We start from the raw sequence: 72,089 nt of genomic DNA, 5'->3' as shown, positions 1-72,089 counted from the left end.
AGGAACCTGGGTTCCTAGGGCTAATATCTTGTATCCCATAATACCTATGTTATCTTCTATGTAGTTTATTGCTGGTAACGATGTTACTTTTTGTTAGTAAAGATTGTTATCCTCTTACCAGTGTTGTGTAACAATCATCAATGGAAATTGTAACTATCATACCGTGGATAACTAGTAAAGAATTCAGCAGGCATGTGTAATTGGTATAGATAACAAGCAGTATATAACGTAGACAGTTGCGGAATGGATTATTAGTGGACTACGGGAGGAATAACATTAGGAACACATTACTTCGCAATGCCATGACCGTGGGCCTTGTTCTGGTCGTCTTGCTGACCAACCACGTTTATTTTTCTTCGACATAATCTTTTATGTAGTTTATTGATGATAGCGATGTTACTTTTTGTTAATATCATGGTCCAATGAAGTGCATATTCGAATTGTGAAGAAATCTGTTTTACGCTTCACAAGTTAAAGTTGAGAAAAATATCGATCCATTTCACAACTTTGAAGAAGTGCTATTCTTCCGCATGACCATCTTGTCGCTCAACCATGCTCTTTACATAGGAGGCCCTAGGAACCTAGGTTCATATCCGTAGTAACCCAAAAACATCACGTGCCTGCCCCTCCGCAATTGGCAATTATCATTACACAAAAATCTACTTATTGGTAATTATCGGTAATTAGTTCTCTATTTTACAATTGGCAATTATTGGATCGACTGCCGTATTGTAAGAAAAACAGTATATGTATATGAGTGTTATCGACAAAAGGGGGAAAACGTGACATCGATACCTGTGGGTCCCATGTGGGCATTGCCTGGAGGGTACCCGTACACATACCTGTCCTGAGTGGAGACTGTGCTCTTCGACTGAATAATAACCCTAGAAACTACATTTCTATGCAGACAGCAGCGATGAACAGACTTATATTCTCTGTTTTAATGTCCACCAATTATCTACTCCGCAGTCGACCGCTAATATTCTACGCAGCATCTACTCATATTGTCCACGTTTTCTCCCATGTTGTCCACTAGTAATCGATTTCACTTCTTTGAAGGTCCTACGGACTAGTCAAAGTCACGGGACTCTTCGCACAATATGAGCGGACGACAGGAGGAATAACGTAGACGCTAACATAGTACACACTCGAATATTTATTAGTATTACGTAACATATGTACAAAAAAATTATCCCAGGTTGTCTAGTAGCGTGGTACACACTCTAGTAAAATACTAATTTGCCACATATGCGTTTTACCTAGTGTAATTACGAACCTACATAAATGATTTTATGTAAAATTCTGCTGCGTCATAGTCGTTGTATTCAGATTCAGAATCTGTACAACTTTCTGTTTCAGTTTCTGAGGAACTATCCGAACTACTATCACTACTGAGTGTGTCACCCTTCCATCGGTTAGATTCTCTCATTGTCACGGGTATGCTCGTGAACGCTGGAATATCCCTCAAGGTATGAGGGTCTGAACACCGACTATCATCTGCGTCTATGTCCGATTCATTTTTGATGAGAAGCAGGTCATTTGGCGTGGCTGAGACATTTACCTCATTTTTCGGAGATGTATTGTTCTGAACACTATCGAAGATTTTTGAGGCAATATTTTCTGGCAAGGGTTTTCCGGGACGGGCTGTCTCAGAAATTTCGGTCACGTGATCTATCTTTTCTGATTCGTTTTTGATGAGAAACAGGTCATTTGGTGTGGCTGAGATATTCACCCCGTTTTTCGAATATACGTTGTTCTGAACACCATCGAAGTTTTCTGAGGTCATATTTTCAGACAAGGATTTTCCGGGACGGGCCGTCTCAGAAATTTCGGTCGCATGATCATTTGTTACCAGAGGTAACTTTTCTAAAGTTATTCCATAATCTATAACCTCTTGAATTTGTTCATTAGTAAGCTCGGAAATAGAATTTGCACTATATGATTTAATATACTTGATTTTATCCATACCCACTTTTCCGAACAATCTATAGATTTTTTCAGCTCTCTGAGTCTTCTTACGCAAGCTATCCCGTGATATGTATCGGAGTTGCAATCCTAATTCTTGGGATCTTTGTTTGCGAAGCAAGTTAAGTTGTTTTGTAATGGAATCATATAGTAAGCTCCTTGCCTTCTTTTCACCAAACTTATCTTTACTGATAATCTCGTCAAGCTGAACTCTGAAATCCTTCCAGTAAAGGCACCAACATAAAATTTCTTCCTGATTAGCTCGATTCGCTCTTTCTTCAGCATCGATAGCTTTATCACATAATTGGGCTAAATGCTGTGAGGCTTCATCAATGCTGTCATAGGTAACTTTTCCGGGACAGGCCGTCTCGGAAACTTCAGTCACATTATTATGGTTTATCGAAGATGACTCTGGTTCTGAAAAGGGTTTGAATAATTCGTGTTTGAGTTCATCCATCCCTTTTTTCTTGTGCGATCTATTGCATGGTTGAATGACCATGTTGAGCTCTTGAGGCATTTTCTCTTCGGAATGTGTTGGAATGAACTCTTGGGTTTGAGTGGACCTAGGAACTTGGGTTCCTATAACCTCCTTATGTAATGAGCGTGGTTGAGCAGCATTAGGAACACATTTACTAAGACCTTTAGAGGAAGTTCTACCCAGAGGGTACGAAGTAGAAACATAGGTTTCTAGAACAAGACGCTCAGGCTGCTATTCTAATTTCGCAACTCTGATTTTGAGAGCAGCATTCTCTGCGATAAGGTTATCGGTATCAACTTTATTTCTTCTCTCCAGTTCTTCGAATCTGGATCTGAGCTCAGCTTTTTCTTCTATGACATGTTTTAACTTCGTATTCTCAGCTTTGATCTTAGCATACTCATTCCTAAGGTCGGTAATCTCGATTAAGAGTCTGGAATTTAACTCTTTCAACGATTCCATCAAATGTGAGTTTTGAGAGTAGTGTGTCAATTAACAGCAGAAAAGTTCAATAGTCAACGATTTGTAAAGTGGCCCATAGGGTCCATTGTCCACTAATGATCAATGCTGTCGATACCTAAGGGATACTAGTAATTATTCCTGGCCATTTTCACACATTCGCCATTCCAAATAAATTATCACCGTATGTTAGCATAATAAGTGGACAGCGAGAGGAACAACGTGCGTGACTATGAGAAAATAACGTGAGCGACTGCGGGAGAATATTGTAGACAGCTGCGCTGCAGGGAGACTGAACTGTAAAAATTTTGCCAAGAAATTTGGGCGATCAATGTTCGTCGAAAATCACGTGACTTTGGCGACTTCGGGTCGTTGAAATTTTTACAGATCATACCGTTCTGTAATTTCCCTAGATTCCATCCTTCATAATTTCCCTCGTTCCTCGAAAAATATGAAGATTTTTTGTACACATTTCTTTTATTAGTCTTTTACGTAATTGATAAGGTAAGTAAATAGTAAAAAATGAACACAGAGCGTGGTTGAGCGGCAAGACGTCATAGAACTGGTAAGAACAAGAACTACGTTCTTAGAGAATTGCTTCCATCCTTTACCAGACAATAACGTAGAATATTGTAACACAATTTATGTTAACCAAATAAATCTGTATGGTTTTGCTCTTCGAGCCTATGAACCTAGGTTCCTAGAACGTCCTCTGGAACACATTACTTCGTACGCAAATTTCTTACTGTAGAGGATTAATAGACCAATTGTATACCAATTAATCTCCAGTCCATGTAATGGACCTTCCAAAGGAAGTGATTTTTCGAGGAACGAGGAAAATAATGGAGGAGCAAAGCGAAAAATTATACAGGGAAATCATGTGCTCTGTGAGCAGTCTTCGACTGGCTTTAATAACTCCCTGTCGCTGAAAACTTTGCCAGTATTGAGATTCAGCCTGTAGGAAATGCCTGGAGGAGTTCCACTGTTCCTAATGTTATTCCTCCCGTTGTCCACTCATATTCTAAGACGCAGTCGTTTATGTTATTCCTTCTGCATGAGCGTCTTATCGCTCAACTAGTAGAACCACCCGCAGGGTGCGCTCATGGCATTGCAAAGCAATGTGTTCCTAATGTTATTCCCTGTCATTTTTTTGTAATGATATTCATACTTAATTTGTTCATTACAGTATGTGTCAAGTTACGATGCAGAATATATGTTTTGTAACGATTAATGAATTTAGCAGAAGTGTTATCCCAATTTTCGCTACAGTGTAACAGGAGAAAGTATAAATCCAATGCATAACCCAAACATAAATCATCTCCCGTAGTTCTATTATCTGGGTTAATGGTTACCCACTGCAGTCTCTCGCAGGTGACCACATTCACTTACAGAAGCATGAGTTGATATTGTTACAAAAAATGCGAAAGTTGTGTCCAACAGACACATACAGTGGTGAACATAATTTTTTGGGCAGAGCCATTAGGAACACATTACGAAGTAATGCCCTCCAGGCATTTCCTAAGACCTTTGAGCCTATGAACCTAGGTTCCTAGAACCTCCTCCTCTATAATTTTCCTCGTTCCTCGAAAAATCATAGAGATTTTTCTGCATACATTTGTCTATTATTCACCTACGTAATTGATACTGTTTGTGTATAGTAAAAAATCTATAACCAATGAACGTGTACATTCTTTCTAGGACGAAGCCCTAGTCATTCCAGTTCTAGATGGAATCTAGGGCAAGACAGTCAGAAAATGGAAGAGGCGAAATACGTAAAAAATGCATAAAAAATTGTCTAATATGGTCATTCGTCATTCCAAATAATTTTGCTCTTTGAGCAGTCTCTGACTGATCACCACCGTACTGTAGAAAATTACGTGACATCATTACACTGTAGTGATGCACAATATAGTCATGTGAAAACTAGCAACGTGAGTAGAATTTATTCATGAGACACTCGGAGCCTCGTTACTGCGCATTGCCCTGTTCCAACATCTATAGCAGATATTTTGTATATTATTACATTGATTGCCTCTTCCGAAGAGGAGAATAATGTAGAAGGCTGCGGCATATCCCAGTGGGATTCCGTAGTCCACTAATAATCAATCCCGTAGTCGACCCATTGCCCATGTTATCTCCCACATGTCACCACTAATTTAGAGTATGAGTGGAATAACATGGGTGAATGTGGGCGCAGGCGGGATACTATCAGAAGCACATAATATAGGACCCTCAGGTATCGATGTCACATGAATGATGTTGTCCACTAATAATCTGTCCCGCAATCACGCCCACGTTATTCTGCCGCAGTCACTTACCGTTATTCACATGAGTAAATGCTACGTCATGGTCAGTCGAGACCACCAAAGGGGGCACATGATACTCTGTACATTTGTTCAGTGTGTCACATGAATAGTGTCACATGAATAGTGTTACATGAATAGTGTCACATAAATAGTATCACATGAAGCAAAGTATCACATTGTTTATTTTCACGTGACTTTGAGCGACTACTGGTCGTTGAAATTTTTACAAATCATACCGTTCTCTAATTTCTGAGACGGGCCATCTCGGAAATCACGTGACTTTGAGCGACTGCAGAAGAATAACATAGACGTGGAAAGCATCTCCCTTCGGGAGAGATAACGTAGGCAACACAGGTCAGTCAAAGACTGCTCGAAGAGCAAAATGAAACTCCCCTCAGAGGAGACTTCATATATTATGTTAGCATAATAAGTGGACAACGGGGGAATAACGGCATTCACGTGACACTACACATTGCGAAGTAATAGTTACATATACTTCTACAATAGAGTGTATTAGTTGGTAACGATTATTATATTACTGGTAACAGTAGATATTACATTAGGAACAGTGGAACTCCTCCAGGCAATTCAGTCGATGTGCACTCATCGTTACCAGAATTACTTACTGAAACATGGGTTGACATCATTACAAAATACGTAATAGTTATATTCAACTGAGATACACTATGGAAAATACTGGACATTGTAATGCGAACATGGTTACCAGTGGAATGGGCGAAGCCCACACTCATAGCATTGCGAAGCAATGTGTTCCTAATGCAGTAGACTAGGTTATTCCTGTTGCCCACTAACACTCAATCCTGCAGTAACGATGTCAGCCCATGTTTCATTAATTGAATGTGGTAACGATGTCCAGGAATGACGTGGGCGAAGGTGACATTAGGAAGTAATTATTAGCCAATCCGGCTGTAGATAACAGTTGCCTATTGTTGTTAACGATGTCCACATAACGTATATAATTGTTGTTGTATGCGAAGTAATCTTCACGAGACACGAGACTGGGCTTTGCCCACAAAGTGAAATTTCTTGTAACGATGAAGTACATAATCGATGTCTGTGGGCGGAGTAGGAAATTAGTAGACCTAGGAACTGAGCGGCAAGAGTAGGTCCACCCAAAGGGTGTGCTCATGGTAATGATAAGTACATAAATTCCGTTACCATCAATACAAATTAGTTAGTAACGATTAGAGTATATTCCATCCACATGAGCGTAGACTTCGCCCAGTGGAACGGTCGCAGGCATATGGTCATATACATATCCACAATATATAAATATTTGTTATCCCGTTGAACTAAACATACATGAACATCGTTACATTAGAAACACATTGCTTCGCAGTGGCATTGCCTATACAAAAATGGTAACTATAATCATGGTTACCAACCAATATACGCTTCATTGAACTAAATATATGCGGAAAACGTTACCAAAGTTATTTATATACTGTATTGTAACAAAAACAGTATATGTATATGAGTGTTATCGACAACAGGGGAAAAACATGGACGACAGGAGGAATAACATAGACAGTGGCGGAGAAGAATATGAGGAAACTGACTACGGAAGTAGTTATAAAATAGGCGTTTTACGATCAAAAATAACAAATCGCCTTCATATGCTTACATATTATATGAAACACAAAATTACAGAACGGACTGGGCTATGCCCACGAAGTGAACTGTAAAAATTTCAACGACCCGAAGTCGCCAAAGTCACGTGACTAGCTATTCATATTTTTGTAACGATGACTATATTTTCTACAAGAGTGTATATATTGGTTGACCTGAAAAGTAATTACAGGCATAGCTTAGGCTCCGCCCAAAAAATGTAGCTGCAGTTACATTAGGAACGCATTGCAAAGCAGAATGCCTGGAGGGCACCCGTCCACATTTACTTGTCTGCATATACCTGTCATCAAGCTAACGTAGTACATATACACTCGAATATTTATTAGTATTACGTAACATATGTACAAAAAATTATCCATGTTGTCCACTAATGCTCAAATCTGCATAGACAAGTAATTCACTAATTTTTTGTAACGATAAAGTCCCTTCAGCGCCCTCAGGAATTTTTTGTGTAATGAGAATTATCAATAGTTACCAATAATACCAGTGGAACTGGGCTCTGCCCAATAATTACCAAGTGCGAAGTAGAGAACTAATTACCGATAATTACCAATAAGTAGTTCTTTATGTAACGATAATTGCCAATTGCGGAGTACAAATAAGAACAATGAAGTAATTTTTATGTAACTATAATGGTCAATAGCGGAGAGTATTCAATCGTTACATATACTTCCACAATAGAGTGAATTAGTTGGTAACGATCAATATATTACCGGTAACGATGAGTGCACTGGTTATTTATTCTTTGAAAAGCTAAGTACGTACCTCTTAGTTCATGATACATCGTTACAAAAAATACAATTTGTGTGAAAAACATTATCGGATAACTGTCACTGACATTATGCTGTATGTGACTACAGAGAAGATACGTGGTCATCGTTACCGCCTCTTCAAGGGATGTGAAAATCCGAATCATGTAACGGCATTATCAATTAATATGTACTATAACAATCGTTACCGTTGTCCACAGCGGAGGGAATAACGTGAGCGAAGGTAACACACAGTAGAATGATCTCCCGTAGGGAGTGATAGCGTAGGCACTCCTATAATTAGCTCCTGCGGAGGAATAACGTAGACGGCTGCAGAATAGATTATTAGTGGACAACGGTAATAAAAATTTCGCTGACCTCAGATCAGGAAAATCACGTGACTTTAAGCGACTTCTGGTCGTTGAAATTTTACAGTTCACTTCGTAGGCATAGCCCAGTCCGTTCTGTAATTTTGACCGGGCATATGCCAAAATGAAACTCCCCTCAGAGGGGACATTCATATAACGTGAGCTCCTGCAGAAGAATAATATGAGTGACTGCATTGCAGAATATAGGAGGAATGATGTATCTACTGCAGAATTGATTATTAGTGAACAATAATATGAACGACTGCAGAGGAATAACGTAGGCGTAATTGCAGAACAGATGATTAGTGGACAACAGCATTCATGTGACACTCTGAACAAATGTATAGAGTATCATGTGACCATGACGTATACAGGACGTAGATAGACATTCTGCGGAGGAAAACGTAGACAGCTGCGGAATAGATTATTAGTGGATAACGGGAGGAATGACGTGAGCGACTGCGAGAGCTACTGCGGGAGTTACTGCGGAAATGATTAGGAGTGGACAACAGGGAGGGAATAACGTAGACGGTTGCAGTACAGATTAAGTGGCGTCCCACCAAAATGAAACTCCCCATTTTGCCAAGAAATTTGGGCGACCTGTGGTCACTGAAATCACGTGACTTTGGGTGACTTCGGGTCGTTGAAATTTTTTAGTGGACAACAGGAAGAATAACATAGACGACTGCGGGAGAAATAATGTGAGCAAAGGTAACACAGTAGAATAGAAGTGTCCCACCAAAATGAAACTCCCCTCAGAGGGGACTTTCATATAATATGTTAGCATAATAAGTGGACAGCGGGAGGAACAACGTGTGCGACTGCAGAAGAATAACGTGAGCGACTGCGGGAGAATACTGTAGACAGCTGTGCTGCATGTGCCCAGAGGGCACTGTCTACATGGGAAAACGGGTCGTCTGAGCACGTCACTTATTGTTATCTGCTTCTCCAACTTGGGGAAATATGTTTTTTTTCCTCCCCATTTCGTGCGATGTTTAACATGGGGAATAAAAAAATAAATTCTCCCCATTTCGTGCGATGATTAACATGGGGAATAAAAAAATAAATTCTCCCCCATTAAGTTGGGGAATAAAAAAATAATTTCTCCCCAGCTGAATTGGGGAAAAAAAAATTTCTGCGCCCATATTATTCTAAAGAATTGCTTATGTATTATCTGTAAGATAATACTTTATGATTTCCATTTGTTATATCAGGGCGCAGAAATTTTTTTTTCCCCAATTCAGCTGGGGAGAAATTATTTTTTTATTCCCCAACTTAATGGGGGAGAATTTATTTTTTTATTCCCCAACTTAGTTGTTATTCGAATTGGGGAGAATTTATTTTTTTATTCCCCATGTTAATCATCGCACGAAATGGGGAGAATTTATTTTTTTATTCCCCATGTTAAACATCGCACGAAATGGGGAGGAAAAAAAACATATTTCCCCAAGTTGGACATGAAGATCCAAGACTTATAATTCATTGTATTCAAAAAAAAATTAGAAAGCGTAAATGTAAATTGATGATTAGGTGGATGATCATTGGTTATGACATAAATTTTGATTTTAATCATTCAGATCTTAACGTTAAATTGAAAATCTTAAAAAATGATTTTAATTCATCAAATAATCAAGCTATAATTAAGCCATTAGATTTAGAATATGAATCTTCAGCTCTTTATTTTGGAATTCCTATATTAAATAATTTGGATGATTCAAATAATTCTCTTATAATTGGACATTACTTTTTTAATGATAATATAAACAAGAGAATCGGATCATATATATTTTCTTACTGTTCGAAAATAAATCATTATGTCAATTTATGTGATTTTACTTTTCATATATTTGTTATTTCAAATTATTATAATTGTGATAATTATGGAATCCCAACCTTTCAGAATACTAGTAAAATAAGAAAATTATTTAATTTTATTAAGTTTAATTCTTTAAAATTGACACCAAAATTTATTAGTATTTATTCTACGGGAGAAAACAAATGTTATCCAATTTTCCTGAAACAAAAAACTGACAAAATTAAAATTAAATACATTAATATTAATTGTAATCAAAATAATTGCATTTGTAAAAGCATAAGATTTAAAGAATTGGAAGTCAATTTAAAATATGCTTTCTTGGATCCAAAGGATTATTCGAATTAAGGTTTTTATTTATTTAAACAAAATAATTTAATATTTTATGAAAGAAAAAAAATTAATCACATATGAATAAGTTAACTCATTTGTAAGATATTATATATATAAATAAGTTCAAATTATTTATTCACTTTGTTTACTTAACGTATTTATTAAAATTTCAATATTTTGAATATAACATCATTTCATAGCAATTTTTTTATCATCTAAAATTTGATATTCTGTTTTGTGGTTCGTTTTCATTTAATAGAAAAGTATTTACATTAAGGAGTGTTAAAATCAGAAAATTTGTTATTATAAATTTTATTTCATTCATAAACATACTTGTAAATAACTAACAAAGAAATAAAGATTGAACCAAAAAAAAAATTTTTTGGTGCGTTACTTTTTTCTAAGACTGAAAATTTTGTATATACTGTATGTATATTTTTTATATTGCGAATTTATATATTGCATAATTACGTTCACTATAATATAATTTGTAAAAAAATGTAATGTATATATAAACTTTTATTCGGCATCACGTGACATTATGAATAATAATACGATTAACTCCGGCCGGAATTATTAATTTTCAATTTTTTTTATAGGACCGCAGTCCAGACTGCATCAAGATGAAGGTGAAAAGGAAGAAAAGGATTTAGTTTTTACAGCTATCGTCATTTTAATGATTTATGTTCAACACAACACCTTCAATTTAAGAAAATCTGTAGCATTAGATGGTTGAGCAGTAATGTAATAATCTGTACAATAATTGATCTCAAAGTTCCAGTCAACATTTTTTAGTTATTGTCATGATTAAAAATATACCATAATGCACTTTCAAACGAAAGTTTTTATTATCAGGAGATTCTACCATGTACACAATTTAAATGGCCGTCTAACTGCTACTTGCTGCAGATATTAATAATAACAAGCGATACAGGAATGTCTGAAAGGTGCTTTTTGAACAATTAGGAAGTGCAATTTCAATATTTTGATTGATAGCTTGTTATAACTTACAAGTAAGCATTAATTTATAGATCAAGTGAATGTAAGGGTTCAGGAAAATGAATATAAAATATTTTTAATTGAATATATAAGTGATATATAACTTCAGCCAGAATTAAGATTTTTATAATTCTGGCCAAAATTAAGATTTACCGCATCACGTTACTCAAAATTTATTGGTTAATGAACCCGTGTTCTGTTAATCGAATCATTGCTGGTTAGAAAATTGATCCGTTATAGCGAATATCGAGGTTTTACTAATAAACTCCGGTATATCGAAACTACTGTATTTTAATATACGTGATTTGGTTTCAGCAAAAAAGTCCGGTTTAGGCCCAAATCCGGTTTATTGAAGATCCGGTTTTATTTTTATAATATTCAACATTATATTTTCATTGCTGTTCGATAGAGGAGCTAATTGAAAAAAAAGTCTCGACAAGAATTGAATAAATATCGCACAAAGTAGGAAACCCCAGGTAACTAGGAAACTACAATTTAATGTTTACAGTGTTTTCATCTTTTTCTATAACCCTTTCAGATGTACTGCAATTTTATTGTAAAAAAATTATTGGACGTGAGTCAAATGCACAAAGTCCTATTTCAATGTGTCCTTCTTTATACACTTTATTCGGCAATGGTTCAAACGTCAATTTGAACATTTATACCATGATAATTTCAGTTTCATAATTTTGATATAAAATAATCTGGAAATAACTTTATAGGAACTTACGTAAGTTGAAGGAAATTTTTCCCCTATAAAAAAATTTCTTAGAAAATGATCACGTGTCTGAGTTTCTTCGAGTATTTTGCTACTCGAAACGATGAAACGACGAAACGTGTAATATAATATTTGATTCAGTAACTTAAATACCGAAAACGAACGTTGACTTTTATGTCCTAATAGTTTAAGCTGATTGAGATGGTAAAATCTCAAAGGTGGTTGGTGAATTCAAAAACAAACCCTAATAAAAAAAATTCTGGAAAAACTCCGATAAATGATCATTTTTCTAGTTTTTATTCAAAAAAAAAGTTTAAAATATGATAGGGTCATAGGGTCCCTTTTCGATGATTGAGTAAAAAAATCAGGGGTGCAGAACTGGTGCAGACAATTCAAAGGGTAATTATTTACCAATAGGAAATTTTTATAAAATCACAAAGACTGCTAGTAACACAGTTATTTCAACATCCAATTCCTAACCAAATATAGCGCTAACAATGATAAATAATAACAATTAATAAACTATCTGCTTCTTGTTATCTTGTAATTTTTTTTTTTTGGTCTTACTTTTTTTTCTGTAAGAATATAAGTATTAATGGCTTGAATATGAGAACTTGATCGTACCATTATTTTCACTATGTTCTACTCTTGCTTCACCACCGGTGATCGCTGAGCCAATGATTATTATTATCGAGAATTTTGGATTAAGTCATGAAAAAATAGATATTTCGGGACAAAATGCTTACATAATAATACTAAATTCTAGTAAGTAATATTAGATCGTAATTACCAAAGCAGGTTGAAATTTTTTTTTTGTTGGGATTTTTGAGAGATTTCTTTTATTAATAACATTAATAACTAAATAATTGTTGATAATTAAAAAAATTATTATTTCACCTTTAAATAAAATAAAATAAAATAAATTTTTTAAAAAATTGATTATGACGAAATACATATAAATTAATGTACTATACACCCATTAACTGAAGAGGTCAAATTAAAATGTTATAGAAGAAATAATGATCCAAAAATCCTAAATGAAATGACGTAAGCAAGTTGATCATTTTATATCGGATGCAATGAAAGATGCTACGCTGAGAATAACTTATAAATTTAAATGTACATCTTAATGTTGTATATCATATTGATGAGATTGATCAGTCAAGTGATTGTAATAACAACAATTTTTCATTTTGGAACAAAATGAATCTTTTAAATGAAATCAAAATGTTTCGCAACCATTATTCCTAAATATTAAACTAGGTAATAAATTAGGTATTATCAGATCTAAGTTTATTTTAGAATGTATAAATATATCAAACAATGGTGTTACAATCAAAATGAATTTAAGCTAATTATAGATTATAAGCAAAATTTTGGGTGATCGTCCATCATTTTATTACTATCTTCAATTGACGTAAAAATGAGTAAATTTTAATAAAATTATGGGAAATTTTTAATGGTTTATAATTCATTTGCCAAATATTAATACGTAAATATTAAATCATCGTAGTTAAATAACACTTAACGATCACAATATAAAAAAAATAATTATACTAATAAAAAAATTATTTATTTATGGAACAAATTTTTTAAATAATAATTTACACCTTTTCATTTTAAATATTATTCTTTAAAGAAAATGAGAAAGTTGAAATCGAAACATTGTAATATTTGTTATAGCGATTCACCAAAATTCCCTTCTCCAATTACTTCAAAATGTACTCATAGTGTACTTGCTTGCACTAGTTGTTTTGAGAAGCATATCGAATCTCAAATTGAAAAAGGTATTTTACAAAATATTAAATGTTTACAATGTGACGAAATTTTGGATTATCACGATATTAAAAGAATCGTAAATAACGAACTCTTTCAGCGGTAAAACAAAAAAAAATTTTTTTCTTTTGCTTCTTTACTCTAAAGAGAATATATCAAAAGTTTTGTTTTTTTGGATATAAAACAGCTATGATGTCGCGCTTTTACGTCATACCCTCCGTCAGATGAAAGATTTTCGTTGGTGTAAAAGAACAAACTGCGGATGGGGTCAAATCCATAATGGTGGAGGTAATTTATATTACTTTTTTTTTTTATTTAACCTCCATCTGATAATTATTTAATGATAATTTTTTTTCAACAGATGACGCTCCAATTGTCACTTGTAAAGCGTGTGGGGCAAAATCTTGCTTCACTCATGATGTACCTTGGCATGAAGATTCGAGTTGTTCTAAATTCGCTGAACAACTTTTAAGAGATACTGCAGCGAATCAAGCTTATTATGATAGACATACAAAAAATTGTCCAAAATGTAAAATGCCTATTGAAAAAAATGATGGATGTGAACATATGACCTGTTTCTGTGGCTATGAGTTTTGCTGGCTGTGCGTTTATTAATTTTAACGTAATTGTTATTTAATTAAACAAGTTTATAGTTTAACCTTTTTTTTCCTCTCATTAGCTGCTTGGCAGATTATAATTTGATTAGAAATGAAGGAAATCATCGTCATGAAAGAACTTGTCAACATCATCATGATAACTTGAGCTCTATCGATCCATATGATGGAATGGTACCCAACGATTTTCGAGCATATGTTCTACCATCCTTTTCATCTTCAGAAGCGCCTGAAAGATCTTCAGAAAATGATGAAATTGTTAATGTCGCTGAAAGACTTAGAGTACAAATGATTTCTGGACGTTAAATATTACTTTGCAGGCATGTCGAATATAAATTTTCTTCTTTTCCTTTTTTTTATGTTATTTTTTTTATGAATTGTAACCGAGTGTTTATATTTTTGAATTTTACGAATTTGTAATTTATTTTTACTTTGAAATATAAATAAATGAGCCATTGTTAAGAAAAACTTGGTCGAGAAAATTTCTCTCGCTATTTACAAATATTCTCAATATCTTGAATTATGAGTAAATAAAGGCCAACCAATACTTAAAATTATTATGATTTATTTAAATAATTTTTTTTTTCTGAATACAGTCCTACTCGCTTTATAACGAAGAAAATCTGTTATAACTCGGGGAAATTTTTGTATATTGCGGTAAATTGTATAATATTTGTATTATGGATAACGCATGTCACACACGTTATATCAAATAAAAATTCGTTATGAACAAAATAATATACAGTATTTTATATACACTTACTTCGTTAAAAGGTATACAACATTTTACTGGTAATCTTAACAAGATTCTTTTTACATGATAAAATTCCGAAGATTCGCTATTAAGAAATTCATTAAATCAAAATTTGTTGTAAAGATTAGGAATTTTTTATGCCCTAAGAATGAAAAATCGTAAGGAATCATCTAAAATTCTTTGTTGTTTGAAAAATTAACTTGTGAACAATATGTTCCTTAAATTATTATCTTAAAAAATCATACCAGAATATTAATAAATAAGATGTTGGAGGCGCAGTAATAAAAAAACATAATTAAATAATAGGTTTAATTAATGATAAAAACAGTATTATTTATTACATACGTATAATATTTCTTAATTATTAACCACAGCTTCAATATCATGTGACCATACTTTATGAACCATTTATTCCAAATACAGTAATCTCGCATGAAGGTTTAGTATATAAGAGTATAAAAGTATTCAAATATTCTCGACAATAAGACAACGTAAAAATAAAAAATAAGGAAAAAATTGTCTCGATTATTCCTTGTTGCCTTTGCAATGTCCTCAATGCTAAATATTCCCGTAAAATCTTGTGACGAATGTTCAACCAAACAAGTTATAAACTTTAATTTCATTAATATTTCGTAAAAATTCTTCAATGTATGTTAGAAACGAGAATTTGTTATTAGACGTGGGTGTTAATTTCGTACATTGTTAATAAATTACTATTATTTTCTTAGATTGCAGAAACAGAAGTAAATGTCCCTGCCCGGGCTAAAGCTGTAGAGATGATATACCTTAAAACATAAAAAATGATTGTACAACTACGATATTTGCGAGTGAGTAAATAAGAGAGAGTAGCTAATGAAGTATAAGACACTTTCTTTACTTTCGCTATCTCTATTATTATTTAAATTTTTGTGAGGACAGCGAAGCAATATTATTTATGGATCCACATAACACTTTTAATAAGAAAAGCTTGAATATTTTATTAATATGTTTGGAAGATTATAGAACTCCGTCTATAACTTGTCGCGCGGTATCTGGGAACGTATTCAAGAAATCTCTTATTTCTTTTCTTAATCGCTTTTGATGATTAGTATTGGTGGCTTTGTTGGTGCGTTCAATTAACGATGACATTCTGTTATGGTACATGTTGTGAGGTTGCGTTTCTTGAGATTACGGTGTGTGTATATCTTTTTGTACTTGTTCCATGATAATTCGCAAGTTCTGCGACAACACGTTCTTTAGCGTCGCGTTCTCGACGCTGGTTTTCCAAGATCTTCAACTCGAAGTCTCTTTTAACTTTCTCTTGTTTGAAACGTTTTTCGTGAGTTGACATATATGTAAACCATCAGGTCTTACGAACCTCAAAAAGGCTATTTTATTAATTTGCAAAACGTATAGGCGTTCGATGATTTTGAGAATCTTCCGAATTTGCATATTAATTATCATTTGATACATGAATAGGTAATGTACATATTTCACTGTGGGCATTTTGATCTGGATTTCGTATGTCTTTTAAATTTTTTTTTTTTTGGCAATTCCATATTAATCCTTTGTCGACTATTAAACATTTTGTATTTGTTGCAGAAGGTGTAGGTCATTATCAAGGTTATCAAAGAAATTTTTTTAACCCCTTATAGGAGGTCTTATGGATGGAAAGAACAGCCCTTAATGTTTCAAAAAATATATATATAATAATGACGATAAATGGTTTGGTTGTGTTAGCGATAATTCTGATGAATGCCCAGTTTCTTTTCGTGGTACTAATATCAAATCCGTTTCTTCCATCGTTGCTGAAGATTGTCTGATTGGTATTAAAGGAAAATTCTTCAAGAGGAATATATTCAAACTCCTATAATTGAGGTAATTGAGGTAGTCGATAAATATGCTGAAGAATTTAATCACAATGGTAGTTCATGTGTCAAGATATAGTTAATCCTGTAGGATTAGAATATCATAATAATGGTGAGTATTGGTTTAATCTAATGAAAAAGATATGGGTTATGCGTGAAAGAAGTTAATAATCTAAGAGATTCCTTTAAAAGATTTTTTTAGAGAAAAAAAAAATCCCAATAATTATTTCGTTCCTAATAACAAATAATAATAATTGATAATGTGCGATCCGTTCAATTATTTCCAGGACCGACGCATTGTTCTCATTGTTTCACAATTTTCCGATCATCTGAATGAAATTTTAATTTTTTTTTTTGTATAGGCACGCCAAAAATATTCTAATTAGAAGATCAACAAATTACGTGGCTTTGTTAAAAAAGTCGCTAGGCGGGAAAGAAATACCACTAGGAGGCATTTGGTTTAAGCCAATTTATCCGGTTTTATTTTATAGTTCAAATTTCTACCATTCACGGTATACAGCGCTTCAAATTTTGCCGGATTTTCTGAAAGGTTTTTGAAAAATCCGGTAAAATTTTTTAAATCTTGAATGATTTTGGACATTTTACTGCAGATTTCAGTATTTTTCAGAAGATTTCCGGAATTTTTCCTAAAAACTTTTTGTGCGCTGACGGTATACCCTAAAAAATTGCATTTACTTGTTATGGCCATTTTTTAAAAATCACTAATAAATATAATTTTTATCACCTAGACACTTCTTACGTAATTTATTATATGGTTTTTAACAGCTTATAGTAAAAATTCCTTTCGTTATATAACCTTCCCGTTCAAAAATGGATGAAAATAGGAGATAGAGCGAGATTTTCACAATATAAATATGAGATCTTGGTTCATGTATCTTCTATAACCTCCAAAAAATATCAGAGTTTTCTCTATCATTCATGAGATCTTTAAACTATACATCACGGTTCAGAATTAATGCACTCAGTTACTTATCAAGTGAAATTGTAAACCGCTCATGACAACATTATAGATGAGGAATCGAACTTCATACAGCACATAATTCTTTAATGAATAAAATAAGAAATTAAGTATTTGTAGTAAGCTTCTCTTTGAGTTAGGGTCAAAAGGAAGGAGAGACTAGAGTTTCTTTCATCTAGATTCGATATTTCAACAATAATAAATATATCTTGCTCAGAAAGATAATTGCAGGAAGTAGAAAACATACAGTATGATCAGTTTGTGACAGATGAACGATCTGAAAAATTCCCTCACCATATTCTCCCTCGAAATCAGAATCAGGAAGTAATGCCAAATATAGAACATTGTAAACATGGCAATTGCCCAGACTATTGAAGCATGATTATATAACAATACTTTATCTTTAATAATGAAATTAAACATTGTACAAATGTGAACTACCTCAATTACAACGGCAATTGGACACTACGACGAGGCGCAATTGCCGTCCGACGGAGATCCTGATTACTTTAACCGATTTATAATTTATGTCAGAGATATCTCACCAACCTCAGGCGGCTGTGACGGAGAGTTCAATGACTCCATCAGTTCAGTATCCTGCATCACCATAGGCTCTATCGCCAGTATTACAACGATTGGCGATATTATTGAGAGCGGTTCATGTCTTAAATTGATCTGAACCTAGTTAAGAATATAAATTCGTAAGTGCTTGTTCTTGGCCAAGATATAGGTTACCTGTTACAACTAGTTCAAACTTCAAATATATATTTAATAATACTATTCATGATAACAATACAAAACTTGACTTTGAATCTTTGAATAATTTGGCATCTCGTTTGACTTTTTCAATTGAGTTGACAATTTTATCGCGCTTTCCATTTTTTTTTTAATCCTCCGAAACTTTCTGCTTCTTGTGAGATAATCGATTCTTTCAATTTGATTTTCCCAAAAAATCTCAAACGCGTGGAACTCGGAAATAATCAATTGATTCTAAATCGCACTCGCATAACTTAGATTAAACTCAAAAGAGAGCACGTGATCGGTAATACTGGCCAGAACTATCGTGATGTTGAACTGCATTATTGTTATCCAATGTGAAATCTATTCGTTGAAAATTATTGAATTCGTCACGTGATCACGCGTTGTTGAACTTTGTACACGAAACTGATTGATAAATCAATATCCATATATCACCAAGATTTCTTGCTAAATTCTCTAATAGTAATTAATGATACTGGAACTCCTGAAACTGTTTTTTTTTTTGCAAACTGGGCCAAGTATATCTCTTAGATATTTCTTTGTTCATAAATTTATAATAATAAATATACATTTACAAATTCATTACTACTGAAAAATCCGTATTACGATTTTATTTATTTAATCTAATTTTTACAGGAAACATTTTTTAGCTATTTTTCGTGGCGTTTTTTAAAAACATATTACATTAAATGCGGCTGATTTACTGTTTGTTCCACAAAATTTACGAAATTTGATAACTTTACAACTATTTGGTAAATTTATTAACTAGTTTTTTAAAAGCTAAAACATTTCAATTTTTTGATTTTTAAAAAACATTCAATAATAACCGTAACTTTTTAAAGTTTAAGTCGTAAAACTATAAATTTAAATTTTTTTAAGTTGGTCAATTGTTACTTACTATAAGATGTTAGTAGTTGCGACATTACAAACATTATTAAAATAAAGAAAAAATTATTTATACGAAAGATAGAATTAAATTTTTTTTTTAAAAATAAAAAATTTTATAATTTTATTTTGGACTAATGCAAATGTCAATGAGATGATCCTGTTGGCGAAAACGTACCCAAACGTGTATCGGTTGAAACGTAATGATTGTCGTTGAAGTAATCGTCGGTAAGTCATTATAAATGCGTCCCATATTGAGAGCGGGTATATTCATGAAATATTCATATTAAAGTATAATTTAAGTGATTTCAAAATTTATAAATCATACATTGTATAAAAATTTTGAGATATAACGAATATTATTTGATCGATAAAATAAAGGAGATCTAAAGGTCTGAATTTTCCCATCAAGTTTGTGATGTGCCAAAAAAAAAAAAGAAAAGAACATGATTTATGCTATCTGAATGCTATGGATTAGATATAAAGATAATAAATTTGGAAGTGACTTTACAAAAAAGATAGAGTATTAAATATTAATACGATCAATGGATTTTGAAAACAATATCAAAGATACAGAGGGTGTGCATTTATAGAGGGTGCATTTATGGAGAGTTGACTGTAGATGTTGATATTTGAAAGAAGAGTTCGTACAATATCGAATATACTAACCCTATAAAAATTTTATTCATTATTTCTGTAAAAACTCCGTAAAAATGAGCCTTTCACGGATCCATTCACGGAAAATGTAAATAATTCGATAAATTCCGGGATATAAGGTTATTTAAGTCCGGAAATATGAGCCTTTTACGGAAAAAGACGGAATATAAGATTCTTTTTTATATATGCTTTTTTTTCTAATTATGTAGTATATTAAATACTATATATTCCAAGTTCAATTAGCTCTTTTGTTTTACTAATAAGAATTTGAGCTTAAGTGATACGAGAAAATTTATACATAAAACTTTAAAAATATCTACGTGATGTTAATCCCTTAAAAATTTCAGCCCGATCACCAATAATGTCCTAGTGTTGATGTAACAAAAAATAAAAAACGGTATAGTTTTTTACACAAAAAAGCATTTGGTTAAAATATTTTAGATATTATACAAAAAATCACAATAAAAATTTACAATCAAAGGTCGGCATTTCCACAATTAATTATATTAATTATATAAGTAATTTTTCATTTTTTACTTTCACATTTTATAAATTTCCTAAAAAATTTTCATTTATTGTATTATTCTATTTTATTAGTTTTATTAGTTTGTTAAAATTCCTTTAAACATTTCTTTTTTCTTTTACTCCAATATTATATAATCATGTGTAATATCAATCTATTAAAACCTGTATGAAAACCTGCATGATCTTTATCTAGGTTACTGAGCTTTGTGATTAAAATTCTGAGTCTAAATTTCTAATCACTTTTAAAATATTCCTGTGAGGCAAAATATATATATATAATAATGAAATCACGTTGATCATCAGAATATTTTGTACTCTACATATTACTTTATTTTAAAATGATTATACCGAATATTATAATTTATTCAACATATTAGCATACATTAAAAATTTGAAATGAATTGGGAGATGTGAGAAAAATGATATCGTATTCATCATCACTACTTCATACCAAGAAAAATTCTTGTTTCAAAAAAAAAAATTAAAAATAAATTACTTTTAGCACGAGTCAATATTATATATTTAAAAAAAGAAAAAGAATTTTAATTCTATAAAGGGACACGGCACAATTTTTTGCCGAGATCGCATCATGTGTTGAACCGGTAATCGGATAAAAACCGGATAAATGCACCATCGTGAATTGTAATCACATTGGGAGGATTAATCTTTAATATTCATATAGAAGAATCTCTATTTTTTTTACTCGATCAAAATCAAATGATTTAGGAATAAATTTAATTATTTGACGCGTCGAAAAATTGCAGATTTATTTATAAAAAACATTTAATTAACGAAAAAAATTAAAATTTAAACATTGTTATATTATATAATATGAATTTACGCATAAGCACCGAACGTGCATATTCCCTCGCAGAACGTACATGCCCCCAGTTATATAAATATATAATTAAATAAGCGTACATGCCAGTTACACAATATATTAAAATACTATTAAATGTTAAAATAGAAAAAATCGTGAAATGCATCATAATATATCGGATAAATTTCTTGCATTGCTGACAATTTGTCATCAAAATTGAAAACGTTAGGGTAAGATAAAAAATACTCATCCGCTTGATTAATATGAAAATTTTCTTCGTTATAGTTATTATAGTAATTCAAGTCTACCGGTGGATATTCTATCGGTAATTCTTGATTAATATTTTGTTCGTTTTTCTTATTCTTTTTATTATACTTTCGTTTAGGCCCAACTCTATTATTCTTTTTGGGACTTGTTTCGAGTTTTAGTTTGATGTAATAATTCTTTTGACTACCTGTCATTTTGTTCCATTTTTTCGCGGCAATGGATGAAAATTGTTGTGTAGTGATGTTAGGATTTTCTTTTTTGAACCGTTTCCATTCAACTGTTCGGTATTTGATGAAACCATTTGGGCTTTTCCTCTGCTTTTTATTTGGACATTCATGAATAAAATTATCGATAGTTTCCATTTTATCAGGTTGAACGTTGGTTTCTGGTATCATAATCGTAAGGAATTTTTTTTTGTATTTATATATATATATATTTTTTTTTTTTTTTTGACTCGAAATAGATGGAAAAAAATGAAGACCTTTTATAACAAAATGAAAAAAGAAACGTTAACCAAATTTGTAATAGAATAGCGGAAATACCCTCCTTTCAACGCAGAATCATACTTGTAGGAATTATATATTACCTGCTTTATATAAATTTCCTAAATAATAAAATATATTAATATATTAAAATCTCAAAATATATATATATATATATATTATATAATTATTTTATATTATAGATAGTATAATAACGTAATAAACAACTCATTTTAATTTCAAAAAAAAAAAAGGTAATATGGGTTTACAATACATTCGGCTGAACTAAATCTTGTTGTTTAAAAACTTTATTATTCCTTTACCGGACTTGTTTTTGAAACTTTAACAATTGAGATCGCAACGGAGTTCGGAGTTTTAAAAAAAAACAAAAAAAAATTTTTTTCTTGCTAAGAGACAAAAGAATAAGAAAGCTTATCTAATGTTGATTATTATTATGTCATATATATAAAAAAAATTTAAAAAAAAAAAATTTTATCCAGCGTTTAATTTGATGAGGTTTTTCCTTATTCCCAATTTAGTATGTGTAAGTGTAACCATGAAGACATAAAATAATTGATCGGCGAACTTTTTTACGAATTTTCTCTTACGCAAAAAAGAAACTTAAAAATCAGAATTATTAATAACACAAAGCAATATGACCGTGTTACTTTAAAAATCGCGTTAGTATTTTTATTTTCTTTTTGAATAATTTTGGAAGGGTAAATAAAAAAAAAAGAGTAAGAGATAAATCATGCATACAATATAAATGGGAAACTTTTTACATTGTAAATTTTTTTTATTAATCACATTATCACATTATTAAATTTATTCTTTAATTATTTAATTTATCCAAAAAAGTTATTATTATTTTTTTTTTGTTTTGAAAAATTAAAAATTCGTGATTTAAATATTCCAAGCCAATTCCTAAAAAAGTATTTTTTTTTCTTTATCTCTCATTGTGCTATTATGGAACTTACTCTCCGAAAGATATCGCATGAAAAAAAAGTCCCGACATATGAAGATACTGTCTTCACATATGATAATTGTCATTGATAAGGTGAGACACGTTCGAAGACTCATTGCACTTTGTTAAAATAATTTATTTTAAAATCATTAATTTATTTTGAGAATTTTCATTTTTATTATTTTTATTAATTAGGAAATATTAATTTTCGGACATTCGGATTCTTTTGTAGTTTAACGCCAAACAACATTTTAATTTGGTCAGGGTCAGTCTTGGTCAGGGTTCGTCTTTGAATAATTCAATTCTTTTAATAGTTTTGTATTGTTTTTCAAATTTGTGTCAATCAAAATCACATTTTATTATTACACGAAGAACAATTAATAACCATTATTTATTATCTTTGAAAATTATAGATCATCAATTTACAACAAACAAAAAAAAATGAAGAAACAAAAAAAAAGAAAGAATTTATAACAACGATATAAATCAATATTCCAAGATTCTAATTGCAATAAAAATTTCGAATTCGATTAAGAATTCTCTCGCGCCAAGCATGGTTGTATTAATTACATTATTTTCAGCGAGCATCGTAGTTATTAATATACGATGCTCATTAAAGTAGATTACGCGTTGCCCAATTTCCTCTCCTTCTTCACTTGACGGTAACACATTAATTGTAATATGGATATTATGAAATTCGATTAAAAATTCTAAAAATTCTCTATTCTCAATCAATTTTATACTTTTTACATTTTTATCAACAGTGGGCATTGTGGTTGCTAATATAAGATACCCATTAGAGTGTAATTCCTCTTCATTATACGTCTCTTTATCCTTTTCGGAGGAAATAGGTGAATCGCGACATTTTGAATGAGGTGGTAATTTTACCTCATCATCTTCATCCGAAGAAGTTTGATCCAGACTTTTTTCAACAAGACATATTGAAGGAGGTAATAATCTATTGTTGATGTTTATTTCGTTTGTGTTCATTATGATTGTTTTACGAGTGTATATATTTTTTATTCTTTTTTTTATTTTTTTTCTTTGTTTTTTTTTCGATTTTTATAATAAATTTACAATGTATTATCATTTAAGTGTGACAATTGTTATATAAGTAAATTTTGCTTTGTTCCCCGGTTATTCAACATTCCTGGAAGTTATCTCAAGTTTCTTCCATTTATAGAAAGTTTCTTGTTTAAAATCAAGTATTTTACGCCAAAGTGAAACATGTTAATTGATTGTACTTCATTGAAATCATTAGTACAAGGGGAGAAGAAGCCGATATTATAAATTTTTAAAATAGATGTATATTATTTTTTTATTAAAAAAAAAAGAAAATAAATAAAAAATATTTTTTTTGATAATCAAATTTGTTCAATGATAGTCGTGTGTATAAACCTTTGCTTATTTATTTATATACACATAAGCATATACAATGAATTTTGGTCTCAACATATGAATAAAATGACGCATCAACAAGGATTAGATAATTTTGGTTTCACATAATTCAAATGATACCGGTTTGAGAAACCCCATTAGAACGTTCATTTTAGGAAAAATGAATTCCGTAGATGGTGAATTTATAAAAAAAAAAAATTATTTAATCTAGTGAATAATAGATTTGATATATACAGTAGATTGAAATATTAGATAATGTTTAAAAATATATATATATAATAAAAATATAAAGTTTTTTTTAGCCTAATCACATTTTTCACCCTGTGATCGAAATCGATAAAATACCTGTACATCAATAATATGCTAGAAGACGTGGGAACTATAAATAAGGTTCTTTGTTCAATGAATTAACATATGATTCGGAGTTTCAGGTCTAAAGGTGATCATTCCAAAAATAAATAAATTAAATCAAATTTCAAATCGATAATGAATCATCCATAAATGTGACAGGATCGATAGTTTCACAAAATTTCAATATTAGATTTTCATCATGTAATTAAGAAAAACACAAATCATTCGTTCCGGCTTTAAGCCCAAAAAACAACCCTAAAAATATAGCATGATGATCTACATCGATACTAATTTTAATATATTCGTCGGATAATCCGGATAGATCTGATCCGATGCGTCATTTTTTTATATAATAAGTTATTAATAAAAAAAATAAATAAAAAATAAAAAAATTGCTCGATCTGCTGGTTTTCTGCGACTCAGCTTTTCGTGTAACATTTATCTTTGAAAAAAAAACCAGAAAATAATGACATATATTTAAAGAAAGTTGGCTCCCCTCACCTTTAGTTATTATTATAATTGAAATTTATTTTATAATATAAACTCATTTACACTTTATTAAATTTAATAGAATTTAAAGAAAATAATTTTTCAAATATACTATTTATTAATTTTCTCCATTCCATAAACATTCAAGCTAGCTTCAATATTTTAATATCTGCTAGACAAATTACTCTAGACCTATTTTTATGCTTGTTAAATAATTCTATTTAGTCACTCAAGTATTTGATTCATTTAACTGGAACGTTAAAACTAATATTTAAAATCTATAAAAAAAACGCGTTTATCGTAAAGAAAAATTGTGTACAGCTTTACAATAAGATTCCATGCATGCATGCATGCCTAAGCTTTTCAAAATGCTTTTTAAGTTTAATAGATTTAGAGTCGCGCCACATAAAATAACATGGAAATATAAATGGGCTGATTTACCGTTGTAACACCAAAAATTTTATAATTAAAATTCTACACCACGTGACCGGTGACATTTAATGTATGTGAAAAAAATAATTTTGGGAGGCAAAAAAAAAAACTAAGTCCCTCAGATAAATATAAACAGTGAAAACGCGGTGGGATGTGATGCCGGTGATGAATATTTTTAGGTCACATGGGGTAGAAAATTGACATTTTTTTTTTGAAAAAAAAATATACATTTAAAAGTTCTCGAATCAAATCAAAGTTTCAAAAGAATGTTTGAATATAGTTTTTGATTTGTCAAAATTGAAAACGATCAACGTTCATTGTTAAAAATTTTCTACCGTATATATTAAATAAAAAGCATTGAACTTAGTCGCACAATGCATGATCTCGATCTGGTAATTTTGTTTGATAACTATTTTACACGACATAATTATTGTTTATTTATTTAACGGAAACCTATGATTGGTCATGTAAAAGTTTCCTTTCATTGTCACTTAAAAAAGTAAATCTCGGGAATTTCTCTTTTGTGTTCCATTATTTGTTTTTTTTTTGAATGCACACAAATGACCGACAAAACACAATTCGAATCGCAAGTCGTACAAAAAAAAAACTACATCCCCTTTCAAAAAAAAAAAACTTGCATACGATTTATCCTTTCAAAAATAAATAAATAAAATAAATAACTTACGTTATCAAGTCATTTGACTTTTTGACATAATATTGCATCAATTAAACCAAAAAAAGTGCAGTTACAATAAATACCGTTTGGAATCAAATAAAAGGGGCGAAAAATGAATAAATAATACAAAAAAAAAAAACTTTTTTTGGACACTTTATAAAATGATCTCTTGAATAAGTTTTAAACTCATGACTTTTTGGCTAAAATAACGTCATGCTGTTATTCAATAATGCTGCAACCGTCATTAGCAAAATTGGGAAGGAATTAGAAAGAAACATTCTAATGGCGTTCTAGTATTCTATGACGTTTCAATGACGAAATTTTTTTCTATATATATATTCCTTTTTTGCGCAGAACAAACAAATAACAATCTTTCACCTTCTTTTATTATGTTTATAGTGGAAAGTGAAAAGGAGAGAATTTCCAAGAAGAATAAGGAAAGTCTTATTCATATATTTCTTTATTTCTCCTAAATTTTTTTCAAGCCACATAATTGTTTCTTTTTTTGTTTTTATTCATGATTTAATTACTCACGGTTGTACTTTTGTACTTCCAATGTGACTTTTTTGTTTTATAACTTTTTACATTAAAAGAATACCTTTTTATTTAAAATTTAACAGACGATAATGACAAATTACAAAAAAAGTTCCATATATGTTCAAAATTTTCTTTCTTTCGTAATGGTATACCATAAAATGAAAGATAATGAATGACTTATTTCTCTTCAGAAGATAATAACTTTTTTATATTCGATGCAATAAACGTGTCGGATTTATATCATGAAAAGTCTTCCGAGAAAGAATTCCGGATGAATGAATTATATAATTTCATAACGTAAATAAGAAATTTTAAATATAAATTAAATGGAATGAACCTTTTTTTTACGCTCGATTTTTTTAATCGTTACCTACTAAAAAAAAAAATAATAATAATAACAATCCTTCATAATACTATTCCGTCGATTTACGTTAAAATTCGTCATGTATCTACAATTTATTAACCAAACCGATTCTTTTACGCAAGAAAAAAATAAAAAAAAGAGAATAGAAAATTGTTTCATTTCATTTCGTAATGAAATGTTAGAATTCGCTAGAAACGTAGGTAACAATATGACAATGAAGGAATTTAGTAAAGAAGTATCGCAATTATGGAAGAATACACCTGAAAGTAAAAAAGATGAATATAAAAGAAAATATGAGATTAATAGAGAAATCTCAAAAAATTCAAAAAGTATGTTGATACAAGAGATAATAGATCTCTTTAATCGATTATCACAATTATTGATCGCTATTATTAATGACTCATCTGAGATGTCATATTATGAAAATATTTCAACTATTTTAAATTTAAAAATAAGAATCATGATTAAAGTTGAAGAATATATCGATAATGTTTTTCAATTCGAAGAAAAATCTACCGAATTATTATTGAAAGTTTATTATGATATATATGAAAAATCATTCATTAATAATTTGATACTATTCAACGATTTTATGGAATGGTATCTCAAATTGTAATAATTGTAATTTATTAACAAAAAAGGACCACCCAATGGTGTAAGCCACAATGTACTATGAATTTTAATGAATTTTAAAAAATTATGCACTTTATATGCAAAAATACGATTTTTTGACTTATGATTATGTTTATTCACAAATCTTTTATATTTTTGGGAGAGGGAAAAATAATATCATAGCATTTACTTAAGATAAATTATGATAACATTTATTAAGCATTTTCTTTTACTAAATTTTTTAAGTTTTTTTATTATTATAAGATGATGATTATAGCTTTTATAAAAAATTTATTAAGAATTAATTTATTTATTTAATATACATTTTATTTATTATATATTAGAGTAAAGTTTTAAATTATGCAATAAAAATATGATGTGATACTTTATGCAAACAAAATACCTTTTTTGAGTTGTCATTTTTAACATGTCTTATATATAAATAGGATTATTTATTTATTTGTGTAAATTCATGTGAAAAAGATTAATTAATAATTTACTATATAAATTTTCTTTGAATGTCGAGAATAGTCTAGATGTAAACATGTAAATAAATGGATAAGTCGGATAAGTCACACGATGATACTGATGATACACAATAAATAACTTAATTCCGAATTATCCCGTTCTAAAAAAAAAATAGCATTTGTTCAACAAAAATAAAGCCCAAGTTGTTTTAAACTAAAAAATTTACAATTTTTTTTTCTTCTTTTTCTTCTTTTTCTTGTCGCAAGAGGGATTTTCTTGCATTTAACAGAATTAATCAACGAAAAAAGAAAAATTTTTTTACGATTTTTGTCTCGTCGATTCTAAGAAATTTAGATGAGAAAATTTAATCAAAAAAAATGGTATATATCATTTTTTAATTAATATAATCAAGAAAATAAAGTTATCGATATATCCCAACTATATTATGCGTTTTTTTTTCATCTTAATATTCATTTCTGGTCCCTTTTTATTATTGTTATTTTGAATTTTTCTTATTTCACAAGGTTACACCGCGAGCAAAGAAAAAGTCATTCAGTAAAATTTCATTTAATTATTTATACTATAAAAAAAAAATCAGAAAAAATCATTTTCATAAATAAAATAAACAATTATCGCGAAAAATTTTCTAATACAATAAATACCTTCATTAACATCACTTATATCACAAATGTTATTATATTGAACGACTAAAAAGGTTATACAATCTAACTAAATATATATTGGTTGAGTTCTTTTTTTTTATTTGGTTTTTATTTGGCTATAATAGGCGGTTCCCTTTCTTGGAAAACAATATTAAAAAACTGTAGAGGAAGTTACAAAAAAAATATAGTGTCACAGGCTCACAGCCATTTCATAATATTTATTATTACTGATAATTATTATATATTATTATATATATTTTCGTCCAAATTTATAAATAATTTATTAGATTCGAGCTAAATGAAAAATAATTTGCAGGTTGCAAGTTGCAAAGCATTTTCACATAAATGCTAATCATAATCAACGAATCCATTATTTAAACATTAATAAATCTGTTGTCAAATGTTGAAATTAATAAAAATAGAAAGTTTTCTAATTTACAAAATCAATGTTCTAATGTTTTATTGTTTAAAAACTTATAAATTAATTTATTTATCTTTTTCATTGTTTCTTATTTCGAAAGATCTACTGAAGTACTGATCCATAATTAGATCCATTGATTCTTATGAACAAGCCACATTTCCATTAACATAATACATTTCTCATTGAATACATAAAAAAAAGAATTGTATTTCCCTATTTTCCTTCCATTGAAGATGTTACTTTACTACACTTGAATTTAAATTAATAATTATAATCGATTTTAATCTCCTTTAAAAATAGCTGCGTCAATCTTTTTTTAGATTATAATAATCTTAAAATACATGTATTATCATGCGTATTAACAACTTATATTTATTAATGTGATATACACATCAATAAATCAACAAATATCGCATATTTCAAAAATAAACTTCTGATTTGAATACAATTCCGGCCAAAGATCATTATAATGCGGGCCAGAATCACAGGTCAGTTGCAAAAAGGGCTATCCCAACATCGTAATCAAGTGACGTCACATTATGCACTAACACATGAAAATAACCGGTGACGAATAATATGTGACGAATAAGGTTTGCCCTTTATATAAATATAAACAAAAGGGTGTGACATATGTAATAGATGTGTTACTACTTAGATGCAGATCAATTTTGTACCACCAAAAAAATTTTGACATTTTTTTATATATTTTTTTTTTTCTAAGAAAAAAAATAAAAAATAAAAAATAAGGATATTTATTTTTAAAATACTCTGTAATTTTTGATTTATAATAAAAAAAAAACACAAAGAATATTTATTTAAAAATTTTTTTCTTATAATAATTTATTGTTATTAGTTTTTTTTTTAATATAAATACTAATAAATTATTTATTGTATATTTAATATTATTTATATATTTATTAATTATAATAAAAAAAAAATAATTTATCTTTTTTTAAAATTTAATAATTCACTTTTATATTTTTAAAGTTACAAAAATTTTAAAAAAAATTTTTATTTAGTATTAAAAAATACTTTTATAAACAAAATACAATAAAATAAGAAATAAATTACAGCTTAATTTCCATATAATTATACAGGGTCCTGTTTACTTATAAGATAGGTCACTCCCAGGCCTAAAGTAAAAATCATATATAAAATTCTTTACAGATCCTATTATAAAAGGAAATTTTATGTTACATTATTATGATTTTTTCCAGCTATTTATGACTAAATAATATAATTATATTATTTAATCATAAATAACTTAGATTAGATTATTTAGAAATAAAATAATCTAGGTATGACTAAATAATTTAAATATAATTAAATAATTTAAAGTTAATAATCTAATTATGATTAAATAATCTAAAGTTAATAATCTAATTATGATTAAATAATCTAATTAAATAACCTAATTGTGACAATTTTTTATACCTACCTATTTTTCTTATTATATTTCTTGCCTTTGAAATTGAATTTCTTTTTCTATTTCCTATTTATCATTTATAATCATATGATTAAATAATCTAATTATGACTATAACTAAATAACCTGAATGCCCTATTTTTATTAGTATTTGCATTATTATAAATACTTTCTGATATAATTTACATTGATTATGTTTTACAGCTTTTTCATTACCAATTTGATACCTTTTTATTTGTACTTATCTCTACCTGTTTGGGAATCAGCTTTTATATTTAAAATACTGGCCTCCTATTATTGCAATCATATTGGAAAAGAAACAGGATAATATGTTGTAACACGCCGCCCATAGGATATTAAAATAAAATATCGTATGTTGCCACCGACGTGCTGAGTTCGTATAATATCTATGCTTGGTTTAAAATAAAATAAAAAAATTAGTTACAAAACATTAATAAACCATTAATTAAAAATAATTAATGTGGCACTTTTTGCTCATAAGAAAAAGGCTAAAAGAATGTGTTAGTTTATTATTAAGGACGAACTAAAATTTTTATTTTCCAAAAATTGAACTACTGAATTTCTATCAAAATCCACTTGTATTTATACATTTTAAGAAAAAATATTTCTAATACTTCTATTTTTTCTAATAAAATTTGAAGATCTATTATCATATGACTATCTCGTTACACTAAACTAAACTATAAATATAATTTTATTGGCTAATTATTTACCCATCGGTTAATTATTTATCCATCGGCTAATTATTTATCCTTATTTTATTTCATTATATTTTCGGTTATTACATTTATCCTCCTCTTGAAAAATTTATGTCCCATAAATTAAGAATCGAATTCGGGTCTCAAACATATTATATTATTATATATGGTTCAAATATTTCCCTATCAAAATATTCCTTTAATAATTCTCCATTTACTGGTCTTCTTAAAATTCTTCCATTTAATTCTTTAATTTTGTACGATCCATTTATTATTACTTCATGTATATAATATGGTCCCTTCCATTTTTCCTCTAGTTTTCCTGTATGTGTTTTGTATTTTACCGCGTCAAAATATAATACTTTATCTCCTATTTGAAAGTTTGTTTTCGTTTTCCAATTTTGTCATGATATTTCTTTTGTTGTTCTTGTGCTTTTTTAATATTCTTCTTTGCTTCATGTCTTTTTATTGGTAATTCTTCTATTATATGTTCTATTCTTTTAATCATTGTAGTTCCTCTAACTTCTTCATCATTTGGTAATATTACTCTTCTTCCATAAGTCAAATAAAATGGTGTCATTTTACTTGATTTTTGTATTTTACTCCTATATGCAAACAATATTGGTGCTATTCTTTGATCCCAATTTTTATCTTCATATTCTCTATTTCTATATATCATTAATTTTTCTTTTACTAATTTCGCCAATGATTCTATTAATGTTTTATTAAATCGTTCTACTAATCCATTTGTTTTAGGGTGATAAGGAGTTGAGAATTTATGTTGAACATTAAATTTTTCTGTAAGATCTTTAGTTAATTGATTATTAAATTCTGATCCATTATCTGTAAGTATTTTCTTTGGACATCCATGTCGACAAATTATTTCTTCATAAATAAATTTTGATATTTCTTTTGCATTTGCTTCTTTTATTGCTTTTGCTTCTGGCCATTTCGTAAAGAAATCTATTGCTACTACTATATATTTATTTCCTTCTTCTGTTCTTGGTAATGGTCCTATTACATCTATTCCAATCATATGAAAAGGTTCTTTTACTTCTATTGGATGTAATTCATGTAACCCTTGTGGATTATTTCTTCTTTGACAATTATCACAACTTTTTACATATTTTTCTACATCTCGTTTCATATTCTTCCACCAATATTTTTCTTTTACTTTTTCATATGTAGCTTGAATCCCAAAATGTGCTGATAATTCATGATCATGCATCATATACATTACTCCTTCTAATTCAAATCTTCTTATTACTCTAAACTTATTTTCATCTTTAATTTTATATAAAACTCCATTTTCTTGTACGTATTTTTCTTCTTTTTCTATATTCTTTAAAATTTTATCATATTCTTTTTCATCCATTTGTTAATAAATTTTCTATTTTGTTTTCAAATGGTAAAATAAATTTTATTTCTTTATCTTCAAATAATATGCAATGATAATTTATATTTGTATGAATTATAAATACATATATTTCTAATCCTATTCTTTCAACCATTTTTAATTTTATTTATCTCGTTATTTATTACTATTTATTATTTTTAACTTTTTTTCTTTCTCATATTAACCTTGACATCGCATCAGCATTTTTATTTTCTTTTCCTGGTCTATGTATTATTTCAAAATCATATTGTTGTAATTCCATCATCCATCTTCCTCTTCTTCCTTTAGGAACTTTTGATGTACTTATAAATCCTTTTAATGCTGCATGATCTGTTATTACTTTAAATTTTCTTCCAAATAAATATTTATGAAAATATTTTATTCCCCAAAATACTGCTAAACATTCTAATTCTGTTATTGGATACCTCTTTTCTGCATTTACTAAACTTCTACTTGCATAACTAATAACTATTTCTCTATTATTTTCATCTAATTGTTCTAATATAGCTCCTAATCCTTCTCCTGATGCATCTGTTATCAATATAAATTCTTTTTCAAAATTCGGATGTTGTAATATCGGATAATTTATTAATTTCTTTTTTAATTCTTCTAATGCTTTTTGTTGTTTGTCTGTCCATACAAAAGGAACATTCTTTCTCGTTAATTCCATTATTGGTTTTACTATTTTTGAATATCCTTTCACAAATTTTCTATAATATGAACATAATCCATTTATTTCTCTTATTTGTTTGATATTCTTTGGTGGTTTTAAGTTTTTAATCTTTTCTATTTTCTTATCATCTGGTTTTAATCCATCTGTTCCTACTATATGTCCCAAATATTCTACATTCTTTTTTGCCCATTCACATTTCTTTAACTTTAACATCATATTCGCTTTTCTTAATTCTTCTAATACTATTTTTATATGTTGTAAATGTTCATTCCAATTTTTCGAATATATTATAATATCATCTATATATACATTCATAAATTTATCTAAGTATTCTTTAAATATTTTATTCATTGTTCTTTGAAATATTGCCAGTGCATTCTTTAATCCAAATGGCATAACATTAAATTCATATAATCCTTGACTACAAATAAATGCTGTCTTTTCTTTATCTTCTTCTTTCATCTCTATTTGCCAATATCCACTTGCTAAATCAATTGTTGTAAACCATTTCGCTACTCTAAATTTTTCTAATAAATCATCTATTCTTGGCAAAGGATATGCGTCTGTTATTGTCATTTGATTTATTTTTCTAAAATCTATACAAAATCTTTTATCTCCTGTCTTCTTATTTACTATTACTACTGGTGACGACCATGGACTACATGATTCTTGTATTATTTCTTCTTTTAACATTTTATCTATTTCTCTTTTTATTATTTCTCTATTTTCTGTACTTTCTCTATATGCCTTTTGATTTATTGGCGTTTCATCTTTTAACCTTATATTGCATTTTACTATATTTGTTTTACTTATTTTCTTATCTCCATAGATACAAATATCTTCATATTCTTTAACTAAATCTTTTAATTCTTTTTCTTGTAATTTCTCTAAATCTTTATATTTTATTTCGTCTGTCCAGTCTTTGTGCATCTTTAATGTCTCTCCATCATTATGGCCAAGACCTAATAGTTTTCCTCTATGATATGTCCTTTTTCTTCATTATTTATTAAATATATTTCTCGTTCACTTGTTTCTTCATATTCATTTTCACTATCTTCATCTTCACTATCATCACTATCATTATTATCATTAATATTTTCATCATTATTTTCATATTCTATTGGTATTTCAATATCTTTTCCATCTTCTCTTAATATTAATGTCTTTTCATTATAGTCTATTATTCTTTTCTTTTCTCTTAACACATTATTTCCTAATATTAATTCTTTTTCTACTGATTCTATTACGTCCATAATTATTTTCATTTCTGTATTTTCATTTATTTCTATTGTTATTTCTATTTTTCCTTTTGATGCTACTCTTATTCCGTTAGCCATTATAAATCTAATATCACTCTTTTCTATTATTGGAATATTTAATTCTTTTCTTAATTTATCTGATATTAAACTGACTGATGCTCCTGAATCTATTATTATTGATACTAATTTTCCTTTTATTATAACTTTACTTCTCATTGCTCTAGTTTCACTTTTATTATCTGCACTTTTTATTTGTTGGTCCGAGTGTAGTCATGCATTATTATCTTCATCATAATTTCTAGCTATTCTTCTAAATTTTGGATTTTCATTATAAATTTGTCCATATGTTATGTTCGCTTTTTCATTATACATATCCATTACATATTTTTCTGGTGGTACATTAACTCGTACTCTAATATTTTTATTTCCTCTTTTCATTCCCGGATTTGGACATTCTCTTATAAAATGACCTCTTAATCCACATCTTTCACATTGATTTTGTCTTCTTCTTGATTGGTATACTTTATCTCTATCTTCTTTATTAGAAAATCTTCCTTTTCTTTCACCATCAATATCCCATTTTTATATCATATTCTCTTTTTGGTGGTATTGAAACATCTTCAATTTCCATTTTGATATCTTCATTATCTAAATCTCCTCCATATTTTCTACCACTTCTTAAAGTTGGAAATATTTCTTTTTCATACTTATATGTTTCATAATTATTATAATACTCATTATTATTATATCTATTATTATCGTAATATCTTTCGTGATCCATTAAATTTATATTTCTATTATTATCATTATTTCTCCTTTCATTATTATTCCTATTAAAATTATTTTGCATTCTATAATTATTCCTTCGTCTTAATTGTGGACATTCTGGTCTTATATGACCTTCTTCATTGCATTCATAGCATCTCATAATTCTTGCATTTCTTGTATTTGTATTTCTATTTATATTTCTTCTTTGTTGATTTTTTATTTCATTTAACATTTCTCCCATAGCTATTTTTTCTGTTCTAAATTGTTCTAACGCTTTACTTAATTCATCAATATCTTTTTCATTAACTGGCTTTTGCATTTTTTTATATATTTCATTTTCTTCTCTTTTATTCGTTTCTTCTTTTAAATTTTCTCCTATATTCTTTTCTTGTCTTATTTGTTCTATATTTACACCTGTTGTTTTCATTATCAATTCATTTTTAGCTTCTTCTTCTCTTCTTGCTATATTAATTGCATCATTTAAATTCGTTGGACTACTTCTTCTAACTTGGTACCCTAATGTAGGTTCTAATCCTTGAATATAATAATTTACTTGATACGTGTCATGTAATGCTTGACCTCTAGTTGCAATTCTTACTATTGACCTAAATCTTCTAGTATATTCTTCAACACTTTCATTTTTTTCTTGTTTAATCCTTGTCAATTCTATCATTTTTCTTCTTTTGACATCTTCCCTAGTGAATCTATCAATTAATTTATTTTCAAATTTCTATCATCATTATGATCACACCAGTTTACTAAATTAGCTGCTACTCTTTCTTTTTCCTCATTATACCATTGTAATGCAGTTCCTCTTAAACATGTTATTGCTACATTTGCTTTATTTTGATTACATACACCTCCTCCAACATTTCCTTCTATTCTTCCACTTACTGTAAACGCTACTTCAAATTGTCTAATCCAATCGTTAACATCTTCATCTTCTTTTCCACTAAAAGTTGGCATACCTACTATTCCTCCTATTCCTGCAGTTTGAATTCTTTCTATTAAAATTTGTCCTGCTCCTAATACATTATCTAATGTATTAGGTGCGAGTCCTATAACATTTTCCATTATTCTTTTTATTTGATCTTGATTTGCCATATCTAACAATATATTCTCTTGAAATAAATCTTGTAAATTATAATCAGATATTTCACTTTCGTTATCAGAATTTTCAATATTTAATGAATTATTCGAATCTGAATTTTGACTTAAGCCAAAACCTTCTGTATTTATAACATTTTCATTTTCGCTCTCAAATTCATTCTCATTAAAACTTCCAGTATTTTCTTCCCAAATCTCATGTTCTTCTGGATTTAATATTTCTCCAATCTTTTCTGAATCATCTGTATCATCATTTTCTTCTTCAACTTCTTCTTCACTTTCTTCAATTTCAAATTTCTTTAAATATTCATCTAATATTTTCCTTATTTCTTTTTCTGATTCATTTTTATATTCTTGAAATTTTCTTATAAAGTCTGCACTTAATATATCAACATCTCTATATTCCATACTTATTAATCTTAATAATTCTCCATCAGAAACTTCAATTTTTAAAACTTTGATTAAATTTTTTAACCGTTCTAATCTTTTCTCTATTTCTGTTTCATCATCTAATTTATTCTCATCTTCTAAATTTTCTGGTCCTTTTTCATAACAACTTTTACATATCTTTTCTATAAATTCTTTATTGTATTCTACTGCTTCTATTGCTTTTTTCTTCAATATTATTTTATTATACGTTGGACATTCTATTGTATACATATAATGCCATATTCTTAATTCTTCTTCTATTCCTTTATCATCTAATTCTTCAATAGTTTTGTAAAAACTCATAAATTCTTTAGTTTTTATTATTTCATATTCTACTCCAAAATTTATTATTCGTCTTATTTCTTCAATATCAATTTCATAACCATTCTCTAACCAATAATTTCTGTATATTCTTTCTATATGTTCATTTCCTTCATTTGAACTTGATTCTCCCACTTCATCTGAACTTTCTAGTTCTCCTATGTCACTTTGTTCTTCAACAAAACCTTTTGTTTCTACAATTTTCTCTATTATCCTATCTGTTAAATCATCGTTCATCCATGGTTTTGGATATTCATTTCTGTTCCACCATTGATATGTTATACTTTTCTGAAACTTCTTGACTTTCTCTCTATTTTCTTCTTCTGCTATATTTTCTTCTAAATGTAATATTTCTTTAAATTTCTCATAATACCATATCCTTTATTCTTAATAGTTACTGATTCTATTTCTTCCAACCATTTCTCAAATCTTGCAAATCTTATATCTAATTCATCATCTTCTATAATATATCTATACGTCAACAATTCTTTATTCCCTAACAAATTCTCCTCTGTTTGATCATCTAATATGAACTCATTATCTTCACTAAGTATATAATGTTCACTTATCACTTTTATTACTGATATAATTCCTACTTTTCTATAATCTGATTTATTTCTATACCTAATTGACCTTACGACTATATCTAACAGTTTTTCTCCTTCTTTTCTTATTTTCTCGAATTCTTTATTTCTTTTCTTTTTACTAGATGGATAATTTTCTTCTCCATCTTTTCTTGTCAATACTATGTATTCCATTAATTTTGTATACGTGTTTCTATTATAACTCATTGCTTCCAGTATTACTTTTTGAAAAATTTTCCAAAATCTTTTAAACCAATCTCCTATTTCTATTTCATTAATATTATAACATTTTAGACATGAAGGGTCTACTTGATATTCTTCTTTCAATTCATTATGTTTCTCTATTTCATGTCTTCTTTTAATCTCTTCTAATTCATCGTATATATCAGACATTTTTTATTTATTTAAACATTTCATAATTTTACTTTTATTTATATTTTATAAAATTTTATCATTAATTTAACATCATTTAAATTACTATTTATCTTTTACTTCTTTAAAATACAATTAAAATTCTAATATTTTCAAAGTTCCAGCTTTGATTCTATAATTTCTCTATACATTCTATAATATAATCTATAATCGCGATTTTATTTATAAAATTTCCATATCTTGCGCAAATAAACTGTGATCAAAGCTAGGGATTATTTATAACTGGGGCCACCCAGTGTCAGACTAATATGATCACCAACAAAGGCTTATTTATACTGGGTCCTCCCAGTGTGCTCTTATTTATACTGGGGTTCTCCCAGTTCTATACACAAAATTAAACTTTTTAATAACTTTTAATCTTTTTCTTATATTAACTTCCAAAATATTTATTTCAAATCTATTTCATATTATTTTATTTCTCGCATTTCATTTTATAATTCATTAATATTTTCTTATTATAATTGGATAGCCACAGATTTTTAAGCGATCAACGTACTAAAATTTCTGTTGACATAACGCCCCTGGTGACACAACTATTTCTTCTATTATTTTCTTATTCATTTATATTTTTATTAATCAGTCACCCCTACCCAGGGGGGCAGCTATATATTTCTTTTACTGCGCCTTATCTCGTGACTTATACTTTCTTTTATTTCTTTTATTTACTGCGCTTCATCACGTGATTTACATTACTCACATGATTTGTACAACATTTTATTTATTTTACGCAACATGCTTACGCAATTTCTCTTACTACATCATTATTACATCATTTTATTTCATATAATTCATTATTATCTTTTACAATCTTTCATATCATTCTTTTATTGTAATAAAATTATTTCTCATATATCAAATAATAACATTTCAATATTTCTCATATTTACAATATCCTTTAATTTTCTCTTTCATTTAGTAACCTATACCGGGCTTGCCTTTACCTTCTTCATAGAAGTATAGTAGTTTACGGGTTTGTCACTAATAACTTTTCTTCTCTTATAATATTTTTCAAATTTTTCAATCATTTATCAAATTCTTATTATTCATAAAATTCATTCTCATTATAAATTTTTATTTTTATTCAATTTTTAAATCTTTTCATTATTATCTTGAATATTTCATTCATCCTTTCGATATATACTTTTTCAATATATCGTATATTTTCATTTCTCATATATTCCGTAATATTCCTTTTTCATAATATTACTTTCTCTTATTTCTCATATATCATTCAATAATATTTTAATTTTTCTTATATATTTTCTTTTACTATATCCTTTTTCATATATAGTAACACTTTTCTCATATTTCAGATAAGTCTTCCTTATCTATTATTTCTTTAATGATTTCTCATATCATCTATTACTTCTTTGATGATTTCTCATATCATCTATTAGGGAGCTTACATATATTACGTAATTATTGGAGGGGGGGAGTTTTCTAATATCTCACATCTAGATTAGCCAATCGGAATATAGAACCAAAGCACATGACGATTTACATTCGTAACTGGTAATACATGCATTTGAACATAAAATACAAACGGTTTTGATACAAATAAATATATTGTTTTTAAGAGATATAAAATAATAGAAACTTTATTTATTAATAAACATGACATATCAAAGTACATGTAGTTTTAATATTTCAGAATAATAGTTTTTTCTAACAGAGACACTTTGTAACACTTTCTTAATACTCACCTTCTGATTGTATTTCTCGGTCATGTATTACGACAAATACTTGTTCAGCTGGCACGGGCATAACTGAAAAATCATCAATAGAATTGGTAAATGACTTTTTTTGCTTAGCTGGTCGTCCTCTTCGTTTTGGATGTTGAATTTTTTTATGAAGGCCAACGATAGAAAGTGTTGGGAAATATGCATTGCAGATAGGACAGCAGAGACGATTATAAGTATCCGAACTAATAGAAGGACAATGGGTATCGTATCCGGGTATTTTGAGTTTATTGAAATACTCTAATATATGAAGAGGATTCAAGTAGTGCCCATCTTTTCCTTTTGTTACAGGTGGCAGAAAACCATTATTTTCTGCGAGAAGAATAGCTGCTTCTTCACAACGTTTAGGTAGACAGCAAAGAGAATCTTCACATTTTTTAATGTCAAGTGAGTATTGGCATATTTTAGTGTGATTTTCTATCCATTGCCAAGGTACAGATTCATCGGTATTTTCTTTATCACATCCAGGAAACATAATATCGTCAAATGGAAGGCTTCTTTGATCAATATATTGTGTTGTTACCGGTCTTCCGAAGATAGGATCACGTTCCCAAAGAGTGCACAAAGTTTCGCCAGCATAACGCATATTCTTCATTGCAAGCTCTGAATCAACTACTTTACCTTGAGAATTGAGGTGAGAGCCATATTTATCAATCGGTAATGTTATGCCAGCTAGTTTTTGAGAAAGTGTTGCCATACTACGCTCAACAGGGTTGTATGCTGATTGACCAGGTGCATGTGTTCGAACAGAAAGATAATCAATGTCAAAAGCACGGAACATTCTGCAATATTGAATGATATTTTTCATGTGGCGAGGATTTTCATCTGGACCTCCATCAACTAAAAGAATCCAAATGGGTTTGATCTGCTCATTAACTTTTAGTATTTCGTCAAAACGGCTATCTTGTACCAGAGAATTCAGGTCGCTCATGTGAGAAGTTGAGCTTGTACCAATTTGGTATTGCGGACGTACAAAAATTGAAAGTTGACCATTACGAAAAGTATCATTTGTATCACTTGGGTTAATGAGTAAATAGACGGACGGAATAAGTTTTTGCTGCATTCCAATTGGAAAATCATGATCAGGTAGTCTAATTAGTTCTCGAAAACTTTGCATTGTTTTGAAAGTTCTTCCAACTGCAGGGATACCGAGAGGAACCTTGGCTTTGTCATCTTGTGAAATGATAACGGAATGAGTTGGAAATAAAGCTGCAAATTGTTTTGCTCCTTTAACGGAAGCAAGACAATAATGCTCATCAGAATGTTCTTTTTTTTCATCTCTAGAAACGGAGGCAATTGCAATGTTAGCAGGGTGGTGATGAGCTCTTGCTGCTATAGAATTTGATCGAGATGGTAGCAGGTAATTGCTGAGGGTGGTACGAGAAAGGTATTCATTATATTTTGAATTGAGTTCTTCTTGGAGGTGGCGGATGGTTCTGACTTTAATGACTTCCTTCCTTCTTTTTTTATCTGCAGCTCCAAACTCGATACATTCATGTATATGTTCATGTAAATCGGGATATTGGACCAAAAGAGTTGGGCGACCAGGAGACTCATACATCATTACTTCTTGATGTTCATGTAGGTGTTTCATTTTTTTTTCTCTGCATTTACGTTGGTAGCTTGCTTGGCGCTTCAGTTTTTTAACCTTATTATTTTCGTTGCATAAAATTTCCTTAAGGTTTGTTATGCGCTCCATTAAATTACACCAAATTTCTGGATCACTAGTTGAATTGTATATTCGTTGAAGTTCTGCAAGTTTCATGTTAGTTGCATTAATAGTTTCTACGGCTTTTTTCTGTGCAGAAGCATTTGGAGGTAGATTAACATCAGCAATGATAGTCTCCTCTATTGGTTTTTGAGAGGTCTGGGACTCGATGGATTTTGATCTTTGTGATGGGCCAACAGGTCTCGAACTGTTAGTTTGCAGAAAACCTTGGATTGGAACAGGAGTTGTCAGATATTCCCAGATTTTACTTTCAATTTCATCTTGAGGTTTACACCTAATTTCTTTCCATGCATTAGTACATTCTGTACACAGACTTATTTTTGGATACGCTGGGTTTCTTGCATTCACCATTTGATAATATCCAAAAGCGTTACAGAATCTTTGGTGTTGATTTGTAGGAGTTTTATAAATGTAAAACTTATTATATTTTGGTGTAGTTAGGAAGGTCTGCATGTTAAAGAAGTTTCGGATAAAGAAATCAAAGTGGCGACGCGATCAGATCATTATTACGCGATATTAGATATTACAGATCACGTTGAAGAATCACATGTACATAGTTGCGAAAATTTTTTTTCAAATTGATCTGATTTATTGATTTATTGATAATAAATTTATTTACTGTATTCGTAAAATCGTAAAATTCCTTTCTTAATTTATTTTCTTCATAATATGGTGTGTGCAAACATAACATTGGCAAGAGAGTGTTTCAAAATTTATGTTAAATAGAAAAAAAAACACCGAAAATTTTAGGTGGTGTGTCAAAAAAGAAATTTCATTTTTTTCTTTTTTTTTATTGAAAATTAGATTGATGGGAAAAAGTTGTAGTATTTTTAACGGATGACAATGTGATTTTATTGTGTGACAGGTTATACTAATCTATATATGATATTTGTTTATAAACAGATTTCAGCCAAAAGAATATTATCAATTACGTTCACGTGATATCATAATCTCACTAGGGGGGGGAGGGGGTTCGACTATATAGTAATTCATAATTACGTAATATATGTAAGCTCCCTTACTTCTTTGATGATTTCTCATATCATCTATTTCTTATTAATTTCACAAATTTTTCTTTCATTTTCTCATATACTTTTCTTTTATTTCTCATTTAGATTTTGTATGAAGACAACAATCTTTTTCTTTCTCGTGAGCATGCACCAAAAATGTGACACGCCGCCCATAGGATATTAAAATAAAATATCGTATGTTGCCACCGATATGCTGAGTTCGTATAATATCTATGCTTGGTTTAAAATAAAATAAAAAAATTAGTTACAAAACATTAATAAACCATTAATTAAAAATAATTAATGTGGCACTTTTTACTCATAAGAAAAAGGCTAAAAGAATGTGTTAGTTTATTATTAAGGACGAACTAAAATTTTTATTTTCCAAAAATTGAACTACTGAATTTCTATCGAAATCCACTTGTATTTATACATTTTAAGAAAAAATATTTCTAATACTTCTATTTTTTCTAATAAAATTTGAAGATCTATTATCATATGACTATCTCGTTACACTAAACTAAACTATAAATATAATTTTATTGGCTAATTATTTACCCATCGGTTAATTATTTATCCATCAGCTAATTATTTATCCTTATTTTATTTCATTATATTTTCGGTTATTACAATGTAATAAACTCTTATGCTAAAAGTTTGTGTTCAAAAAGAAGGGCATGCAGAATGTGTATTAAAGATCTTAACATTTAGAATGGTATTGGGACAATGCATATACAGACTTTTTTTCACTTGCCTGACATCCTAATCACTTAATAGTTAATACTAAGACCCGGCAACATTATATAAATATTCTGCTCAAAATCAGTGGTATCAGAAAGCTTATCCCTCTAGAGTAAATACATATATCAATAAATATTATTCTGCTTAACATTGTAAGAAAAAAAATTTGAAATATTTTGGGAATCAATTTCTTATGTGTAAAATTAATTTGTCACACAAGCGATAGTTATACTCATACAGATGATTTGCAGTGTATTACTATTATCATATATACTTTAATGAGGATCAAAAACATGCTAATTTATGTTGCATATAGACAGAATAGGATGCTGTTCTCCTACATGCATTTGTGGTGAAGCAAAGTAAAAAATAAATCGATTTATTGTATTATTATAATAATTATATTAAATACTGAATATATGATATACTGTATTATTTTTATAAATAATTTATGGCTCAGAAAACTTGTTGCATATATTCAACATTATTGTTAATATCTAAGAAATCTATAATAGTTAAATCTCTATTGATAGTACTAATATAGCAAGATTTAAAATAGTCAATTTCTAGCGAATCACATGGATATTGTTTACTTGCTTTTTTACACATATATTATGCATATTCTAAACTTTTAACTACAGCAATATTATTATTTACTTTGCTAATACAGTGATATTCAGAATTTGCTAAACTGCCTAAACATTTTAAAATGTCCATAAGTAACGATTCTATAGCCTTGCTAATGCAATTTTATAAAAGTAACTGTATATACTACAGTATTTAGATGATTATATAACTGGTATTTCTTTGTTTCTGCCCAATTACTAGAATAATAATAATTATATTTCTTGTGACCCATTTGGCTAGATATTCTTTAATATATTTTTGAGCAATATTTTCATTATATGCTTTTTTAATGCAATCGGCATATTCATCGGTATGCAAATCATATTTTTTTGAGTCTGAGGATTTATTTTCCTTTTACAAGTTGAAAGTATACCTAAGTATTTCTTCCTATCAAAAGAACTATCATTTCTTATCATATTCCAAACTTGTTTCGCCCATGTTTCAGATCTCAACTTGAAAGTTCTCCAAGCCCATCAGATAACTTTTGCACTATCAATTAAATGATATGCAACACTTTTCTTAATTTCTTTTGAAGTACGAGATAACGAGAATAATAAATTCAGAGCTTTTTCTGTATTTAAAATAAATATTACTATAAATTTCATCAATCTCATCATTACTAAGCATTTTTTTACTTTTTCATTTCCATAATACAGATCTATAATATGCAACACGCCTTTCCTCTATTTTAGTAATGCATCTGTTCAGATGCTTATCTGTGCATTTCTCAGTATTATCACAGATAAATACTAAGGAATTACATTCAGTACAATAAATATAAAATGTACGCCTTCCAGGTCTGAATTTCCCATCTTCATATAATTTTTTAGTCATATGAATATATTTATTCTTTGAGAAAAATGTTGGGTTATATTTGATAAGTTTCCTGAATGGAGCATGAATACGATTGGCATTTCATCACTATATCTGTAATGCAGACTGACTAGCACTTTCACTACTACAGGATTTAAACCAGAAAAGTAATTAGTTTTAACCATTTTGCAAGTATAGTGAAATTATAGCAAATTATAGCTGATTTTTTAATTTATAAGACTTGTAGTGATTTATAGCAAGTATATCATAATAAAATACCAAATTCATTTTTATTCAATTGTTCGAGTGAAAACAGATTCATAATTTTTTGATTCAGCTAAATTATAAAAATTTGTACCATATGAGATTTCCACTAAGTTCCTTGATAGTTCTAGAAAAGTTCCAGAAGCTGGCGAGTTTATATGCATAGCGCCTTATTTGAAGAACGCCTCTGGCCTAGCTAAATCACGAGATAATTGTCCAACCAGGTTTTGGATTTTTTCTTTAGCCAGATAAACATAACGGGAATTCAGAAAATATATTAATAAACCTGATTATTTTATAGATGCTACAGACAAAAAATATACTGTAATACAAATTATAATACAGTAAAACAGTAATCACTAGCCCGATATGGGCGAATACAAATACTTTATTAGCGCTTTACAATACTGTATATAAAAAAAGTGCTGAACTGTGAGATCGTGACCGCCGTCACCATCATGGAATTTCGCCATTACATGATCATGATATCTTCTGGCTAATTTTTAACTACCGTATACTTCCGATATTAAGCACCCCCGAAAATAAGCACCCCTGGCCAGAATTATGAAAATTTTGGCCTACGTTATGCTGTTTCTGGCCAGAATTACGGTCAAAAATGGGTGCTTAATTTCGGAAGTATACGGTATTATTTCTCCTAACCTCGGACACAACGTATTTAATATTATCCTCACTTAAATTTGAAATAGAATTTGCTGTAAACGATTTAACTCGTTTTGTATATGTCATCCGTTGAATTTTATCATTACTAAGACGGAAAAAGAGATCTCAGCCGATGTGCGGGAAAAGGATTTATATGCTTTATTTTTACTACACGTGAAAATGAGAATTTAACTCGACTTAGTTAAGCAAGAAAAAAATAGGATTATTTTTAAACTAGAGCGTTTACTATTGCTATTGCTATTAAACGTCTAATCTCGAAATAACAATGATGATAATAATTAGCGCCAGAAAGGATAATTTATGATTCCATTGACCTAAAGCCGGAATTGCATATTATTCGTTATCTTGTTCCATTGTATATGCAAAAAAAAGAAAAAAGGTCTATTTGATCTTCATAGGATCGAGATCTATAAAGTATACCAAAAATCTTCTTTTTTATCAAAGTTGCACTGCATATTTATATGTAGACTTATCATTTCTATTGTTATTCCACCAACATACGGTCATATCGACTCTCCTAAAGTCTGTGTCATGGTAAAAGTGTGCAACGGAAAGTTCCTGTTGTAATAAGCCATCAGATGGCCAATGAGACTTTTCATTATAGTCATCTTCGCACGTAAAGTGCACAATCCAAGATTCATTTGCAGAGAGTAATCTCGCATAATTTAGAACCCGATTATAGTGCTCACTAAGCTCGCCTACTGTCGCCGTTGCCAAAAGTTCGAGAACGATTACTTGAGCACGGGGCGAAGTTATGACTATGTCACTATAACTATGTTTATTCCTGCCATTATTATCGTTACGGTTTATCAAGTGCCATTGGCCAGTAATTTGAAATCCAAATCCACTTAACCAATTCCACAAGACTCGGTAAAGCTCTGAATCGTAGACACTTTCTCTGGGGACAGACTGATTACGTCACTATTCACCCTCACTTTAGCAATCTCGAATGAACGCTCACATGCATACTTAATGATGCTCTTGTCAAATGATTGGATGGCAGACTTAAGACATTAAAATGTCTAGATTACGAGAATTACCCTTATAAGGGATATCCTTTTGTGGACAAAAAGGAAACACCTTAAGGATTACGCGCTGAAGAACTATGTTGCGCACCATAGGAGAGGAAAGCCTAAATGCTCTTTCAGCTCTTTCGGTGACAGGTATTAGAACCCCTTCGGCAGCAAGGAAATCTGCACTATCGGTATCGACAATTTTTACTTCATGCTCAACATCTTCCAACAGAAAATAATCACGGAAAAATCTCACTGCAGTCATAGCACTGGAGTCCAAGAGAGAATTAATTATTCTTTTAAACGTTTGGTACTGAGCAATCTCATCCATTAATGAAATGAGTTTGAAACGCACCCAAACCCCATGGCTTAGGATTCGGTCACCTTTTATTTTACTGATCAAGTTGTCTTCGATTGCACGCCCGCATAGACAAACAAGACCAGCATGCCTATAATATATGTAATAAATAGTCTCGGTATAAGTTCTTAAACTTATATTTTAGTCTGGCCACTTTCACATACCCATTTGTCTGTGTATATATATCCTCGATTATTTCATCTTCGATTTTCATCTTATTTTCATCTTCATATTCCGCAAACAACGTTCGCACTTTATCCAAAGAAAAATTTGGATTACGAACCAGATCCTTGACATTGAAGGGTGAATCTAAGCTTTGTCTAGAGCTGGAAACATTGGAGTCGAGGTGCATGATGCTGAAGGTACCAACTATTACGATAGCGTGGATAACAAAGAGATGCATAGCATTCTTGATTAAGCGAAGGATTCTCAAGAACTCGGAGCGAATTTCCTCATTATATTTGTACAGTAAATCGAACTCGTCAATGAAGAGAACAATATGATCATCCTTGTTACCCGGCCACTTTTTTTTACCGAAGTATTGTTGGAAATCATAGGCGCCTTTTATATTTTCACAGGAATCAAATGGTGGTTTTCACTACCAATACTGAGGGCTACGCCGAATGATTTCCAGAAGATATCACTATCATCTCCATTGATTTGCTTGATAGACGAACTGAATCGAAAAACAATGAAAAATGGTAAGTTAGAATGTGACAGAGCGGTCGTTCAGCAAACGAGAACTAACTCACTAGTTGCATATGTAATTTTGTGTAGACAAATAGTTTATTATTTTTAGTATCCGCGTAGTCTTTCCAGAAGCCCGAGCTCCATATAATCCTGTGAGAGAACCATCGAAAATTTTTTTAAGTAGCGGGATGATTTGTTCGTCATCCATTAGGTCCATAAAATATTTAGAATACCAATCGGTTTCTCGCAGGGCACCGTTGACTGTCCATTGCCTTCTCGAAGTTTTTACAACTGATCAAATAAATGGTCAAACATTTGGATAATAGGTTAAATGATATAAAAGCCGTTGTGTTCTTACGTTCTTCTATGGCTTTTCTTTTTCTTCCAAGCTCTAATGAACAAGAAATGAAATAACAGCGGAAAAAACAGAGAATATCAAGAAAACAAACAAACATTGAGTCAGATCACGTTCATAACGTTGACAAAATTTATTACGAATCACTTACCAGCACCGGGTTGATCTACAATAACGCGAATGTGTTTTTTGGGCGGGTTTGACGATAAGAAGAAGAAAAGAAAAGCACAAGATTAAGTAAGTATTCGGCGAATGTTGACAAGAGAAGACGAAAAAAAAATTGTTATGACTCACCAATAACGGGAACACCAACAACAACTCGAATATTATTTCCTATAACGTTTTGAAATGTATTTCCAACCGTATCGGCTGGATCTTCTAATTTTTCGTTTAAGTAGGGTTCAATAGCAGTTTCTTTATTCCTAAGTATATTCGAAGCAACATTGACCCTCCATAGAACTAGTTCGTCGGGTGCAAAATCATTAAAACGTGGCTTCCTCTCCTTGATAACTTTTCTAAGGTCGTCAAGATCGTTACCCGATCCGATAGTAATTTTGAAAATAGAACGATTTTCACGAACGATACACCAAAGATTAATAAGCGTTCCAGTTGGTGCAATATTAGACATATTGTATCACGAAGAATGGATAAATGGGGAAGAAATTTCTTTTTCGTAAATCTGGAGAGTTTGATATAAATAAGGGGTAAGGTCGCACAGATTGATAAATTGAAGATAATATTTCAAAGTCACATGATTCCGATCGTTACGTTTTTTTTGCAAAGAAACCTGAAACTTTATTGATTATTTTATAGATATAGATATATAACTTATCAGAAAAATGCTAGAGAAGCAAATGAAATGTATGATGCTATCAAAGAGGGAGGAAGTACGCCATTTAATGCGAGTCCCAGCATCAAGTTATTTCTTTGCTCTCACGTTTACAAAAAATATCTATAACTAATTTGTTTCTACTTCTATTGCTAATTACTTGATTTCCCCCGCACTCTTTTTCTATACTAGATTTTCGAAATAAATTATCCCACCCATATTTACAGAATTTTTGTCTATCTCTCACAAACACACAAAACATTATTTCTCGAAAGAGAACTTCTCTGAGATTAATAAATTTCGAACCTATAGTATAATTACGGAAGTATTAGCAACTAAGTTTAAAAAATAATACAATAACGATTTACACTTACCATCACGACTCATTTTCACATAATTCCATTCCGCCTTATACACAAGATATTTATTGCTTAATTTTTTCTGCGATACGACGATACTGCGCAAAGTTTTAAGAATTCGGCACGTGAAGATGCTTATATAAGATAAAATTTTTGATGCTGTGCCGTTGCATGTGACGAGATTCATGTGAGTAATTTCACTGCGTCTGATGATGCCATGATGGTCAGAGATTTTCTTGGCGAAGATCAAAATGCAGATTATGATTCTCGATCTTGGTTCAATTAGGAATGATCAGGGTGAGTTTAAACTTTTTTTGGACTTTTCATTTTTTTTATTTTCTTATTTTAATTTTTCGTTCTATTATTTGTTTTACTTTATTTTAGACTAATGGTTCGAATTTGATGGTAATAAATTTCTGCTGACATTGTTTAAAATAGGAAATTTAAATTCGAAATGGTGGATCACAATCAGTGAGTTTAAACTTTTGATTTTTTTTTTTACTTCTATCCACTTATTTCATTCTTATTTTAATTTTAATTTTCATCTTTTTTGCATTTTTATGTTTTATTTTAGGCTTTGAAACGATACTTCTTGGTCTTTAAAACTTTTTTTAGGTCCTTTTTTTCGTCTACATTCATTGAAATTCTGTTATAAATCTTTAGATTAGGGCCATAGTGTAGTTTAAAAGAGGAATAATCTTCTTTTGATAATGTGATCTTGATCTTTTGTGAAAAAAGAAAAGACTTCCACGCGTAAAATCCATACCTAAAAGACCCGAAATAAAAGTCTTAAAGCGTCCATAGAAAATAGCAAACGAAATTAATTAGAAAAAAGCAATTATCTGAAAATTATATACTCTTTTTACTGTGATTTAATTTCATGATAGTGTATTATTTTTGCATATAATTTTTACACTTTTTTTCACATGACCTTTCCATTAAAAAATACAAAAATAATCTCCTTACTACTGCGGCTTCATATACTCAAGGTTACACACACCATGATCATGCTTAACTATATTAAAATGCAAAAATACCCCATGTTTAAAGTGAGAGATGGGCCGATAATCAATATGATTCTATAAAAAAAAAATTATCCCCCGAAAACAACAAAATCCGAAACTATACAAATCTATAATTTTAGTTGAAGTTTCGCGTTTATATCTTTCAAAAAATAGGATCAGCCATTTGGAATACCTCAAAATTATATAAAAGTTTATTAAATACTTGAATATAATACACAACAAAAGAAGAAAACGCTATTTTTAAATGTTTTTAAGCATCAAGTAATAAAAACATATAAAAATAAGAAAGAAATTAACCAGTGGCTCAATTTTAATGAAAAAACTTCGCCTATATAGAGCTAATACGAACAAACTTAACTTCTGGGATCAGCTACTTTCCTGTGTGTGTTACTTTCCTGTGTGTGTGTGTCGAAAAAATAAAAAAAAAGTGAAATTCTAATATGAAATTTCGTACCTTAAGTTGGCCCCCGTATATTTATCTATCCCCTAGATTTATAGCAAAAAAATGAAATAAATAACCAAGTGGTATATCATTTCGAGACTAACAAAAACAAACAACTTTTATTAATTGATTATTCAGTTAGAATTTTTGTTATTTTTGAATTTTATTAATATAAATTAATAAATTTTTAGTTTATTAAAGAATAAAGTATAATTTGTTGTGTTTTATGACTTTAACCTTGTTTAATTAGTCAAATATCTTAAATAAATGAAAAAAATCATGATTCATTATATAGAGTCTAATCCTATTGTGCAGCAATTTTGACGATCTCTGGCGCACAAAGTTTTCAAGCACAAAATGATCTACATTTTTATGTGCTAAAAATTTTAAACTTTACTACAATCATTTGCTAATAAAATTAAATACAGTATTACATATTTGAACAAGTTAACTAAATGTGCTTAGATTATACTGATACTATCTCCATTGTGAATTGCAAACTTCCAGAATTTCAGATTTTTGTGAGACTTCGATTTCGATTTCTTTGTCTTATCGCTTGAATAACTCCGATCCATAGCATACATCGAAATTAATGGTACATTATCACGTTTCACAAAACCCAACCCGCTTAAACAAAATCACTTATTTTTTATTTATACCACAAACTTGAGCTAGTAAATGTTTAATGACCGCACTCAAACTCATTCGATTTGAAGCATACAGAAACTATCACTAGATCGGAAGAGTAAATCCTCCGAAGAAGCATCTCAGAAATAACATGCCTAAATCGTAGAAGTCTGATTAATGCCTGATACATAGACTAGTCCATAAAAATGGTTCTTTAAATAGTCCGAACAATAAGTCTGGACATAAGTGATAGTGATCAACAAATAAAATGTCATCTAATTTATAGGAAAATGATAAATTATGGGATAAAGGAAAATCCCTTAACCATAATTTAACTATATTTGGAAAATGTTCATCAATTCCATATGGGCAACATTACTATAATTCGGAGTTACCAATACTTGTATGTCCTTTGTGACCCAAATCCTCCTAATTTCAGGTAAGTGTCTAATATTATTTTTTCCCTTAGACGATTTTCACCTGCTTCTGAATTTTCCTTTCACATGAAAATGTGTGTTCATGAGTTTGTAAGATTGGATTCTGAAATCGTAGTTCACTTGTTATTTATACAATCTATTTAACTGTTAAAGAAGAATCATCGAAAAAATTAACTAGGCAATTTGACACTTAGCATTAATAAAAATATGATAAATAATAAGACAAAAATTAGAAATATATTATTAATAGGCAATGCTGGTAAAGGAAAATCTACTTTAGCAAATGTCTTAACTGGAACTAACGAATTTGAGGAAAGCACGGATCCAATTAATGGAACTAGCAAAACAAAAGCTAAGGAATTTGAACATGAAAAAATAAAATATCGGATTATTGATACTGTAGGAATCGGAATTTCTATCCAATCAACAGAAGAAATATTAAATAAATTAAAAGGCATAACTGATATTCTTAGTGAGGGTATAAATCGAATATTATTCCTGACTAATGGCCGTTTTACCAAAGAGGAGGTTGAAGCTTTTAATTTACTAAGAAACGTTATTTTTGATGATCGTGTAACTGATTACACAACTATTGTCTTCACTAATTTTGCTAAATTTAAAGATGAAAAGGCATGTGAAAAGAATCGTCAAGGATTTCAACAGGAAATTGGAAAAATTTCAATGCCGCTTGCTTCAACTGCGATTATTTATGTTGACAACCCACCAATAATAGGTTTTATGGAGCCAGTGGCAAGAATTTCACGAGAAGCATCTCGCGAAGTATTATTAAACCACTTGAGAACCTGTCAGGAAGTTTACCAACCTGAGCCGCTTAAAAAATTTCGTAAAATGCTTGATGAGTTCAATTCAATTATTAAAGATACTATTGAAGCAGTTGAGAATGTTGATCTTTATTATAAAACCAATATCACCTATTTAGGAGAATTCATCACTACACGAAGAGTAATAATCGAAAATATCGAAGAGCGCTTAGAAGAAGTAAGAAAATATATGGGAAATCGATTTAAAAGTAGCGTTGTAAGTCATTCTACTTTGTTAATTGGTAAAGGTTTATCAATCTCGGGAATATGGTTCCCACCTCTCATGGTGCCAGGTTTAGCACTATCGACTATCGGTTTTGTGAGTGCGGCTACTACTGATATTTCTGCAATTTTAAAGGAAAATGAAGCATACAAATCATTCGAGGAAAGCCTTGCGAAAGACAAAGAAAAATGCGAAAATTTGGAAATCTTACAAGAAGAGTTGAGAAACTTAATTAATAAATTCAAAGACATCCGTCCTCGCTTCGTGATTTCAGAATATAGAAAACAGAATATTGACAGAAATAAAATTGAAGTGATTGAGAATGTGATGAACCAAATTCTGGGAGAAGAAATTGAACCTGATGTGGACTTAAATAATAACGAAAAAACTAAATATTCTACTAGTCAAGAAACAGTAAGAGCTGTTGTAGAAGGTATATGTAAACTTGCACCTTCTCCTTTATCATTTTATTGTATGTATCGGGATCATAAGGAAACTAAAAACCGGGATTCTTTGAGTGATATGGAAACGACAATTAAAGATTTTAGAGAAGGGTTAAAAGTTTTAGAAGAAAAACAACAACAACTTAATGAGTTATATGAAACTATTAAGCGGTGTAAAGAGAAAATAGCAAAATTAACATAAATAGTGTCAGTTAAATGCGATTAATTTTGCTGATATGAAAAGAAATTCTCAATCATATAAATAATAATAGCATTTTTATTTCTGACAGATTGTAACGCTTTATTATTTTACGAAAATTAATTGACAATATTATTCTTTGGCCAACTGACTAATAAATTTTCGTTACTATTGAGCAATTCTGATTATATATTTGCATAATACGTTCACAAGTGATGAACATACAATATAACTAAATGTTGTTTGCGAATTATGCAGTTGAAAAAAATTCTCCCATTGAGACATCAATTGATTAAGGTGTTACTGAAACGTAATAATAAACAAATTAACGAGCCTGAATCAAACGTCCAAATATTTAATTGTAGGAATTGGACATTGTCAGATCTAACAGTGACATGAGGTATCGCACACTAAGAGAACTCTAAAACATGATATGAAAATTTTTGATTTTTGATTCTATTTGGTATAGTGATTGATCTCTATGAAATGCAAAAGTTGGCTATCTGTGTATATACAAAGTTTCAGCCTTCTATATCATATGAATTTTATTACTAATGTCGACAAGAAATGTCAAACTCTCTCCTTTCACGGCCTATTTAAGACTTATTTAGTGACGAAGAAATATTTGGTGACTCTCTTTACATGTAAGATCAGCCACGATAAATTCCGGTGGTTTTATTATCTCCTTTATCAAAAATGTTCGAAGATATTAATATCATGATAAGTGAATAACTAATTCCGTTGGTGTTACCAAGTTGAGCTAAGAATCAAGAATTCAATGCATCACCAATAAAATTTTGCACTCACGTGATCATTGTGAAATATTCGTCGTTGGCCGTCACGCTCCGTTTTTAATAATTCTGGACGAATTTTTTCGGTAGTGAATCTTATTTGTCACATACTTTGCATGTGAGTACTGAAATGCGCATCCAAAATCCAATTGGACATTTGTTAAAATTTTTTTACCATAAATTGATTGCGTAACGAGATAATCATATTTAATTAATTTTCTTTTTCTAATTTCTTCACGCTCTCTTTATTCACGACACCACTTCTAAAAACATCCTCTTCTCGAGTATATTACTGTTTTGGACGAAAAATTATTTATTTATAATTAATTTATTACGCCACTATCGTAAAGCTAAATTAGTAATACAAATGATAGATAATTTCTTAAATAAATTCTGAGGAAAAAAGTATACCGAAGATGAAAGAGTTGGAATAAATATATGAAGAAAAGACCAAATTGAAAGAGTTTTCCCTTCTTTGTCACATGGTATGTTTTTTTCAAAATATTAGTTTTACAATTTAGATGAATAAATAAATTTACATTTTTATAATTTTGATTTAATCCCGAAAGGAAAATCCGATGATTTTGTAACAAAAACATCAAATCCTAAAAAAAAAAAATTACATGCGATCAACTTCTAAAAAAGAAAGTGCACAATGGGAAACTTTAGTGTTTAATTCTACTATAGATTAGTGGGTGTTATTTAGATTAGGTAAAAAAGATTAATTTTGAATCCTTGATTTGAAATCAAACTAGCCGCAAAGTACTAGTAGATCGTATTTGATTACGCATCAGAAATATTAATAATACTTTAATTAATGCCACGCAAAAAGATGCATTTGGGTTACAGTAAAGAATTTTTAAAAGGCAAGAGACTATGGAATCAGTTTTAATTACTTCTGCTGGACAAGTTTTAGTACGAGGAAGAGTGAGAATTGATTCTGCGTCCCTAATTTAAGCTGCAAGGTAAATTAATGAATTTTGGATTTATTTAAATATTTTACGTAATTTAATAATTTTGATTCGATCATCTGCGCTAAATTACACGATTAACAAAATTAGTTATGGTATGCTTCTTCTTCCATACGTTAATTACTGCTGTTATTTCGGGTTATCACGAATAAGAGCTACTTTAAAGGTATTTACAAATAGTTTAAAATAATTTAAAAGTTTCAGTTAACCAAAACTAACTCTTCTTTCACGATCTTAGATGTAAATTTATGATAGTACAAAAGTAACAAATCTACCATTATGATAAAGAAATTGATACAAAAAAAATAGCAAAGTTTCTCTACTTGATGTCTGTTGAATTATTGATAATGAAGTTTGGTGAAGAGAAATTAGTCAATTAGAAAAACTTTTTTTTTTCTTTTTTTGGGGGCAGTGAACAAGTTACATGTAGAAAATTTTCATCTCTATATTGTGCTTCATAGTTCATATATTTTTATAGTTTAAGTAAAAAAGATTAAAAAACTTTATTAATTATTATTATAATAAAAAAAGGGAACTGTTTGGGAAGTGAAAATATTGGCAGTACAAAATAAAGCGGAAGAAATTGCTAGCATATCTCTGTGATAGGTTAATTAATAATAGCGTTACTATTCAGCACGATTATATAATTCACAAGGGAAATTCTGTGGTGCATTCATGCTTATAAATATATATCGAATAATGGTTTATCAGAAGATAAAGGTTATCTTGCTGATGTTATATGGACTAAGTCATAACAAAATTAAATTTTAGCTTAAAAGCCTAAAATAAAAAGAATCCAAAGGTGGTGCGTAAATGAATAAATGTTAATATCAGTTAATCAATATTACTTATTTTAAAACTTCTTAACAAATTTCTCTCTTCAAATTCTACTAGTTTAATTAAACTACATTAATTAGGTAACGATGTAATAAGAATTGTTCCTTAGTGATAAATCTCTTAATAAAAAATTATTATACTGACGTTATATATATTTTTTGCTAACACTTTTACCACATAATAAAGTGTTACATTTGGTTTAATAGGAGTACAGGCAATATCTCTTCCGTAAACTGTCATGGCGGAATCATTATCTGTCGTAAGTGCTATGATCATATTGAAATTTTCAAACTCCTCCAAGGCTCGCATTACCAATAGTAGGTTGATTCTTTTATCTAATACTAGAATATGTTATATCTATTCTCACAATCATTATTTGGTAAAAAAAATTTGTTTGACTTATGAGTCATGAATTCTTGAAGACAAATAAAGTATAATACAAAAATCAAAAAAATTCTGTCACTTTTTCCTGATCAGATTCAATTAGCCCATATTTTGCTTCATGGAGACGCTCCATCTCATCACGAAATTCTTTAAATCTTCGGACACACTCGGATTCAATATAAAATCTTTAACAGTATGTTCGATTTTCTTCAAGCTTTTTGATAATATCTTAATCATAAGATCAATTTTCGATAAATAATGTGATCATTCGATTGTCAACCGGCCACCAATGGTAATGGCTCTTTGTTATGTTACTCAGCATCCTTTGTAGGTTCCGTCAGCCATCTCTGCTAAGCCCTTATTCCAGCACCCTAGAAGGTAATGACCTATTCCTCTGCTGAAAAGTTTTCTACCTGTAGCAGGAGCTTCTGCTTACCTTGCTGCAAATGCTTATAATAATGAATTAGATAGACCATTAAAATTTACAGTATTTAATATTATAACCTCACTATATTTGCTCTTCTTACATGTTGAGTTGCTATAATGCCTTTTATAGATTCAAAAAAATTCGCCTCGTTATTTAACAACTGGGAACATCTTCGCAATAAAGGAGAATTTCAAACTAGAGAATCAATTCCTAAATACTAGATATATATATATATAGTAGCTTTGAATAAATTAACTATCATAGCATCATTGACTTACCGACACATTGATGTTCAAATCCATAATATCTCCTACAGAAGAATTGCCAAATAATCCCAAACAATTCCCAGACTTTAGTTTAACCCAACATCGTTATTTTCTAATTATCACTAAAAAGAATATGTACAATTTTTAATTAATCTTTTAACGAGAACACTTTTACCTTCCGAAGTACAGTATATCATAAAAAATAAGTAAAAATTAAACACTTACAAAGAATAAAGAACGCCACTCAATTGCTTTCATTTTTATATAATCTATATTTAAAATCAAAAATAAAATAAAAGATTATATTAAAGAAATATCTTTATAAAGACAATTTAATAACTCTACTACTGCAGCAAATTCAGCTTCATCCAGATCATCTATAAGATTATAACGCTATGTATTCAAATATTGAACGAATTCTACGTTTGTTCCCACGCTTTTATTCAGATTATTTACCAGCAAGAAGCGCTTCTTCATATTTTGTGCTTAAATATCAAAATTGGCGTCCATAGATTGGAATTATTGATTGATGATTTCCTATAATCAATTTTTATGTTAAAAAACAACCAATCGCAATTTACCATTTCTTTCATAATTTATAGGATAATTTAATTTACTTCTTTGTTCTTCAAGACCAGCTTTGTGTTACTCCTGATCCTGATTATATCATCTATTACGTTATTAACTGTGTCTTGTTGACTTTCTGGATATTAACAAACTAACACAAGTAACATCTGCATCAAATCAATTTTTACACTAGGAGCGAATAAAATAATAATTAATAAAGAAGAAAAATAAAAATAACTGAATTAATAGAAGGCTGATTTTCTAGGGTTATATTTACCTTGAAATCTACATTGCTAAATACACCCGATGGTAATCAGATCTCAATTTCAGGTAAGATATTAAATGATGACTTTTATTAGATGATCTAAACGTTCCTGATAAAAATTATAAAAAGTTATTACAATATTGTGAATACTTTATCGTCTATATTTGATGGTTTATAATTCAAACAATTAAAATTTAATAATTCACGAGTTTAAAGACAAAAAATAATAATAATAATAATAATAAAATTCCTTTTTATTACCATTATAATATCGTGCATAGATTTTGATCCAATCTCGAAAAAGAATCATCTTTTAAGGTATCTTTAAATTATTATCATATTTGACAGTATTGAAAGGATCTCAGAAAACGAATATTTTAAAATATAAATTTGATCTAGTTTATAGATTGTTTTATCTATTAATTATCTTTGCAAGCTACCGAACTTCATTCGAATCATCTATAGAAATATATCAAATGGAATGTAAAATTTTGAATTATGATATTATGTAAAAAAAAGGTTTATCATGACTCGCATCCAAATAAATTGATCTGAACTATGAAGGCTAAATCGTGAACCCAAAATCACAGCTTATAATTATTAAAAAGTATTAAAAAAAAGTAAGTATAAGAAATCAATGTAATCGAAAAATTACTTGATAATTAGATTAATTAATTTATTGTAACATATCAAGTCCAATATTTTTAACATTTCTTTGAAATGGAACATTCTGACTTAATTCATTTAATACAATATTTTAAGATATAATTAACAGTTAAAATTTAAATTATGAACTAAGAATAGTTGCCTTGTAAAGTCCTATGAAAATTTTAACGTTTCAAGGAATACTTGAAGAAGGGTTTGACTTCTTTTTGGTTGCTTTACCGACTACCGTCAGGTTATAATGTCTCACTTTAGTTAAAGCCATCAAAAATAGATGAAATATCAAATCAAGGTTAATCTGCAATCTGCAATTGATCGACATAAAACATTTATTGTTTTAGGTCATTGATAAATGAACATCAGAGACGGGCGCAGAATCGTTTTACGACCAAGTAATTTTCTTTTTATTCATTTCGCTTATTATAACAATATATTAGCGGTTTCCATGATAAGATTACTTTAAATACATTAAAAATTTGCGCTAATAAAATTTGATGAATCATGTTCAAATATCAACATGTTTCCAAAAAATTATGCCGTAATTACTTTTTTTTTGAAAAGGCATAGAGATGAATTTCCAATCATTTTAGAAATAAGGATTAGCAGCAGCAGATTACTTCGATATCTCCACTCATTACAATGAAGATGAGTCAATATTAAAAAATTCCCATTATTTAATATAAATATTTATTAAACAGACGACTGACAAAAAACCTGTATTTCAGGGGGTCTTTATGGTCAAAAATATTTGACTGATACAAGTTGAATTTGCCCGGTCTCAGTCCATGAAGACCGGTCTTTTGACCTGGATCGGTCATTTATGACGGTCTGATTAATCAGTCCGTGAGAACGGTCTTATCCATCTTTGAGGTTTAAATCATTTTAACCATTTTTATGCTTAAATTATGAAACAATAATTATTTATTTATTGATATACTGTAGGTTTGTATATTAATTCGCTAAAATTTAATAAATAAATAAACAAATATTGTAAATAAATAAATGCTTAACTATTGTTTTCTAAATGGGATTGAGCCAATGATATCTACAGTGATTTTGTATCTTAAAACACTATGGATACTGCTAATTTTTTACAATATAATTATTCGTAATTAAGTTTAAATATCATTTAATTTCATCTCTTCGGAAAATAATTTATTTGTAAAAAAAATTTTCCTATTAATCTGTTTACGGTTATAAAGAAAATCTTCCAACCTTATTCATAAAAATAGCAGAATATATTCTAGTTTTCCGGAACGAAGCGAAGGTTTATTTATGTACTGTTGGGCAATTTTGTGTTAACTCATGCATTTTCCTTCCATCTCTCAATTTTTTTGGGGAGATCCTATCTCTGTTTTTTGACTTTGCACTTTTTTTTGTACTATTTTACCATATAATATTGCGACAGACTTTTAACGATTTCCGTTTTCTAGTATCCTAGTTTAAAAAATTATTTTGTAATTGCTTGGTTAATAAAAAAGCTTTTAATATTATAACATAAATAATTATTTATATATACAATATATTTATGCATTATTTGTGTATTATAGGTATGATTGGATTAAAAGTTTATTTATTTGTTGATAGAGCAGGTGAAAAAGAGGGAAGTAAGGTGATTTAAATGTAGGCCCTATAAGCCTCATTTATCGGTAAAGCCACTGCCAAGCATAAATACCGTACTAGATTGTAGTATTTAAAGAATCGATAATTTACATAATATTATAAAATTCATAACAATATTATAATAAGCCTTCTTTTCAGTAGGTTAAGCCACTGCAAAGTGTAAGTATTGCGCCAGATGATTTCTTTCTGAAATCTTTCTGTAGATCGATAATTCACCAATGAAATGAGGCTTTATTGCGTAAGCCACTGTAAAATGTATTAATGATTTTATAATATTATTTATTTGTATAATTTCAAAAATTTTATGTAACCGATTTATTGTAATATTTAATAAAAAGGCTTTTGAATTCATTCATAATGTAAAAATGAGATTCTTTAGCCATGTGGCTTTAATATAAATTGTTGATGAATTCCCTATAGAAATCACGTAAAAAAATGTAAATAAAAAGCCTTATTAGGTTATATCAGTGTCAATGCCACATCCTACATCGCCACGATGATAATTAAATGCTATTAAGATCGATGCGATGTTGGAAAAAGAATTTAAATACGATGAAAATCATGCAGAAGATGTTTTGCAAATAACTTATTTCCTCTTAATTAAGTTATTATTTTAAGCACAGAAACTTTTACATTTAAACTATTTATTTTCGTGTACAATCATCGTATTATAATTAAGGAAATTAGCTTCAAATTTTATTTTTAAATTCTTGGCTAAACCATTTAACGATTATGAAAAAATTTTTTGAAGGTGATGATATTATTATATATGCTATATATGCTGGCGAAGAATTGAATATTAAAAAACTCATGTGGCTCTTATGCAATAGATCGCTAACTTACTAACAATTAATGGATATTTCACTATTATTGCTTCAGATATTTATGATGTGACGTCAAATTTTTTTTGTTTTAAACGAAAAATAAATCTCCCAATAATAGGTCGGGAAGATAGATGAAAATACATAACGGATTAATATCTCACAGGACGATTATCTAATAAAGACACTTCAAAGTACAGTTAAAACATGTCGATCCATATATATGCCTGCAATTGTTGTTTATGATGCTGTTTCAGGTTATTTCGTTATCTAAATTATTCAAAGTTCTCTTTCAGATTTATGATTATTTTCAGGAACGGTCTCACTACATCTCAATAGTCTTCGGCAAATTCCCGCAGTTAATATGGAAATTCAGCTACACACAAATGATCCACTTTATGTTCCGTATAACATGATAAATAATTTATTTCTTATTTTTTTTTATTATTTTTTTTTTTAATTGCACTGGATAATTTCAGGATTCATATCATTATACCTTTCGACATCTAATTGTCAGATCTGCATAATTTACGTATGATGTCATTACAATCTGAAAAGGTTAGTATGGGAATATTTTATTCTTATAAATATCGAGCTTATTTTTTTTTGTCATAATTCTTAATCATCATCAAAACATAATACGCTTTAGGATTAATCCGAATAATAATAATGAGTTGAACTACTGACGTATTGAAATTAAACTGAATGGATTTACTTTTCTTTTTTAATATACTGTTTAAAAAATGACTAGTCTCATAGGAGAAAGCTCTCATGCTAAAAGTGCAGTAAAAATCTGTAAAATTTTATTTGGGTTGCATCCTTACATGGGAACACAATTCATGGTTAACATCAACAGTGTTTCCCGTGGAAATCAATCAATCGATATAAATGTAGCTTAATGGTAGAGAATTCAGGTAAAGCTCTTTTTAAAATTTCCTGTATCGTACTTCAATTTTGACAAATTTTTTTTCTTGATTTTCATAATTATCGCGTTCAGATGGTGTCATGGTGATAAAATCCGTCTGATCCAATCTTAAGACGATTATCAGTCATGTCAGGTGTTTTTATGTATGTAAATAGATTCCAATGAAAAATAATAATAATTTGTAACTCTTAAATATAAATAGTAATTAAATTTAAATTATGTAGATAATGTTTTAAAGTTTACGAAATAAAAGGATCAGAAGTCCAAAACCATTAGCTTAATGAACTTATGTATTTATATTACGTCGACAACTGTATTTTTTTTGTGATAATCATCATTATTTTTTGATTCATATTGAAAGTGAAGGATGAAAGGTTCTAAAGATCTAGTTAAAGTTATACTTCAAAAGAAACATATATTATTATTTTCAAGAATGAAAAAGAAAATCAGGCTATCAAAACACCTGCGAAGAAAGCCGATAAGCAAGGGTATTCGTACTCCTTGGCATTTAACAAGTCCGGAAGCAATGAAATTATTGATATGATTATTGGATTTATTAATCAAAAGACAAAACCAATTAATGATACAAATAATGAAAATGAAAATATGCAAATTTTAGATCCTGTGATCCAGAAACACTATGATCGTCTGACAAAACAAACAATAGAGGAAGGCACTCATAGAAATTGGATAGAATTATGAAAAATGATGCATACAAATACATATTGTCCTTGAGATTTCTGATACTGGTTGTAAAAATCGACAAATCCAATGAAATTGATGGGCATAAATGGTTTGTAATATAATAGATTCATTATTTTTCTAAATAATTGAATTTTCTAACTGTAATTCTCTTAACAGTATCTGAATCAATGCAATCAAGCGCTCTCCCATATATAAAAACAGAAATTGGAGTTAGGCTTGTACTGTATTTGTATTCACAATTCTATTTAATGACTTATTTTATTGTTCTTTTTTTATTTGAATAAATTCTTTCCAGATTTGTGCCGAATTGAATGTTCTCACAATCAGATTGACAACAATCATTGAATTGAACTTTTCTGGTTAACAAAAAATGATTCGGAAGGAAACAACATATTCTAATGGTCAAATTGATTTATGATAAGTAATTATAAATTAATTTATAATTATTATGTGCTCTATGCGTCAAATTTTCAGAATTGATAATAAGAATTTGTATATTTTACGAAATACTTGAAATGACAGGCACGTGAAGTGGACATTTACATTGACAAATGGAAAGCAAGATCCATTAGGAAAAGCGAAATTAAATGAATAGAAACGCTAGTAGAAATATAAATAATAGATTCACGAAAAGAAGAATTATTACTAGGAACAGAATTTTTGCAAGAACGAAAAGAAATATCAACTTCGAAACAAAATCCTTGCGGTTGTCACCTTATAAGTGCTGCAGTCGGTCTCCTAACGAATCAACAAAAAAAATTTTGTGAAAATAACGAATTTTGTATAAGTAATTTTACTGAAAATTATTTGATATAATGAAGTACGTGTAAGAATTTATTCAATTGTTGATGATTTTTATATTTATTAATTTATTTATGATTTATTTTCTTTTCTTTCTTAAAAACTAACTGGGAATATCCAATTGTGGCATTAAATAGTACAATACAATGAAATTCCTTGAACGCACCGAGGACAGATTTATAAATGAAATTTTTTTACAAAAATTTAATTAATGGAACAACCTGGATCCTCATGATGTAAATAAATTATGATTTATAACTTTAAATTCTTTTTTTAAAAAAAATTTTAGTAACTTTTTCTTTATCTCCTTTACAAATAGGGGAAAATGCATTTATGAATGGATTAGAAAGTATCTCTCCTCTAATAAAATGAAGAAATAAATGTTTCTTTAATATTAAACAAAGGTAGAACAAATTCAAATTATTATTATCTTGATCTTTAAATTCTTTTATGTAAAAAAAATTTTTAATTAACTTCATTTTTAAAAATTTTATTACATTAAATTATTTGCATTTATAATTATTCTTTTTCGAATGTTAAATTATAAAACACATAGAACCTACACCTACACGTAATAAATTATTAAAAGTTTATAAGAAAAAAAAGAGATTCGAATTTTATACTTATGGTTCACTTATAGATATTGGGATGGAATCTTGTAGTATGTCATCTGGATTTATCCAGGTTGCCGAAACTGCTGATTTGATTAGTATGGTTCTTTTTATGAATACGAGGAAGGTAGGAGGTAGCCTTTCCTCAATATGTGAATAAATTATAATAATATCTAAAAATTCTTTATATTTAGTTGATTTAGTTAGTAATCATCTACGAATAAAGAAAAGAGAATCATATTAAACAAAAGGTAGAATTAATCGGACCCTTGACGTAAGTAAATTATAATTACTTTGATCTTTAAATTCTTTTTTTGTAAAAAAAATTTTTTAAGTAACTTCTTTTACACTTTATAGGTGATGATAAAAAAAAGGAAAAGAAGAACTCCGAAGGAAGGGCTGGATGTTGTACACTTTTGCCACGATAGGATGTTCATGATGAGTGCCAAATTCCCTATTACTACTAGTCTGGAGAAATATTTTCAAATAGAGAAAAGGAGTATGATAGGAAAATATCTCTTCCCTAATAAATGGAAGGAATCATATTAAACAAAAGGCAGAATAAATTGGACTTCCGATGCAAGTAAATTATAATTATTTCAATCTTTAAATTCTTTTTTGTAAAAAAAATTTTGAAGTAACTTCTTTTTTATAGTGTTCTTTTAAGAATAACGAGAAAGATTACACAATCAACTGGGTGGAGGGTAGCTTTAAATAAATTATAATTAAATCTTTTTTTTTACAAAAAAATAATTTTAAAGTAACTTTTTCTTTACCTTAGTTGATTTATCCTCTATGAATAGAGAAAAAGAATATAATTACAAGTGGATAGGAAAATATCTCCTCTAATAATTGGTGGGAATCATATTAAAACAAAAAGCAGAACAAATTAAACTCCCCGCCGTATGTAAATTATAATTATATCGATCTTTAAATTCTTTTTTATAAAAAAAAAAATTTTTTTTTTTTACTTAATTAGTAATGTTTCTTTATGAATAACGAGAAAGGGTTTAATAGTTCAATGGTTGGAGGGTAGCCTTTCTTTACAATGTATTATATCTAAAAATTCTTTACAAAAGAAATTATTAACATTTTCTTTACTTTAGTTGATTTAGTTAGCAATTACCTTTTAAGCATAGAGAAGAGAAATATATTTACAAGTGCCAAGCTTCAAAGTTAACACCTCGCGAGCGCATTCGCTTTACCAAAAAAAAGAGGAAAAAGAAAGGAATCACAAAGGTTGTCCTAAAGGGCCGTACGAGTTGCATCCGAACTATTCGTTCAAATAAAGAAACTTTAAGAAATCGAGACGTTGATTGGTAATTTCTCCGACCCAAATTCTGGTAATTTTATTATATTTAATAATTTTTAATAATATAGGCAACCACCATTATTCAAGAATTGCGTATTCTGCAAATTAACAGGTCATTGAATAAGATTGGGTAAGTTCATGTCCCGAAATTCCAGATGTAGGAATCATATGTGGATGGATCCCGGCGTAATGTACCGTAACCGATGGATCCACAGTGTAAGTTATAATTATATCGATCTTTTAAATTTTTTTTTAGAAATACTTTACTTTAGCTTATTTAGTTAGTAATGTACTTTTTGTAAATGAGAAAAAGAATATTATTTATGAATAAATTGAGAAAATAACCCTCCTTTAATAAATAAAGGAAACCGATTTTCCTTCACATTAAACGAAGGTTCAATCATTTTATTTCAAATATATATATACATATTATATTTTAAATAATTCATAAGTTAACCTTTCAGAGTTTCAGGATTTCTTGAAATTTTATCATCAAGATAAATTCAATTCTAAGATCGCAGATAATTAATAATTACAATCGGTAGAAAAGACTAAATACTGTAACCTTCATGAAATGATTAAAGTTGAAGGACGGAAAACTATCGTATTACATTGAAGATAATGACTTCCGTTATGACATTTATTTGGAATGGATCATAACTCATAATGAATGATGTTTTTTTGTTTTTTTTTTCATCTATATGCTGATTAACTCAAAATCTATTAAAGAGTTGAAATTCGTGACTCTATGGAAAAAAAAATTCGATGAATCGATTTGAGAATGAAATTATTACAATACAGTAATTAAAAGGGCACATTTGCGTAATTATTGTATGTTGGTGTATTGCTCTCTTATTTCTCTGTTATTACTTCGCTAGCATATTATTGCTTCTTCGATTTATCCTTGTCAGTAACTATGAATTTAGATTTCCAATGCCACAATTCATCATTATTTTCAGAATTAAAAATAAAACTAAAATTTTTAAAAGTTGATGTAAGTAAATAAAACTTCGTATGATTGGTATTACATTATAAAAAGCACCGGTCTTTGAATCAATTGAAACTTTTAACATAATATCAAGCAAATCAGAGGAATAATTCTAAACCTCACAGTACGTGTAAATGATCTTATCTGTATCGCCGAAGTAAATAGCTTCATTTTTTTTGATTAGCCGTTATTTTATTCTTCCATCGAATACTTGACTTACATTAACGATTTTATGATATTATACAAATGGGCGGATTCATTGGTCGAAATAACGGAACGAGAAATTCCGTAGATGCTAGGATGTTTTTAAGAGGTTGTACAGTATAAAAAATTTTAACAACATAAATAGCCTTAAAATATTTTTCTATGATAAACCAATCGGAAAGTGATATGTATTTGTATGGATATTGCTTTAACAAAAGAATGCGGTAATGAACACGTATTCATTAAAAAAAAACATATTATTACGATATGAAAATAACTCGTGGAACCATCTATCAATTTTATCATGATTTATAAAAAGTTCAACAATAGAGAAATGATTTTTGAGATTGACAACATCTTTAGTTTTTATTATGAATAAGATCAATGTAAATTATTCTAAATATTATACCTTCTTTTAATATTTTATTTTCGATAATCAATCATATCTGTGTTGTAAACATAAAAGCAAGATAAGTTCGTTAAACAGGAAAAAAATCGACTTATCAAACTTATCAATAAAACCTATGAATTCGCGTGAAGAATAAAGTAAAATTTGATTGTAATTTATTCAATGTATCCGTTTGATGGAGCGGAGAATTTACTCCATACTTTATCTTTGACGCCTCAATGCATTACTCACACAATTTACTCATCCCATTCATAACCCACTTTGATTAAATATATATATATAATAATAAAGAAATCATCTGGCGCAATAAACGCAGCAACCGCAAAATGACGTAAAAGTGACATTGTGCTTTTGGTTAATTCTTTTTTCGATTTTACATCTTTTTAGGTCCCTTCCTTTCAAAGCGTCATCTAAAGTAACCACCAAAAGAAAGTTATATAAATAAAATTTCCCACACACAAATTTAAAAGCCCATGATCGCTCAAATGATCAAATGATCGTAAAAAAAAAACAAATAGTTTTGGAATAAGTGGAATAAGTATGATTGTGTAGATCATTATCTAATATATATATCAATTTTTGCTTAATATATTCATATTAATGACAAAAAAATTTATTCAGCTTTCAAAAAATTTCATGAATTTTAGAATCATTTATAAAAAGTCATTAAAAACTTTTAGTGAAACATCATGATTCGAAAAATAAGGCAATACCATACTGAGTGAGGTTATCAATGTCCACAGTAATCTTAAAAAACTCTATTTGGTATTATTAAAAAAATTCTATTTTAACTACATATAGGATCAACTTTTTTATTTTAGAATAAAAAAAAAAACTTCTTTTTTTGTAAAACTCTTTTTATTACATTTTTAAACATTTTAAACATTATTTGTATTGCCGTAAAGTCCGTAATTCATATGACAAAATAAAAAAAAAAAGAAAAAATCAATTACTTTTTTCATACACTGTATTATAATAAATAAATAAATATGAATATAAATATATATATATTTATTTATTTTTCGCCCCAAGTGTTGAGCTGATACAATCTAAATTGAACCACTCGGAATTGTTCCAAGAATATTCTTAATTAAAAATCTTCCAAAAACCGCCAAACGCCGAAAGCCGAAAACCTGACTCACAATAGACGTTCCCCTTAATTTGTTCATTAAATAATTAATATTGTTTGACTCCATGTGAGGATGATACATTTGGCGTAAAAAAATAAATGATTAATAATATAAAACTAAAATATTTTTGGTTCAAAGGTCAAACTCATGAAGGGACGGGATGCGCAGTCAGACAAATATTTGTAAAATTATTATTGGTTTTAACAGTTAGTAAACAATGATTTTTGTATAACATAACAATGATTTAATTATTAAATGAAAAAAAATAATAATTACAAAAAAAATTTTTTTTTTTTTGTTTAACTAAATTTGAGATCGATAATCGACTATATTTAATCATTGTTTTCATGTGTGTAAAGTATGAATAAAGTATGTGTAATCAAGAAGTTTTCTAATCTAAAATTAATTTTCCATTTTAAGTTTAGTCATAGTTTATCAAACATCTAGGAATGTTACTTGTTAACGAAATATAGCATGGATTGTCATTAGCCGGACATTTGCCGCTGCCGCAATTATATAGCTGTTACATTTCTTTTCTCTGACGGTCTGTCTCTTTTGACTCACTTGTTTTTTTATATATCGAAAAAAAAAAATTTTTTTTTTATTTTGATCATTATAAGTTTTTTAAAAAAAAATTTTTTTTTGATTATTAATTATGGGGACCATATCACCAAATTTCCATAATTTAAACGCAAATTCTCATCCTCCACAAGATTTTAAAAGTTTTCATGATTTAAATGATAATTCTCATTCACAAAGTTATTTAGGTTTTCATGATTTAAATGAAAATCCTCTTCAACAAAATTATTCATCTGAAATGCAAACACCTCATCTACGACCAAGAAGTAATTCTGCACCTAGAGTAACTATGCCAAGTTCTACTTCATTTTCATCTTTAAGTAATACTTCAATACGACAATCACAACAAAGAGTAGAAGTAAAAAATTGTAAATGTGGTCTTGAACCTGTACTTCGAGAAGTTAAAGTAAATACACCAAATAAAGGAAGATGGTTTTGGTCGTGTAGTAAATTTGGTGGTCCCGATCATTCAGAGAAATGTAATTATTTCAAATGGGAAAATTCATTAAATCAAAATGCTGATGTGACTGGTGAATCATCATCTACTGCACGAGATACACAAGATACATATCGTAATGATGATGTTGTCGTTAATGATGATAATAATAATAATATTATTGGAGATGAAGTTAATACCACACCAATTAATAATAATGATGTGATAGAAAATCCTAGTAGGAGTCATAATAGAGCTTCATCACAAGCTATATCAAGCACAAGTAATGGAACAACAACCAATAGATCATTAACTAATAGGACAACTGAAACCGGTCATGCATACACTCGTAGTCCGGCCGTGTTTGGTAATTGGGAAAACGTACCCAAATATTCTACTCCACAACTAATGGATATAATGCAAAATCATCTAGTACAACAAGGTAAAATAAAATTTTTAAAAAAATTGAATTATATATAAGTAATAAATTTTTTTAACATCTCCCTTTCTTTTTATTTAAAGATAGGAATTATAAAAAATGGCATATTAATACTCAATTAGCCAAAAAAGATTATGAAGAAGCGAAGAAGGAAGTTGAGAAATTGATGAGAGAACTTGAGGTCGTCGGTAAAGAAAATGAATTATTTAAACGTGAAAATGAAGTATTAAAAGCCGAAAAGAGATTAATGGAACGTGAAATTAGTATATTAAACGAAGAAAATCGAGATTTGAAGAGACGACGTTAAAAATATATCTGATATAGTATATTATATATAAATTTAAATAAGGGCATTATGTTTTATGGGTTATTTTGTATTTAAAATTAATGTATTTTATATATATGTAGTAAAATAAATAAAAATTACTAAGAGTTAACTTTTAATCATTTTCACATGATGACTATCACCATTTTTCTTACAGAACAATACAAGGTGTTCGAGATGACGTGATGTGACGTAATAAAAAAACGATTTGGTATGGTTATATTCTTTTCATGCTGACATCTTGTTATATTTAATAGAATGAATTCAATACTTTCATTAGTTTAATAGGTTTAATAAGCCGAAATAACATATTTGTGACGTTATTTACATCAGGTTGATTCTGACCTTTTGTCGTCCAAATACGAAACGAGCGGGAATAATATATGAAATTGCCAATAAAATATTTATGGCATAACGTCGAATATACATAAATTATTCAAGGACTTTGTAGCAGAGTTAATAGCTCTTTTTGTTCTCTCCGTAAGTAAATAGCTTGGCTGGGCCATGAAATCCGTTTCCTCGCTAACTAATAAATCATATCTTTTTCTTATGAATTTACCAGTTTACCATAGGGACGACCAAAGAAACTTTTCCTAAATTAAATTTAAACAACTAATTTCTCTTTTCATTCGATTAAATTATATAAAAATAAGATTTACTTATTTATATATGCAACGTCCCCATTGTTTGCTACAACGAATCAGATTATTATGTGGATCCATTCTTCACCTCCAATATAAGACAAAATATTCTTTTTGAAACAATTACATTGAAGTTATCTCTTTACCATCGATGGTTATCTACAATCACGCAAGTAAACCATTATTCGACCGATTTAAAGTCATTCTTGAATAAAACAAGGTTTCAGGCGAAAAAAAAAATATAATTTAAAAACTTTTATAGCTTTTTTAGTTACTCCTTATCCATTATTAACTATTGGTTTATGATTGTTTAATAATGATTCACTGAAAAAAATATATAGTACATAATATATGTTTAATAATAATTTCCTAAAAAATATTCGTATTTGTTGAAATATATTCATATTATTAAAATATAGCAACTGCAATCCATGAGAGAAATGATTAATTCAAAAAAAAACAAAACAAATAATATTGTTTTTTAAATTATTATTTTCGACTATATACTGTACATAATATACCTTAAAAAAATTTTTTATTATTTAACAAATCGAAATATCGATGAAAATTTTTGTTTCATTCGTTTGCACATTTCTTTTTTTTCTCATGACCGTATTTTTTTTTAAAAGTGGGACCCAAATAGATCCGAAAGTCACTTTGCAGACAGACAAAGTAACTAATTATCGTAAGATTGGTTCAACTCTCCCATTTAAAGAAGTTCAACGCGAACAATAGAATCAAGAAATAAAAAAAGACTAGTTTATAATCATCGAAAGAAGTAAGTAACTAAGTATTTCTTTAATCCATTGTGGAATACTCATGATGCTTATTCTAATAAATTCTTGTTAAAAAGCAGT

The 72,089-nt window shown here is 29.1% G+C and overlaps 9 protein-coding genes across 10 annotated transcripts; 5 read left to right on the top strand and 4 right to left on the bottom strand.

Moving 5' to 3' along the window:
• Positions 1 to 1,671: 1,671 nt before the first annotated feature.
• OCT59_012821 (uncharacterized protein) lies at positions 1,672 to 2,482 on the bottom strand (the record flags this gene model as incomplete). Its single annotated transcript, XM_066140390.1, has 2 exons — positions 1,672 to 1,680; positions 1,853 to 2,482. The coding sequence occupies 2 exons, from the start codon at positions 2,480 to 2,482 to the stop codon at positions 1,672 to 1,674; spliced, it is 639 nt and encodes a 212-aa protein (XP_066001275.1).
• Positions 2,483 to 13,477: 10,995 nt separating this feature from the next.
• Positions 13,478 to 14,857, top strand: OCT59_012820 (uncharacterized protein; the record flags this gene model as incomplete). The annotated part of the gene is made up of 6 exons (XM_066140389.1): positions 13,478 to 13,713; positions 13,799 to 13,899; positions 13,973 to 14,213; positions 14,291 to 14,399; positions 14,507 to 14,545; positions 14,822 to 14,857. 6 exons carry the CDS (start codon positions 13,478 to 13,480, stop codon positions 14,855 to 14,857), a joined length of 762 nt encoding a protein of 253 aa, XP_066001274.1.
• A 6,725-nt stretch (positions 14,858 to 21,582) lies between these two features.
• Positions 21,583 to 22,113, bottom strand: OCT59_012819 (uncharacterized protein; the record flags this gene model as incomplete). Its single annotated transcript, XM_025312029.2, has 1 exon — positions 21,583 to 22,113. One exon carries the CDS (start codon positions 22,111 to 22,113, stop codon positions 21,583 to 21,585), a length of 531 nt encoding a protein of 176 aa, XP_025165975.2.
• A 1,537-nt stretch (positions 22,114 to 23,650) lies between these two features.
• On the bottom strand, positions 23,651 to 24,154 carry OCT59_012818 (uncharacterized protein; the record flags this gene model as incomplete). The annotated part of the gene is made up of 1 exon (XM_025328588.1): positions 23,651 to 24,154. The coding sequence occupies one exon, from the start codon at positions 24,152 to 24,154 to the stop codon at positions 23,651 to 23,653; it is 504 nt and encodes a 167-aa protein (XP_025165976.1).
• Positions 24,155 to 27,399: 3,245 nt separating this feature from the next.
• On the top strand, positions 27,400 to 28,419 carry OCT59_012817 (uncharacterized protein). Its single transcript, XM_025328589.2, has one exon. It carries the CDS (start codon positions 27,491 to 27,493, stop codon positions 28,025 to 28,027), a length of 537 nt encoding a protein of 178 aa, XP_025165977.2. The 5' UTR covers positions 27,400 to 27,490; the 3' UTR covers positions 28,028 to 28,419.
• Positions 28,420 to 46,729: 18,310 nt separating this feature from the next.
• Positions 46,730 to 49,335, bottom strand: OCT59_012816 (uncharacterized protein; the record flags this gene model as incomplete). The annotated part of the gene is made up of 8 exons (XM_025329595.2): positions 46,730 to 47,169; positions 47,332 to 47,753; positions 47,827 to 48,031; positions 48,265 to 48,338; positions 48,415 to 48,643; positions 48,711 to 48,743; positions 48,859 to 48,873; positions 49,002 to 49,335. 8 exons carry the CDS (start codon positions 49,333 to 49,335, stop codon positions 46,730 to 46,732), a joined length of 1,752 nt encoding a protein of 583 aa, XP_025166640.2.
• Positions 49,336 to 52,541: 3,206 nt separating this feature from the next.
• OCT59_012815 (uncharacterized protein) lies at positions 52,542 to 54,115 on the top strand (the record flags this gene model as incomplete). Its single annotated transcript, XM_025322283.2, has 1 exon — positions 52,542 to 54,115. Exon 1 carries the CDS (start codon positions 52,634 to 52,636, stop codon positions 54,113 to 54,115), a length of 1,482 nt encoding a protein of 493 aa, XP_025166642.1. The 5' UTR covers positions 52,542 to 52,633.
• A 10,668-nt stretch (positions 54,116 to 64,783) lies between these two features.
• On the top strand, positions 64,784 to 66,201 carry OCT59_012814 (uncharacterized protein; the record flags this gene model as incomplete). 2 transcript variants are annotated; one of them, XM_066140387.1, is made up of 12 exons in its annotated part: positions 64,784 to 64,786; positions 64,869 to 64,896; positions 64,964 to 64,975; positions 65,021 to 65,043; positions 65,127 to 65,268; positions 65,326 to 65,348; positions 65,425 to 65,473; positions 65,551 to 65,593; positions 65,773 to 65,801; positions 65,876 to 65,944; positions 66,071 to 66,112; positions 66,194 to 66,201. In XM_066140387.1, 12 exons carry the CDS (start codon positions 64,784 to 64,786, stop codon positions 66,199 to 66,201), a joined length of 471 nt encoding a protein of 156 aa, XP_066001272.1. The 2 variants fall into 2 exon arrangements, with proteins under 2 accessions (XP_066001272.1, XP_066001273.1); XM_066140388.1 differs by lacking the exons at positions 64,784 to 64,786; positions 64,869 to 64,896; positions 64,964 to 64,975; positions 65,021 to 65,043; positions 65,127 to 65,268 and having other exon boundaries at positions 65,347 to 65,352.
• A 3,159-nt stretch (positions 66,202 to 69,360) lies between these two features.
• Positions 69,361 to 70,716, top strand: OCT59_012813 (uncharacterized protein). The gene is made up of 2 exons (XM_025332829.2): positions 69,361 to 70,269; positions 70,350 to 70,716. Exons 1-2 carry the CDS (start codon positions 69,468 to 69,470, stop codon positions 70,571 to 70,573), a joined length of 1,026 nt encoding a protein of 341 aa, XP_025166644.1. The 5' UTR covers positions 69,361 to 69,467; the 3' UTR covers positions 70,574 to 70,716.
• Positions 70,717 to 72,089: the final 1,373 nt, after the last annotated feature.

The sequence above is a fragment of the Rhizophagus irregularis genome, chromosome 20 (assembly GCF_026210795.1).
Source record: "Rhizophagus irregularis chromosome 20, complete sequence".
NCBI lineage: Eukaryota > Fungi > Glomeromycota > Glomeromycetes > Glomerales > Glomeraceae > Rhizophagus > Rhizophagus irregularis.
The sequence above is the reverse complement of the archived record's forward strand: the minus strand, read 5'-3'. Positions and strand labels throughout refer to the sequence as shown.

Excerpts from the sequence above, each read along its gene's own strand:
- OCT59_012813 (XM_025332829.2), top strand. The coding sequence starts at position 69,468 with ATGGGGACCATATCACCAAATTTCCATAATTTAAACGCAAATTCTCAT. Across the intron at positions 70,270-70,349 it reads AAATCATCTAGTACAACAAG|ATAGGAATTATAAAAAATGG; the intron begins GTAAAATAAAAT and ends TTTTATTTAAAG.
- OCT59_012817 (XM_025328589.2), top strand. The coding sequence starts at position 27,491 with ATGTATCTACAATTTATTAACCAAACCGATTCTTTTACGCAAGAAAAA.